At 43.5% G+C, this 72,089-nt stretch overlaps 1 protein-coding gene across 2 annotated transcripts; it reads right to left on the minus strand.

The window, feature by feature from the left end:
- Positions 1 to 7,451: 7,451 nt before the first annotated feature.
- ADRB2 (adrenoceptor beta 2) lies at positions 7,452 to 25,407 on the minus strand. Of its 2 annotated transcripts, XR_015551933.1 has the most exons (3): positions 23,995 to 25,407; positions 8,446 to 8,641; positions 7,452 to 8,127 (listed from the first exon to the last, which is right to left on the minus strand). XR_015551933.1 is itself a non-coding variant. In XM_004428669.3 (2 exons), exons 1-2 carry the CDS (start codon positions 25,181 to 25,183, stop codon positions 21,785 to 21,787), a joined length of 1,269 nt encoding a protein of 422 aa, XP_004428726.2. In that variant the 5' UTR covers positions 25,184 to 25,407; the 3' UTR covers positions 21,302 to 21,784. The 2 variants fall into 2 exon arrangements, 1 of the variants encoding a protein (XP_004428726.2); XM_004428669.3 differs by lacking the exons at positions 7,452 to 8,127; positions 8,446 to 8,641 and adding an exon at positions 21,302 to 21,864.
- Between the last annotated feature and the right edge of the window lie 46,682 nt (positions 25,408 to 72,089).

Consider the following 72,089-nt stretch of genomic DNA (forward strand, 5'->3'; position numbering starts at 1 on the left):
ATGGGGGGTTCCTGCTCCCTACCCTCCTGCCCCTTAGGATCTCCAACCTCTTTCTCTCCCTCTGGAAACCCTAGATTTCCCCCAGACTCATCCCCATCAATCCTCTCGCTCACCTAGTGAGTTCTCACTTGGCAGGGCATCCACCTGGCCTCCCCCTGGGTTCAATGCTTTCTGGTTGGATCCAATCAATGTTCTGTTCTCACCAAGGCCTTATAGGGTTCAGAGCCCTCTCCTGGGTTCCCAGCCCCACCCACAGGGCAGCTGCTAGCCCCATACTCACCAGCTCCTGGAGGCCTCTGCTACGGAAGCAAGTCCAGGCTCGTTCCTAACACTCCATCTGGAGTGACACCTTCCAGGACACTCCTCTCTGGGCCTTCATTTGCATAAACACCAAAAGGCAACCTGTAAAGCAGAGTTCTCAAACCTGGCACTGTTGACATTTTGGGCCAGGTAAGTCTTTGTTATGGGGGCTGTCTTGTGCATTGAAGGACATTTAGCAGCATCCCTGACCTCTACCCATTAGAGGCCAGAAGGACTGCAATCCCTCCTGCTCCCCAAGTCATGACAACCAAGAGTCTCCAGACATGGCCAAGGGTCCCTTGGGGGCAAAAATCACACCCATTGAATCCCACTGCTGTCAAGTAATTCAAGGTCTCACTTCCTCTTAAGGCATAGATGAGATTTGCTAATATTCCGATTCTTACGGCACCCACATACCTGTACCTTCCCCAGCCTGTGTTCCCCGGGACCCCTGGTTCCCTTTACAGTAAATAGGTCTCTCTAATCCCACCCACCTCCAGTGTTCGTTACCACATCAATCAAGCACATCCTTTCACCCAGTTGCTCAAAAGCCTAGAAGTCTTTTTTGAGTCTTCTGATTCTCAGTTTCTATATCCAAGTGATATAGAAAGTCTTACAGGCTCTATGTTTAGACATATCTCAAATCCCTCTACTTCCTTCCATTTCCATTGTTGCTAATTTCCTTTATCATTTTTTTGTCTAAACTATTTCAATAGCCTCATTCTATCTTCTACAATCCATTCTCCTTCCTGCAGGCAGAGAAGCCTGCTTAAGAACCTTCAGTGGCTTTCCATTATTAGAATAAAACCCAAACTGCGTGTTAGGGCCTATGAGGCCAATCTGTTCCCAGCCAACTCCTTCAGCAACTCCTCATACTACATTTTCCTTATTACATTCCAGCCAGACTGGCTGCCTTTCCACTCCTTAAATATACCAAATGCTTTCCTCCCTCAGGGCCTTTGCACACACTATCCTCTCTGCCTATAACCTCTTTACCCCTGGTTTCCACAGGTGGTTTCTTCTCAAGCTTCAGATCTCATCTTAAGTGCCACTTCTGCAAACAGTCACCGCCCCCCATCCTAAGTTATTCAATATCTATTGAATAAAGTAAATGAATCCACTACATTTTTTGTTACCTTTCAAGCAATTATTACAAACTGTAATTATCTTGCTTATTATTTAGTTTCCTTGTCATCATGCATCTTATCCCATATGCGTATGTGAGGGAAGATACCTTCTCTGTCTTATTCATTCCTGTATCCCAGGACCTAGTACAGAGCTTGGCACATGGCACAGGCACAATAAATTTCTGTTGAAAGAATGGGTGAATGGATACCCATAAACTTCAGGCCCCAGTCTTCTCAGTGCACTCATAGAAGATAATGGCTCAGGCTATTCCAGCTCTGACATTTTAAGATGCCTGCACAGACTCTGCACTGGTAAAATGTCAATTTGCAGTGGCCCACTGGGAATTCCATGAGTCTCTCAGGGGGTTACTACTATCTTAGTGCCTTTGTGACCATAATAGGCCTTCTTTGGTGGAAAGATACTGATTTCTTTAATGTCAGCACTAGATGGGAACTCACAGACAATCCAAGCACAATCTCTTCATTTGACAAGTGAGGAATGCACCCTTTAACTCTACCATCCACTGACTAATATCACTTGCCACCAAGACACATTAAATGTTACAGGAGGGCCGGTCCCATGGCTTAGCAGTTAAGTGCGCGTGCTCTGCTACAGGCGGCCCGGGTTCGGATCCCGGGCGGGCACCAATGCACTGCTTCTCCAGCCATGCTGAGGCTGCGTCCCACATACAGCAACTAGAGGGATGTGCAACTATGACATACAACTATCTACTGGGGCTTTGGGGAGAAAAAGGGAAAAAAAGGAGGAGGATTGGCAATAGATGTTAGCTCAGAGCTGGTCTTCCTCAGCAAAAAGAGTAGGATTGGCATGAATGTTAGCTCAGGGCTGATATTCCTCACAAAAAAAAAAAAAAAAAAGTTACAGGAGACAAGACCACTCTTGCCGAGAGGGTCAAACCACCTTGTGCCATTGTAAAAACTACCGCCATTCTCATGGGCCTGGTGCTTAGTCAAAAGTTCTGGTCATGGCCTAGACTTTCTGCCAGCAGGAAAGAAGGAATCGGATCATACCTTAAGATTTTTCACTGTAAGCCCCGAGCTTGGCAGAAAAGCTGGTCTCAAAGAGTTTTTGATGATACTTTCTTACACAAGGTCAACTGAGCTCTTTAGAAAAGTTTACACCCTCTCATCTTAAAATAGATATGGCTTAGTGCTAAGCTTTCACTGTCCATCGGCAGAGTATAGAGGAAGAAATCTGTGAAATTGAGTTGTCAAAGATGGTGAGAAAGAAGGGATAAAAGATGAAAAGGAAAGAAAGGAGGCATAAGCATGAATGGAAAAGGAGGAAGGAAAAGTTGAAAGTACAGACTGCTACACAGACTAACTTGAAACCCCAAGGTCCAAGGAAGAGAGCACTGGAAAAAGGAGTGAGGCTCCTCTGGGGCCGTGTGTCTCTCTCTGCCAAGAATTTGGCATGTGACGACATGCAAACCCTGTCCCCTCTCTGGTCCTCTGTAAACTGAAAAGTGTGGAGTAAATGGTCTTGAAGTAATTTCTAGAGTCCTCTTTATTTATCTCTTTTTGATTCAAAACCACAGACAGTTTCCCAAATAGAGCTGAGTGTGCTCTGACATCCTCTCGGTTACATGTCGAGATATTCAAAATCAGTCAGTGGTTTTCAAACGCTGATGGCCCAGAGGGACAGAAAAAAATAACAAGCAGTAAAATGCAGAGCTACTTCTTTTTACTTAGGTAATTAACCAGGCATTAGAAAGTTCTTGATGACATCTGAACACCACTCCACTTTTATTTCCCAGAGCCTAAGTCCAAAAGACTTTGGATTAAAACCAATAATAAAAGCCCTTACATTGGAAACGTGCTTTTTGAAGCTTATAAAGTGCTTTCACATATTTTATTTCATGTAAGTCTCACAACAAACGTGAGAGGTATTATTCTTCTCGGATTACCAATGAGGAAACTAAGACTCTGAGAGGTGAAGTGATTTGCCTAAGGTCACCCTGGGTCCAGTCAGCCCCAGTTTGCTCTCTTCGCCTTTCCTCACGCTTCCCCTGCTCTCCTTTGCATCATAGGGACCTACACGCTGCAGTCTCCCTACCCTGTTGCTTCGGGGCAAGTTTTGCTAAAGGGGGTCTATAATAGAAGACTGGGGAAGAGGAGGAGAGATGCGGCCATTTCTTCTCTTCTGTCTGCCACCAGTGGCATCTCCGGTAACAGCTTCATGTGCTCTGTGCCTCCAGCTCCTGCCAAATAAACTCCCTGGCTTCTGGGATCTTGTAACACTACCTTATCCTGTGTCCCTCCAGGCTCAGAAGCAGTAGCATCTTCCTGCTGTTGCTAATCTCTGGTTCACTGTCCCCTATTTGGCTTCTCAGCTCTTCTATCACCGGTGCATCCAATTCCTTATATTAAATTTCTTATGTAGAAAGACCTAGAGTGATTTCTGTTTTCCTGGTTGGACCCAGCCTGAATCCCCCGGCTGGGGAATCACTCTCGTGAGGAGCTATAAGCGAGGCAGAAACGGGCTGAGACAGCATACCAGGCTCTTTGTGTACGTGTGTGCCTGTGTCTGCATGTGCGTTTCACTGTTCAACGGTGAGAGCCTTTTCACCCGGGAACTGACCTTATCCCTCTTTGGATCTCGAGGCTCCGGCACAGCGTCTGGCACGCAGCAGGCACCTGTGAATGTTTGCTGACCTAACGTATTTGTCTGGCTAAACAAACCCAGCCCGAGTAGCTGTTTAGTTTATCTCTGTATCTCTGTCTGTTAGACATAAGAAATACAGGTCCTTCTAGTCTATAAAATGTACCAGTGAGCCACTCGGCCACACTCTACAAAGCCACGCAGGGAACTGCAACATTAGCGATTTCTATAGGATCTTTCTGACTTTGAGCCATAGTGGTTATTTTAGATAGGAAGATGGTAACTAGTTGAAACCTGGGGAAATGTACAACTGCCCAAAAAAGAAAGTGGGTAAAAACTGGATGAAAGACGTAGGAAAACATGGGAAAAAAACATTCTTTCAAATTATGTCAGTTTTCACATGCTTATGCAAGCAGAGTTGAACCGAGTGTGACGTTGGACTGGGATTGGGAGATCTGGGTGCTAGCGTCCACTCTGCCATCAACCAACTGTGTGGCCTTGGGCAAGTCATTTCTCTCTGGCCCTTGGTTTTCTTGTTGGTGAAATGAAGAGGTGAGACTAAATGATTTCTTTCTAAAATATCTAATAGCTCATCAGCGTCTAGAGAATCAAGCCCAATTTTATTGTCCTATAAGATTAGCTCTCACCTAAGCTGACCCCAGCTTACCTTTCCAGCCTTACCTCACTCACCAACCATCTGTGCCCCCTGCCCAGCCATCTCCTTACAGACCTGACGTTTACAATCCTGTTTTCTCTATTGGTAATTCTCTTCTCTGCTCTCTTTACCTCACTTTGTGGCTCATCTTAAATTTCCCTCCTCTCTGCAGTGGTCTCATGTTCCCCCTCCTGTTGCAGTAAAAAGAATAAGATTCCTTGTCATGGAGAGGCAGTATGGGGTGCTGGTTGATAGAGTGGACTTGGGAGCCAGAATGCATGTGTTTAAGTCCTGGGGTTGCAATTTACTAGCTGTGTGACGTGGGGAAGGTTACTTACTGGCTCTTCCTCAGTTTCTTCATCTGCAAAGTGTTGAACATAATAGCACCTACATGAAATTTCTTACTTTGAAAGACCTAGAGTGTTTCCCATTTTCCTGGTTGGACACAGACTAAGTTACCTGGCTGGGGAATAACTAGTATGAGAGCCATAAACATGGCAGAAACGGGCTGAGACAGCATACCGGACGTGTGCGTGTGTGCGTTTTCTTATTCAAGAGCAAGAGTCTTTCCTCTGTGATCTAAACTTATATTTTTACATCTCTAGGCTCTAGCACAGTGACTGACATGGCAGGCATCAGCAAATGTTCAGTGACATTTGATCCTGGCAAAGATTAAATTAGATAATACATTCGGTGCCTAGAAGAGTATGTGGCTTACAGAGATGCTTGGCGATGCAGCTATTACGCTCATTAACCATTATCTGTGCTCCACTATATTAGAGCATTCATTGCATTGTGTTATCATTCCATTTTTGTGTCCATCCCTTTCATTAAACCGTGAGCTAGTCAAGGATAGGGGACTCCCATCGACTGAATTGTGTTCCCCCCAAGTTCATATATTGAAGCCTGAACGCCACTACCTCAGAATGTGGCAGTATTTGGAGGTAGGCCCTTTAAAGAAGTGATTAACTTAAAATGAGGCCGGTAGGGTGCATCCTAACCCAATCTGACTGTGTCCTTCTAAGAAGAGGAGATTAGGACACACAGAGAGACACCAGGGATGTGGATGCACAGAGGGACGACTAAGTGAAGAGGCAGAAGAGAGTGGCCGTCTGCAAGTCAAGAAGAGAGGCTTCAGAGAAACCAACCCTGCTGCCACCTTGATCTCGGACTTCCAGCCTTCAGAACTGTGAGAAAATAAACATCCGTTGTTTAAGGCACCCTGTCTGTAGTATTTTGTTATGGCAGCCTAGCAAACCAATACAGAGACGATGTTTTTATTCATTTATTCAACAAATATTTATGGAGCATCTATTATGTGCCGGGCACTTATTTGTGAAATAGCGTATAGAGTGTGAGAAAACAGAAAAAGGAAAAGGGCTTCTGCTCTCGGGAAGCTTATAGTCCAGCGAGAGAGATTGACAATGAAAAGAGTCATGAGTCAGTGTGGCACGAGGGAGGAAGGAGAGGTCCATGTGCTCTGAGGGTGCACAATGCTGGGTAGGGGTGGGGTGACAAGAAAGGGATATTTAGTTGTATGTATTGTTTGATCCCCAGCACTACTCTATAAATGTGGGTTGGCTTTTATTGAAGGCTCTGATCTCTCAGTTCTCTATGTGGAATAACTTGATTTCTTAGCACTCAAGGAAAGAGGCCAGGGGCAGATGCTGCTAAGTGTTGGCTGTTTATAGGACTCCCAAAACGCTGGGTGAATAGAAAGAGCAATGGATGAGAAGGAAGGGGAAGTGGGTTCTCACCTCAGCCCCGCCACAAGCTGGTGGTGTGGTGACCCCGTACAACGCCCTTCCCTTGTCTGGACCTCCATTTCCTCATCTTCAGAAATGAAGATGTTGAACTAGTTCATCTCTAAGATCCCTTCCGGCTCTGTGAAACCTTTTCTGAAATTTAGTTTACAGAAGACTAATACTGAAAAGAGGAAGGAAGGACAGAGGGAAGCAGGGAGAGGGAAGAGAGGTGGAAAGAGCCTCCACCATTTTTTGCTATGGGACTCTGAGCAAGGAGTTGCCCCTCTCTGAATCTCAGTTTCCTTTTTCTTAAAGTGAGGGAGTTAGTTATCTTTAATATTCCTTTCAGTTTACCAAGATTTTATAAGTCTATGAGTATTTGGGAACTCTTGAATCTCCTGTCCCTGGGCATTAATTGATTTCAACAGGAAAACATCCCTGGGTTAAGACATGACTGGGACCGCCCTCCAGTTCTCCATTCCGTTGTGAACATTTACATCGGTTTATCTTTCAATCAGGAAGTTTTAGAAACACAACCCTTTACCAACCACAAATCTTTGACTTAATAACTAGATCATCAACTAAATAAATCCCCACTGAAAGAGGCCACAGAAAACATACAAAATTAAGGATTGGTCTGTTGATATTTCCTGGAAAGAAAGTAACATCTTTTACCCAGCTACTCACAGTGAGAAACAGTTACCACAAGTATCTTAAAAGCCAAGTTCTATTAGAATGGTTTGGACAGAGAGTAGATCAATCAGAAAAAAAATTAAGTTATCAGTGTCCAACAATAGGGAAATGCTTAAACCAATTTTGACACATTCATATGAAATTTTACGCAGCACAGAAAATAGTATTTTGAAAGATTATTTCATAACATGTGGAAATAAAATATAATGATAAGTGAAAAAAAGCAAAATACAAACCATAATTTAGCATACTCTTAGTTTTTATTAAATATATACTATATATCATATATATACATGGAAATAAAAAGACCTGAAAAAAAGAAATACTCCAAAATATTAACAGAAGTAATATCTGGAAGGAGGCAGTATGAGTGATTTTTATTTGCTTCTGTATACTATCCTGCATTTTCAAATTCCCTTCAGCATGTATTCATTTGTTTGTTTGTTAAGTCAGTCAGCAAATATTGCCTGTGTATCAACTGTGAGCCAATTGTGTTCTAGACATTAGAGATGGAGGCAAATCTCAGCCCTCTTGCAGCTTGCCCTCTGGTGAGTGGACACAGAAGAAGAAAGAATAAAAGAAGAAATATAGAACAAAAGAGGAAAAATGGATAAACAAGCAAGATGATGTGGATGTTGGCAGACGCTCTAAATTCACCCAGTCGGGGTGATGGGAAGGAGAGGTAGTGGGGCCGTGCATCTGCCTTACATGTATGTCAGGAGGGCAGCCCTGAGGAGGTGCCATCAGAGTTGAGACTGATGGATACAAAGAAGCCTGAAGATCTGGCAGAAGATCATTCCTGTCAAAGGGAAAAGAGGGAACGACAAGGGCACAGGGATCAGACCATGCCGGGTACCACAGGCCAGGGAAGAAGTTCGGCTTCTATTGTAGCTGCAGTGGGGGCCACAGAAAGCTTTCATGCAGGGAGTGAGCAGGTCACACATCCCAGAAAGATGACTCTGGCTGCAGACTGGAGAGAGGATCCTGGTGGTAGAGGCAGAGGAGAAGCAGAGAGACCTATTACGAGACACGTTTTCTTATATTTGCCCCTTCTGTGACAACGGTTTCCACTACTGTAAAATCAGGCAGTTTGGCAAGGTCAATGATTTCTAAGAGTGCTTCCAGTACTTAAAAAATAAAAACATTATTATTTTTGTATACCTGTTGACCTTTCCCAAAAGCGTGTAAGTTTCTTAAACACAGCTTCTTAAACACTTAAGGAGTGCGCCGTATGCTGGTGTATGTGGGGGTGCGTCATTAGTTCTCAGCCTGAGTTTCCACTGTGCTTCCTTGCGAACTCACCTGCCGAGGCCGTTATCTGAAGGTAATAGGCAGCCACTGAAGGCTTTTCAGCAAAGGCTGACTTCTGCATGTTAGAAGGTTCACTCAGGCAATAACGAAGGGGGTCTGGAGGGGGCCAGGAGTGGAAGCAGAGAGACAGAGGGACACACTGTTTTACTGGAGAATCCTCCTTGGCCATGAATTCAAGAGAGCCCACCTGTGAAAACAGAGACCTGCCAGTGAGAAAGGGACACCTCATCTGCACAAAACCACCTTCACAGCCACAAACACTGGGAGACAGAAAGTTCGAGACTCCACCTATTTATAGTTGGGGGAAATGAGGCACAAAGAGACAAAGTGACTCATGTGCAAAGGATTTCTGACTTCGGGGCCTCCTCTCGGCTAATGTGAAAACCAGACTCCACTTATCGTGTCACCCAGGGAGGGGAGAGATGTTGCCTGTGCTAGAATGGAAGGGAGCCTCAGGGGGGTGGGCGGGGCGGGGAAGGGGGGAGACAAGGATCCTGGGCAGAAACTGTGACAAATGCTCCAATACCTTCATTTTTGACACTCCCATAATCCAAGAAGGGCTAAAATTGGCTGTAAAGCTTGGGTTATGAAACCAGAGCAGATGAAACAAAAGAAATAAGCAAAACTTGAGTCAGCCAGATCATAATCCTTGTGGAGAGCATGCAAATCCAAGTGAAAATAGATCAGAGACACTTTCCCAAGAGACACGGAGCTTGCAGATCCTGGAACCAAGCCCCTAACCTGAAAGATGGGGAGGAAGAGGTCTAGGGGGGAGGGGAGCATTGCATCCTGGAGAAGGAGAATGAGCTTTGCCAGCAGAGTCAGGACTGAGACTCAAACCCAGCTCTCTCCATCCTGAGGTCAGAGCTCATCTTGCTCCTTCAAAACTAATTCTGTGAAGGATTTGCCAAAGCTACAGCCAGGCATGAGAGCAGGGGGCAAATAAAGTGATCCCCAAGCATCTTGTGTATACTGTGTGTTGCCATGTACACACACACACACACACACACACACATGGCTTTAGTTTGGTGAGGTCTTTCTTTCATTTAGTACCATGGACCAATAGCATAACTTAAATATCCGCATTCACTGCCCCAGTCCAAACGCACAGCTCATGCAACTTAGAAGCAATCTGAGTCCAACTCCTTTAATTTACAGACGAGGACTGGAGTCCAGAATGGATGAGGTTGCAGAGTCACCTAAACCAAGAACAAGGGCAACCTCCTTCTAGCACGGGCTCAGCACTGCAGGAAGGAAAACTGTGATCTTGAATACACTTGCATTACTTTCTGTTCTCAGGCATGGATTTTCGGAAGGAAAGTGTTAAAGATCTAGGCAATTTCCAGCTCATGACTGTGGCTGGGGCCTGAAACCTGGGCACACTGAGTAGTGAATTTCTAAAGAAAAGTCTTTCAACTTCTGTGGAAGTTTTTACCATGACGATAACAAACACAGCCATCCTTTGAATAAACACTTACTGAATGTCCACTATGTACCATGGGGCACTCTGCTGGGTCTTTTACATACTTTAAATCTCTTTTAATTTTTCTAATCCTGTGATGCAGGTATCATTGTTCCTGTTTTTTTCACAGAGGGAAGTACAGCCCGGAGAGGCTAAGTAATTTTCTCCAGGTCAGACTCAGGAAGGGGCAGAGTTGGAATTTGATCCTCTGTTGGCTTCTATTATGCTGAGCACCTCAGATTCGGGGTGGTCTGTTCTGCACCGTGGACACCGCATAGGGCATCCTACAGCCCTAGAGGAGGGTGGGGCCGGATTGCTCTGGACCCCCTCCTCTTCTGGGCTGCTAAGCTCAGCTGTGAGCTCTATGTTACATCTTTATAAGCCCCTCCCAGAGGCTTGATGGGGTTCCTGACAGCCAAGAATCAAGGTAGCTGGGCTAGGCTATGAAGAGGCCTAGATCAGAGCAAAGATCATTAACTTGTGAGGACTAATCTCCTTAAGGGGTTTGGCCCAGAGATGTGAAGGAAACATAGCAAAAGTGAACGTAAGAACAGGAGTGAATCTCAGATTGCAGAAAGGATAAGGAACATCGGATGCAGTTTTAAAGAAAGTTTGCTAGGGGAGGCCCCCTCTGTGTTTTATAGGAATACACCTTTCCTAGCAGACCCCGAGAATTTCCTCCACAGAACAAGAATTTCCTCTAGAGTCCCTGACAGCATTTTGTTTCCGCTTTAATGTCCCCAGGAACAAGGAGCTCATTACCTTTCAGACTATTGTAATTGTTAGAAAGTTCTAGTCTTCATACTGGGCCAAACATCTGTCTCCTAGATGTGTCCATGCATTGGGCCCAGATCTGCCCTTTGGTTTACAAAGACTAAATCTGCTTCCTCCCTACCCAGCAGGCTGGATGTTTGAAGACGACTTTCATTTTTTTATACCGGCGTTCCCCAAAGTGTGCTGAGCAGAGAAGTAAGTGCACCACGTTAATAGATGTACTCTATAAAACAAACACATCAAACAAACAGACAGAAGTCCATAAGTAGAATTCTGTGGACATGCGTGGTTAAACCAGGTCAACCAGGTGGGTTTCCTGTAAGACTGCTCCGAACGTTCACCACGCTGCTGCACAGCGGGAACTCCAAAATGGAAATGTGGGCATGCAACGTTTCCCGCACATTTGACCTCAAAACCTTTTTTTTCTCTCAGTGTTCGTTTAAGTGTTTTCCGTATATACTATTAGCAACACTCTTTGGAAAGTGATTTCCTACACAAATCTAGGTTCTTACTATCATTGCCTCCAAGCTAAAAAGCCTGGCTCCTTCAGCTACTCATTTTGAGACAAAGTGTTTAGTTTTCTCATTATCTTCCCTCACTCTTGTTCTCTAGTAGGGCTATCAGATTAAAATATAGGATGCCCGGTTAAATTTGAATTTCGAATAAACATGAAAAATTTTTTTTTGGTGTATGTTCCGTGCTATATTTGGGACAAGCTTATATGAAAAAAGAATTCATTGCTTATCTGAAATTCAGATTTAACTGGATGTTCTGTATTTTTATTTGCTAAATCTGGTAAGCCTCTTTCCCTTGAAAAACGTGGCCCTCAGAACTGGGCACAGTATTCCAGAGGTGGACCAAGACTGAAGCTATTGATATAACCTTGGCAGTCACCAGTAACTCTGCTTTTCCCTGTGACGTTTTTAAAGGGAAGATGGTAATATTTTTATGGATGGTTGGAGGCCAGTCTGAGGTTGACAGATACCAGACACCTTTCTGAATCTACTGGCAAAGTCCAGAAGCCAATTTCCCATTTCTCACCACTGTTCATAAGTATATTTACATTTCTTTGGTGTTAGTATTAGGTAACTTGATCCAAATACCATTTATAATTTCGTTCTCAGTGTCTGTCTTCTCCATTAGACCATAAGAAACTCAAAAATGGGGATGAACCATGTCTATCTTGGTCACGGTTGTATCCTTGGTAGTTAACACAAGTTCTTGCATATGTAAGTGTGCAAACATCTTTTGAATGAATGAATGAATTAGTCACACATTGCTTGGTAAGCTAAGTAAAGCAGATAAGCTGACACCCCGAGGAGAAGAGATTGCCAACAGGAGCTTTCCTCGTGGTTGGGATTTGTCATCCTCCCCAAGCTTTCCCAGACCCATTAAATCCTGTTCACCCGTGCTGAAGGCAATTCTGTTGGGAGATGTGTGTGCAAAATAAGAACATCTAATTGCTATGACTAAAATAAAACATTTCAACCAACATAAGCCGTTTTCAAGAAGTTGAAATACTTCCTAGAGCTGGCAATTTTCACTGAGGTGTGGAACTTGGCCCTTAAAAGCAGGCTGGGCTGTGCCCAATGGGTGTGGGGTTGGGCAAATCACACTGGGTCTTCCCACTGAAACATCCTGATCCAAGAAGAATTAGGCAAAGTGAACAAGGTCAGCCTCAGTAGAGCCCTGAGTTGCCAGCAGGGCAGGTATGGGAGAGAGGACATATGATCCTGTAACTGTGACTTGGTGAAAGTGCATCAGGTGACTGGCCCGAGGAACCCGAAAGGCTTGGAGCTTCCGCTCTAAGCCATAGTTGATAGAGCTGGGCGCTGCCCACTCGCAGCACGAGCTCACCCAAGCTTGGGGCTTGTAAATATTGACAGCAGCCTGGGGACTGTCTCTGGAGCAGGGAATTGCTTATCTGCAGGTTGGCAGCTGTGGCTTCTGTGCTGGGGAGTGTTAACCCTGAATTTATAAGAGAAAATGCAGCAGAAAGCAGAGAAGTACAGTGAGAAGAGCCATGGGTCTTGGGAGGGTAGTAGAATGTAGCAAAACTTGTGTTGTTTCCTGAGTATGAGGATGAAGACCTATGTTCAAGTCCCACCTCTGCCATGTGTTAGGCCCATACCCTTAGGCAAGCCTTTTAACCTCAGTCTTTTTATCCGTGAAATGGGAACAACCATGCTGCCCTTAGAGTTATGAGGATTAAATAAGATGGCAGATATGAAAGTTCTTCTTAACCGGCCAACTGCTGGATCAATATGAGGGATTGTTACTACACAGTGTCCCCTGGGGCACAGTGCTCTGGCCTTCAGCTCTTGATGTATCTCATAGCTTGTTCCAGGACAGCATAGAAGAGCCCCCACCTGGCAGAAAAGAAAGATGTTCCTTACATAACCTGAAGCCAAATAAAAAGAGGTTCAACTTACACTGTATAGGGGCCGGCCCCGTGGCTCAGCGGTTAAGTGCGCGCGCTCCGCTACTGGCGGCCCGGGTTCGGATCCCGGGCGCGCACCGACGCACCACTTCTCCGGCCATGCTGGGGTCGCATCCCACTTACAGCAACTAGAAGGATGTGCAACTATGACATATAGCTATCTACTGGGGCTTTGGGAAAAAAAAAAAAAAGGATGAGGACTGGCAATAGATGTTAGCTCAGGGCCGGTCTTCCTCAGCAAAAGGAAGAGGATTACCATGGATGTTAGCTCAGGGCTGATCTTCCTCACAAAAAAATAAATAAATAAATAAAAACAAATTACACTGTATAGTTCCTTTTAATTATGGAAGAAAACAACTTCCACACACACACGTGAAAACACAAAATCTCAGTGGGTAGGAGTCTTTAGATCAAAAAATCACTTGGGAACATCTTTATGACCCTGGGATGTGAGCTCTAGGTGAGCCTTTAATTCTATGTGAATATTTCTATTGATCTCCCTGGGGTCTGTTGCTGGATCTGGTCAAGGCTCTTGCTGGCTTTGCTGGTCAACAGGAGCAAAATGTACACAAGTGTAGTTCTAGTCCCTTGGAAGGAAAATAATGCAGGATGTTGTGGCTGATGAATTACTTGCTACTTCCTCTGCTGTGAGATGTTACACCCACTGGAGGAAAATTCGTTGATGTGTAAATATGTGTGTACACATGTTTACTGTGCCAAGGCAGTAAGGAACACAGTCAGACATCTTGCCTTGAAAAGCCTTTTCTGCTGGGCTTTGTCTGTTTCTTCCTCCACTGCCACATGTCACACAGTGGTTACTTATGGAATGCACTACTTCGAGTCCCACCACAGTCCCCACCAGGACCTGAAGACCTCAGATTTCCCATCGTTACGTTTACTTCTCTTTATGGCCAACTCCATGCAAAGAGTACTCCAGGCCTGGAGCTGGGCAGAGGCTCTGCTTACAGCCCTGGGAGAGCACGAGGCAATCTTTACGCAACTCGACCTGCCCATCCTCCCCTCCTTGCCCTGGCCAAGAACAGTCAATGATCGTATTCTGGAAGGAACCCCACCTTGTCACTGTGTGCTCTGAGCCAAGAGGAGGGGGAGCAGAGCTGGAGGTGCAGGCATGAGGCCAAACTGCAAAGCCCAGAGCTCCAGAGTCAGAGGGTTTGGGTCGGGTCTGGTACCCCACTTCCCTAGTGCCCCCTCAAGGACTGGCTTAGGCCGGATGATACCCAGTGAGGGGGCTGTTTCCATGTCTCCCAATGCCCACCATGCAAATAAACACATAGCAGTGTGTTCAGAGAGGCAGCGTTTGCAAGTGAATACTTACATGCAGTAATATGCATTTCTAAGAAAACACACACAAGGGTACATTTGAACCCATACGTGTGCACTTATCTAGGTGATAATGCTTTTGTATGAGTAGACGTATCTTCAGAGATTGTCTCTCAAAATACAAATCTGATCTCTGCTGTAAACATATCAAATGGCTTCTAAATGCTCCAAGGATAAAGACCCAAACCCTTAATGCAACTTAAAAGGCCCTACATGTGTGGCCCCTGCCTGCCTCTTGTGCGCTCATTCTACATCCTGCTCTCCCTCTCTGCACACCAGCTACACTGACCTTTGCTTAGTGCTTATTACACATGAGGTTTCCTTTTACCACAGGACATTTGCACATGCTTTTCTCCCTGAGTGGCACGCTCTTCTCTCCTCTCTTTTTCAAGGCATTTTCTACCGATTCTTCAGCTCTCAGCTGGAACCTTACTTCTTTGGGGGAACCTTTACTGACATCTCAGAATTGGTCAGATTCCTTCAAAACACCCTAAATCTCCTTCATAGCACCTACCACAGTTGCAATTTTGCATGCATTTTTAAAAACTTCTCTCTGCTATTACACACAAACTCAGTAACGGCAAAGATAGACTGTTTTTGTTCACCTGCTGATCTTCAGCACCTAACAGTTCCTGGCACATAATAAGAACTCAATAAACATGTATCGAATCAAGAGTGTATATACTTACCTGGGATGAGGGGTCAGCATGTGAACCTGTGTGTATTTAGTTGTCAGTGGGACCACGGTTACATGACATGGCATGTTTGCTCATTTGGAGCTCACCAAAGTGTGCTTAGGAATGCCTAAATGCGTTATCTATCTAAGGGAGAATGTTTAGGTCTGAGTATGTCTGTGTCCTGTATGTATGCACATATTCATATGGGAGTATATACAAAAGAACCTGGATGTGTCCATATACCTATGTCAAAACTCATGTGTGTTTTATTTTGTTGATACAGGTGTAGGCATCAATGTAAAAGTCTGTGTGTGTGTATGTGTGTGGTGTGTGTTTATTTGGGTGTGTGCATCTGCAGAGGTGTAAGTATATGTATGAGTCACACTCTTCTCTGCAGCTGGGTGGGCCCCCTTCAGATTTCTAAATAGGAGGGTTTTTGTACATTAGGCAAATTGAATCATACAGACCTTAGTATGATTTGACTTCACCAAGGCAGGATGTCAGAGAGGAAGGAGCACTGGACTAGGAGTCTAACACTGCAGCAAAATCCCTTTTCCTTCTTGTGCTGCTACCCCTCCGTCCACGTGCAGAGGGTCTGGCACTAGGGGACAATGATGTTATTGGGGCATATAACTGTGTGGCTGTCATGTTGTCATAAAATGCATTTTAAATTAAGAGCCTAATTGCTTAAGACACTTATTAATCTCTTCCTTTTTCCTAGTAACGTTTTATCATTTATAAATTGTTTTCATCTACACTGTTTTATTTGATAACACAGGGAAATTAAGATTCTGCTTATTTGACAGAATGATTATTTTTGTGATGCATACAGCTGTCTGGGGTCATTTCTCATATGCCCACATCTTGTGCTCTTGAGCGGAAAGGGAGGGGAGGGGAAGACAGTGAAAGCTCTAGGTCCCTGGATTGTGATCCTCGGAGCACTTGCCTCACAGTCCTCTAGGGGAACCTGTGGCAACATGCAGATTGCTGGCTCCCAACCACAGCCCTGTTAGATCATAATCTCAGGGACAGGGGTCAGGAAGGTGCCTTCTCTCAGAAGTTCCCCCAAACCGTTTTTGGGCTCTCTAAGGTTTGGGACCCACTGTCATAAAATAAAATAATGTCAAGAGACTCATACCTAAACCACCAACCCTTCCATAATCCTGTAGAAAGAGACTTCTAAGGCTGGCCACTCCAGGCCCTTGAGGTTGACCCTCAGTTCTCTTAGGTTGAGGACGCTAGGTGAACATCTGGATTTATAGAGCAACACTGTGGGAACCGAAACAAGAAAAGAACTCTGAATGTTTGTGAGCAGAGCAGGCTTGTTGCACTACATACGGGAGAACCGTGAGGGCCTCTCAAACAGAGCAAGAAAAACCCAGCAACAGGTTGTCAGGGCTGTCTGCAGTATTTAGAAACATCTCATAGGATTTTTATAAAGAGAAGCACTAGACAGTAGAATACAGACAGAACTGGGACAAGGAAGGAAACCCCCCAGACCCAGGCAGCTGTGGCTTTTGGGCACCAGGCCTTAGGCCGCAAAGCCGTTATGGCGGGGTTGAAGAGAAAACAGGAGTTAGCTTCCTAAAACGCCCGTTTTGCTTTGTCATGGGTGTTGCTGTTGTGATTTTTAAAACTATTTTCTCTTCCTGGAGAAATGAACACATTCAGAAACACCAGTCTTCCCCTCACAGCTCTGAAAAAATAATAATGAAACAAGCGGGGAGAGATGGTCTTCTCTGGCCCCTGTACAACCTTGCCACTGACCCCGCCTCTTGTTGGAGCCTGGGGTTTCTTAGTACTCTAAGGAGGTCGTGGGCTCGCTCAACACCTATCCCACTCTGATATTCTCTAATGCGAAACCTCAGCTGACACAGACCCGGGCAGAGAAATGGCAAGAACACCCCATTTCTAGATGTCAAGGGCTTCCTGACCTGAAAGTAGTGATTTGACTCAGCGCAAACAACTGTGCTGCTAGCAGGCACCTCCCTCTGTGCCCCACCCCGCCCCAGGCACTCAAACCGTGCCTGAATAATGGGGACAGACAGTGTGCTGCCAGCTCTCAGCGCAATCTGGTTTCCTAGTTTATACTTAGCCACAACCTATTTAGTGGCATAGGCTTGCCCCTTAGTTCCAAGGCTCAGAATTTAATCAGGCCTCTCTGAAAAGAATCCCTGGAGAATAAGACAAAATGCACCTATTAAAAATTTCCTCTCATCGTCGTCTCCGTCCTTCTCTCTTACCTGATCCCCACCAGGGGGAAAGATCGCCTACCCTAGTGGTGAAGCACACGGGCACTGGTTCAGAATACCTGGGTTTTCCTCCAATGGGTTGTGTAATCTTCGGCAACTTAGTTAACCCCTTCAAGTCTCAGTTTCCTTATTGATAAAATGGGGACAAGCATAATAGTACCTATTTTGTAGCGTTGCTGTGAGTACTATAGAGATCACGCATGAAAATTGCCAAGTACAATGCCTGGTTCATAGGAAGCCCTCTGTAGCTCTCAGCCATTATTATCACAAGAGGTGCTCTATGGCCCAGAAACCTGCTGATGTACTTTTCAAACAGTAGGTATTGGTCACTACATAGCTTAAATAGACTTATGTTAACTAAGTCTAACTAGTCCACAGACTGGGTCAGAGGCATTTAGCAATGCAGAAGGAACCCTGCCCTGGGAGTTCAGTGGTTAGTTTCCTATGCTCTGCAAGCAGATGAGGGCCCAGGTGCAGAAAGCATGCCTTCAAAGAGACAAGTAGAGAAACATCTTTTTCATCCATTAGGAAGGGGAGGAGCATTCTGTTTAAATTTACAAAATTTATCTCTGTAACCCTGTTCTTCAAAATGTGGTCCCTGGACCACCTGTGTTGGAAAAACCTGGAGGAACTTGCTGAAATGCAGATTCTTGGACCCCAGCTCAGATCTCCCAGTCCATACATGGGAGTGATGATTCATTTGTCCCCCTAAAGTTTGAAAACTGCTGAACACTGTATATTGCCAAGCCAATAGACCAGCAGGAATTATGACATCTGGATCATGCCATACATAAAATATATTCAAGGAGGCATTTGTAAAAGTATTATCAGTGGGCCCAAAATTGTATGAATAATCTAATTCCATTTTTATTTAAAAATATATTTATACTCATTTGTACAGCCATGCTTAGGACACAGGCTGGAAGCCTATATATCGCATTGACCAATGGCTATCTCTAGGTGGTAAGGTTGTGTGTGATTTACCTCATTTTGTTCTTTCATATATTTTTAAATGTTGTACAACGAGTTCTATCAGCTTTTTAACACGAAACAAATGTGCTTTTAAATTAAAAGCAATGCAGCCAGATATGCAGCACCAAAGACTTCCCGAAATCTTACAGAATTTTGGAGAAAGAAGGAAACAAAGGACTCATGTAAACCGAACTTCCTCTCATTAGAGGTGATGAAACAGGTCTAGAGAAGGGAAGTGACCTGCCTGAGGTTGCCAGCCAGTTAGTGGCTGGGTGACCGTAGGCCCCAGGTCTCCAGGCTCTTGGGCCAGAGGGCTTTGAGGTGCTCTGTGTTGGCCAGGGACCTGCCTCCCTTCCTTCCTGTCCTGTGAGGGTGACGGAAAGACCACAGGAAGCGCAATGATTCCGAGGGTGGAGAAGGATGTAATAGCCTTTGCAGAGAGGACTTTGCGGCTCTCGTTATTCTCTCTCTGGGAGTTAGTAGGTCATTTGCAAAAGGCATGGGAAGAGCAGCTGATGAAAAGGTCTAATAGTTTGGAAAACTGCTTAACCTTATTGCTCTATTTCCGGATATCCCCCCATGGCCAAGGACTGTTGAGATCCTGATTTCCCCTGGAGGTTTCCCATTTAGGAATGCAGTGAAACCTCTGAAATCCAGAGAAATGGGGAGAAGTCCAGCTGGAATTAGGGAACGGTCTGTATACTTTTTAAGAACATTCAGGTCTGTTGTTTTCAGAGACAGGGAATCACAGATCTGGAAGGAGCTTAGTCCAGCTCCTGTTCAGTGCAGGGGCCCCTTGTGCTTCATCCTGCACAGAGCTTTATTTGGGCTTCTCTTGAATGCTTCCAATGACAGGAGGCCCACTCTTCTGACAGATAACCTATTTCACTCAGAAAAGTCTTCGTTCACCTGAGCTGGGATCTACCTTCCTCTAAGGTTCTGCTTGCCTTCCAGTATTCATCTAGAACTGATATGCAACTTTTTCCCCAGACGGTTGGTCCTTAAATATTTGAAAGCAGGTATCGTGCACCGAATAGACCTCCTTCACAGCATCCTCTTCTGCAAGCTGACAACCCCCAGGATATTCAACCATTATTCATATGACAAATGTCATCCACTCTAATTAGAAATACAAACCGCTGTCTCTAGCCTCTAAATTAATGGCTATATGAATTCAGAGCTGAGCGGAACACAGAGACCACCTGCAGGGGACTCACTATTTTACAGATGAGCAAACTGAGGGCCATTGAGGAAAACTGCCTTACCCACCTTGAGAGAGAGAGAGAGAGAGAGTGAGAGAGAGAGAGAGAGAGGAGAGAGGAGAGAGGCCGAGTTGAGACCTGAAACCTAGTTGCATGAATCCCATTCCAGGCCCCTTTTCACCTTGCCCTGCCTCTATTATTCATAAGATACTAGTATTTCTCAAGTTCTTAAAAGTGCTTGGGAAGTTTGTTCTCTTAGGTATTTCAAAAATTCCTCCTTCTGGACGTTATCCTGTCAGTGAAGTCTCAAAGTGCATGAACCCTCCTTGCTCTCTGCTGTCAGAAGATCACCTCTCTTGCACTAGACTGCTAGCTCAAAATGGACAGCACATTCCTAGGGCCTCCTAGGCCTGCCAAATTTTCCATTAGGTCCACCTAACTGCTCCATTTAGGAGACCTTCCCAACCTTGGAACCAAGAATGAATTTGCCAGAATGTGAGGTAGGCTATGTTTTTGCTTTACATTGAGGTTGTTTTAAAGTTTCATATCCTCTTTTCAGTTTGGCCTGATTCTCCGATGAAAAGACAAAACAAAGACTCACAGAATCAACCCAGGCCCTTCAATGATTGGTTTCCTGTCCCAGTCCCCAGCAACCCTGCAGTCACATGCTTCGAAGGGAACATTCCTCCCTGCCGAAACCCACAGCAATCTCCCTCTTCTCTCAACGAGCTATTGCATTTCCAGTTCTTACACTTGTTCTGGCACAGATTATAAGCTGCCTTGTGCTGCTTCCTGGTTTGCATGTGTGCTGCGCTCCACGGGCGCTGGACTCACATGGACCTGGGTTCCAGTTCTGACTCTGCAACCAGCCAGTTGTGTGGCTTTGGAAAGTTACTTAACCTTTCTGAGCCTCAGTTCTCTCGTTTGTTAGATGAAGACAATTATGCTACCTCCATCATAAGGTTGTCAAGATGACATAAGGCCCAAAAGGTGCCTAGCACGGTCCCTAACATTTAGTAAGATTCCATAAAAGGGATCTATTTAGTATTATTAATACTATGCTACAGAAAGCAGAGACTGAAGCCTATACTGTTCTCATACTGCATACAGTAGGTGCTCCATAAATACCCCCCAACTGATTCTGGTCTAGGCTTCTTTTGGCAGTAAGTTCTTCAGAAACATTCTAAGCATCCCATAGCGACAGTTCCGATTTCTAAGCTCCCTTCTCTCCAGATTCCTTCCCCCTGCAATGGTCTCAGCAGGGAGACCCGCCCTGTCCTGCCACTTTGCACACCTGTCAGCTTGCGTCTCGGGATAAGGTTCTCATTTGACAGACTCAGAACTTGCTGTCCAGGCAAAGAAAACTTTATGACGAAGAATCCCACACAAACCTTACGTAACCAACCTGTCAGCAAACAGAGGGATGGAGGAACACTGACAAATGCCTGCCCCCGAAAGGAACAAAGCAAAACAAAAGGAGATTGAAAGCAAGGGATTGAAACATGCCCAAAATGCTCTTGCTTCTCAAGACCCTTAAAACGGATCAAAGTTCTTGTCTTGAAAGTATTCCTAAAGCGACGTGAATATGGCTAAACCCCCTTCTAGCTGGGAATCTGAATTAACAGTCACAGCTGAATTTTAATTGAAATTATGTCAGATGCTCCTCTAACCAAAAGAGTATAAAGACAACATTTTTTTTATTAATAATATTTATTGTCTATGGGACTTACAAATGATGACAGAAAAGTTTCCAACTTTTTTTTTTGACATTTCTACCTGGATTGGCTTGAAATTCCTGGCAGGTCATAAAGAGTTAAGGAACTTCCTACTTTCGCTAAATGCTGAGGATTTCCTAGCAGACTCTTTAAAAGAACAACTCTTTCTCTCGTCCTTGTTGTAGATTATTTGTTTATTGACTGAATATTGTGTTAAGGACCAAAAGCAATAAAAACGTGACAGCGCCAACGAAAAGCTTCCACGATTGAGAGTAAGGGTAGAATTCAATGACTCTGTGGTGGAGAGAACACGCCAGTTCCTGGAACAACAGCTGAGAGCTGGGTCCCCTGGCTGTAGCCCCGTCTCTGACATCCTTGGCTTCTTACCTTGGGCAGCTCATCCCCCTTGCAGGCTTTCAGTCTCTTCGGATGTCAAGTGCTTTCTATGGGCTTTTCAAAGTCTGAGATCCCATGAGGCTATGAGGAGTGTGAAGATTAGCTGGAGAAGCTGCCTGCATCTCTGGGAGTGGGGCACAGAGCAGGAGAAGGAGAATGTGATAATAGGTATGAAAGCCCTTGGAGAAAAAGGAAAAGTGCTGAATGGCACACACTCTCCAATTCACCATGGTACGTTCCAAAAACAGAGGCTCCTAACTTTCTTCCGAGAGCCCAGTGCTCACCCAGACACCCGTCGGTGAGCTGACAGGAAGCAGGGGAGGCCAGTGCTTTTCTGGTTGGGGACGTGGGCTGGGACAGAAAGGAAGAGAGAAGTGGAGTCAGCTTCACGAGCGAGTGAAATGGCAATGAACCCTGCAGGCTGATCTTCTTCAGGCTGGCGTTGCCAAGGAGGACGATCCACTCGGTCAGACCTGGGCCAAGCTCTGGCTCAGACACACAGGCAAAAATAGAAAGGGGGTGAGAGAAGGAATGTGTTTACCTTTGTGATTTTCCCTCATGTGCCTCTTAACAGTATTATAATCTCTCCACAAATAGGCAGTAAGGGCTCACAGGCCTCGCCTCCATTGATAAACCCTTCCAAACAGTTCAGTCTCACAATCAGTATCCGGGCAGCTGGGAAGTAAGTTTGGAAGACAGCATAAGGGAGTGGGGAGAGCATTGGCCCAGGATCTGTCACTAACCAGGGGAACCCTGAAAAATCCCTCTCTTAGGCTCTGCAAAATAAAATGGTCACATGAGACAGGATCTAAAAATCTGTTTAGATTTTTGAAGTTTATATCTGTGGTTCTCAACCAGGGGCAATTTCACCCCTCAAGGGGTGTTTGGTAATGTAATGTCTGGAGACATTTTTGGTCGGCACAACTCAGAGGGTGCTACTGGCATCTAATGGGTAGAGGCCAGGGATGCTGCTGAACATCAGACAATGCACAAAACAGCCCCCATCACAGAGAATCACCTGGTCCAAATGTTAATAGTGCCAAGGTTGAGAAATTGGTTTATACTGAAGTGAGGAGTGTCAAAAGGAGAGGGAAGAAATGGACAGAAGGAAAGAAGGAGGAGGGCTTATAATGCTGTTTCTAGGTCATGAGATATTCCTCAGTTAAGTATTTTCCAGCTTTCGCTGTATGACCAATGCCCTTTCACTCTCCCTTGGAATTACAGGGCTCTGTTTGAGTAGCTTTTTCACAATAACTTCTTCCTTATCCTTAAAATGCCAAAGCCTGAGGTAGTACAAAGATCTCCACTCTAAGACATGGCAAAGACATAAATATAATCAGCTATCCAACAAGTAGAGCTGGAAGGTGGGTGGTGGGGTTCATGGAGGGACAAAACAGATGTCCATAACTCCATTTCTATGAGTCAGTGTTTCTGATGTGACAACACAGAATAATAACCGTAGGACAAGCGAGACGAGCTATGCTGGGGGCAGGCAGAACTGATTTGGGGCCCTAGCGTTAGGAGAGATACAGGTTTGCAGATTCAAAGGCAAATGAAAGGGTTAAGCAATCAGTGCGTGTCATTCCTGTGTTATTCCATATTAAGTCACTGGGCAGTTATTACAAATAGTTACCTGTGGTTTCCAGTGGGGGAGGAACCACACTCCAGTCAAGGGGTTTTGGAGAAACAGGTGCAATGAAGTCATGGTCAAACAATTTATTTACTGTAAACTTTAGACTTTGCTCGGGAAAACAAGTGAAGCTGCCCCTCAAATCCCTGCCTATGACACCCTGTTTGAGCAAATCAGAGGAGCGGGGAGAGTCCTTGTTCACAGCTGAAAGGTCCGAGATACTCAAGATCCTCCAGTCCAAGGGTGCAGGAAGGAAAGACTCCTTCAGATACAAATTACCAGCAGCAATATATTACGCCTAATACTTGACCAATGAGGTAGATATGCGGAAAAGTCATCACAACATAGCAGCCCCAGGTTCTCGGGGACTGAAGCCCTTCAGACATAAACTTACAAGTTCCATGCAAAGAGGAACTGAACTGTACAAGAAACAAATACTCACTCAAATATGTTTTCTCTTTTTTACAGCTTAAAAAAATAAAAAAAAAGGCAGAAGGATGTCCTTCCTCCTGCACATCTCTATACAACTTTATTCTAAATTTATTACACTCAAGTTAAATAGTCTGCTTAGTGTTTTGTTAGGGGGGGTCTTAAAAGGTAGAAAAACCGCATTACAGCACTGAGTCATTGGTACTACAATTCATCCCTTGTGAATCAACGCTATCGTTAGCCACAGTACCTTGACGGTTCACAAAGTCTTCTGTGCCTGGGTTGTCCTCAAACAGCAGTTCGCTGTCTCTCTCCTGACCCAGCTGATCTCCACTCTGTTCCCCTGCATAGTCACTTCTGCCGTCACTGTTGCTGGAGTAGCCATTCCCATAGGCCTTCACAGAAGACCTGCGCAGGCACAGAAGCTCCTGGAAGGCAATCCTGAAATCCGGGCTCCGGCAGTAGATCAGGGGATTGAAGGCGGAGTTGACATAGCCCACCCAGTTTAGGAGGATGTAAATTTCCTTAGGGATGAGGTTATCCTGGATCACATGCACGATGTTCACGATGAAGAAGGGCAGCCAGCACAGGGTGAAAGTGCCCATGATGATGCCTAAAGTTTTGAGTGCTTTGTGTTCCTTTAAGCAGAACTTGGAGGTCCTTCGAAGTCCATGCCCGCTCCGCCCATCCTGTTCCACTTGGCTGAGGTTTTGGGCATGGAAGCGGCCCTCAGATTTGTCGATCTTCTGGAGCTGTCTTTTGGCCACCTGGAAGACCCTGGAGTAGACAAAGACCATGACCACCAGGGGCAAGTAGAAGGACACGATGGAGGAGGCAATGGCATAGGCTTGGTTCGTGAAGAAGTCACAGCAAGTCTCCTTGGCATAGCAGTTGATGGCTTCCTTGTGGGTGGCCCGGTACCAGTGCATCTGGATGGGTAAGAAGGAGGTAAGGCCTGACACAATCCACACCATCAAAACGACCACTCGGGCCTTATTCTTGGTCAGCAGGCTCTGGTACTTGAAGGGTGAGGTGATGGCAACGTAGCGATCCACTGCGATCACGCACAGGGTCTCAATGCTGGCCGTGACGCACAAGACATCAATGGAAGTCCAAAACTCGCACCAGAAGTTGCCAAAAGTCCACATTTTCATGAGGATATGGCTGGCCCCAAAGGGCACCACCGCCAGGCCCATGACCAGGTCAGCGCAGGCCAGGGAAATGATGAAGTAGTTGGTGACCGTCTGCAGACGCTCGAACTTGGCGATGGCTGTGATAACCAGCACGTTTCCAAACACGATGGCCAGGACGATAAGCGACATGACGATGGCCATGCCCACCACCCACGCCTCGTCCCGTTCCTGCGTGACATCTTGGTCCGGCGCGTGGCTTCCGTTGGGCGTCAACAAGAAGACGCTGCCGTTCCCGGGTTGCCCCATGGCGCGCAGGCTGGCAGGTGAGCGCACTGGCTGCCAGCGCACCGGCCGCGCCTCAGCGGGCGGACCTCCGGCGGGGCGTTGCCAGCAGCGAGCTGACGCCCAGGAGCCTCATTCAGCGGCCGTGGGGTGGGTGTGGTTGGGGCGCGTCCTGCACTCAGCTTGTGGGGTGCTCTGGGCTCGCGGTGCCTGTCAGTCTCAGCCTGCGCTCTGGAGAAGCCGCCCAGGAGTGTGCGCTGCCCGTTATGTGCACAGGGCTTTAGGGGAGCTGCCCTCCCCGTGACGTGCGGGAACTTTCCGCCAATGGCGCGCCGGCAGCCCCAAAGGGGCGAGGCCTCCGCCCCTTCCCTCCCCTCCCTCTCCCACCCACTCCTGGCGCTGGCCCGGGCGGGGCTCGGCTGCTCCCCAGCGGACCGGCGGGCTACCACTCCCTCCCGGCTACCCTCGCTGGCCCCGGAGGGCTGAAGCTCGAACTGGCCCGCTTACGAGCCAACCCGAGAGCTTTTGGCTCTTCTGTGACTGCTACCTGTCTGCAGTGGGCGCCTGTGCGGCCCGAGGTCTCAGTGCAGAGGGCAGCACGCCGGCACTCCCCCGCATTCGGAAACAGAGACCAGAGTGCCCACTGAGACATGCACGGACAGGCACACACGCACCCCGACAGACATGCTCAGACTTATACGGAGCCACAGCCACCGACACTGAGACACACCCGTCCAGTGCACCGACGAGCACACGAGCGCGCGCACAGAAACCGACAGTCACCCCTGTCAACACAGATACGCGGCCAGAAACAAGCACAGGGGCACCCAGAAGCACAAAGGCATGGGCTCACACACAAAAAGAAGTAAACAACACACAAACGCTCCTTCTGGAGGCATGCACAGCGTCACCGACACGGACGTCCCCATCCAGGTACTCCAAACCCCTCACCCCTGCACCCCCGACCTCCTCCCCACCCCCTTCCACCACACATACGGACACACAGCATATACCCTTTCAAACATTTGGCAAGACCACAGGAGGTGACTTCAACAGCTGCTGATTTCCTCAGCACACTCTCTGTCAAGCACTTTTGGTGCCCTCCTTGGGAATTTGCAAGCGTTGAGACATACAATTTCACACTTTGGATTTCATTTGGAGCTGGGTGTGCATGTATGTGTTTTGGGCGAGAGAGAGAAAGTTGTATGCTTTAATTTTTAATTCTTGTGAGTGTGGCATCATTCCCTCATTATCTGTTGGAATGAAAATGTATTGAAAATGGAAGAATTTTCCTTTCAACCTCAACTTCAGCAATCCCATTGTAAGTAGGAAAATCCTTTCATCTGCTGGGTAGTTTGTTGATCTGTTGGTTGAGCCATTTCGGCAGTTTCTGACTTAAAAAATGTCAATTTCATATGGCTCAGACTATGAAGAATGTGTTGCCATTACGACTGTTTGGAAACCACAGAAAGCAAAAGATAATTTCTCCTTAAAAAACACAAGTCAGACCAAGCCTTAAAACTAGGATCTTTGCCGGTGAAATACTATCCTTGGCATCTGGCATATGACTTCACTGTTAAAAAGAAATTAATTTTCAGGGTTTGATTTCACATGCATTAGTAGTGTCTTTGAAAAACTGAAAGTAATTCGTGCGGTGTAACCAAACATACTTTGTAGATAGCATAATAACATAACAATGGTTAACATTTATGGAACATTCTGCTGTGTGCTTTTCCTGCATTGTTCCGTTTAATCCTTCCCACTGTCCCATGGTAGAGGGGATACTATTTTTAGCCTAATTCACAAATGGGGCTCAAAGAGGAAAAATCTTGCCTAGGGGCACCGCGTCAGAGGCAGGAGGTGAACCCAGATCTACCTGACTCTAAAACCCATCTTTTCATTTGTTCAGTGTACCGCATCATCATATACAAAAAGGAATGGAGGACTGGGAAGAACTCCAACTGGAATTGGAGTACCCAGGGTGCAGATCCCCCTGTCTCGGAACTTTCTAGCTCACTTTCCTTAGGCAAATCACAAAGATGGGGCCTAATTTCATCCATCTCTAAAGGGGGAATAAAGTCATTTCCATTAGGCTGAGTGAGAATCAAATGATATAATAATAAATGTAGAAGTGCTTTGGCACATATAAATGACACATAAATATGGGTTATAAATGAACTTTATGTAAATTACTTAGTAGTTTAGAATATGCTGTTAGTCTTCTCTACCAGGACAATAAAGGACAGAAGTAACTTGGGCAGTTACTCTAGAAGTAAAACTCAGAAACAAAATTTAACCATACATGCACCTTTTAACTTCCTTCACTAGCAGAAACTGTTTTCGCAAGGCAGATGCCTTACAAAACAAATATTTCCCATAGAAAGCCACAAATATTAATTAAGGTTCTATTATGTTCACATAGTTTTCAAAATATAACTACCCCATATTTGTGTTTTCCAAAATTGGCTCTGGTATGATGCATTTTAGGAGGAAGGAGTGTCTGTTATGCAACACGTTTCTTTAAATATACATCTACCCCAAATCGTGGAACTGAGCCATTTAAAACCTCCTTCCTGTTTTGTGAAGCTATGGGATAAATAAGCATATTGTTTAACCTTCCCATAACAAAAAAAGAACGAAAATGCTTTTAGGACAAACACTAATTGATCATTTAGGTATGCACGTAAGTCACTTAAAAGTTTAACTTTTTTTTTTTTTTTTTGTGAGGAAGATCAGCACTGTGATAACATCTGATGCCAATCTCCTCTTTTTGCTGAGGAAGATTTGCCCTGAGCTAATATCCGTACCCATCTTCCTCTACTTTATATGGGACGTCACCACAGCGTGGCTCTACAAGCGGTGCCTCGGTGTGCACCCGGGATCCGAACCGGCAAACCGCGGGCCGCAGCGGAGCGCACACACTTAACCGCTTGAGCCACCTGGCCGGCCCCAAAAGTTTAACTTTTAATATTTGGGGAAACACCTTTTAAGAAACACACAAACACTAAATCAAGAAGGGAAGACTGCTTATGTCAATGAGGAAGTTCTAGGCCTCTGCTCACCAGCCTTGCCAAATGGACAAGCTCTCTCTATCTCTGCTGCATCATGAAGCTGGTAGGAATTTCAAGATGTTGTCTTCACGCCAGGAGTCTTCTCCTGACCTCCTTTTAGAACTATAGGATTAGAGAGAACTGGAACGGGAAAGAGTATAGTAGATCGTTCAGTTTATTCCTCTCCCTCCGGTTTGCAAATGAGGAAACTAAAGGGTAGAAGCGAGTATCCAGTCCAAGGAGGGCAGGGAAAATTAGGAGCCAAGTCTGCTCCTGGGCTCACGTGTTTTCACTGCCCACTCTTTCATTTCTTTCCCTAGCAGAGGAGTTTGACTAGCACTGCTTACTGTATTTGTGGCCTTAGGGAGTTCATGCTTCATGAAACTGGAAAGTTCTTAGTAGACTAAATGCACCTTTATCTGATGTAAGAAAAAGCAGGCTCTTTTATGGTGATTGATAGTGTCTAATTACGTATTTTGTCAATCTGTTAAGACACTGATTCGTTGTTTCCTGCCTGCCAAGCAGGAAAAAAAAACACATTTTGATTTACTGAACCAATGTTTGAATAGGACTAAGGGCTCTGTGGTGCCACGAGATGCCTTCGCACCAGTAGCTGTGTGGCTTAGGAAAATCTTATCCTGGTCTTGGCTTAGACAAGATTCCTTTCATCTTTATGACCCTCTGAGCAGAGAAACATCCGTAGATTTCTTTCTAAATGATGGTCTTAAATGTCTGTCTTTAATATTATCTCTGTACAGCATCATCTCGTTAAATTAACATTAAATAAGATTAATTGCACGTAAAGTGCTTAACAGGCTATCTTGGAGAAAAGTTAGCTATTACTTTTGTTATCTTATTTTTGAATCAAAATGTATATGTAGAATGCATATTTATCTTAGATCACATGTATGAAAGGACACTTTGAACATGGATGATGAGTAATTTATTTTTAATTTGAATTGACAGGAAAAAAAGGAATAAAACTTGGTTCTTTAGAAAGAAGAATGATTCTGAATATTACCATTATCATTGAGTTATGTTCCTGCATGGGATATTAGTGGTTCTGAATGAAACATCTCACAGTCTAGTCAGCTCCTTACACAATGCAGCCACCAAAACTCTTATACAGCCATGTTTAGCGAAGGCAAGCTCACCAGCTCCATTTTTCAGTGTATATTTCTCCAACTATCCAGATATTGAACTGAAATCCATGTTCTTAAAGCGTCTACCCAAGCATCTTAAGTCTGCCCCCTTGAGGCCACTCAAAGCAAAGCTCCTCTTTCTTCCCCAAGACTGTCTTTAAGCTTTTGGGAGAATCCCTTCAAGTTCTCCTGAGCCTTCTCTTCTTCAGGTTAAATATTCCTCATTCCCTTAGGTCTAGAGTCTCCTTTAGCATCGTGGCAGGTCTCTTCTATTCATACCTGGGTTTGCTGATGTCTAGACTTCACATCAATTCCTAGAAAAATCCTTCAACAAGTTATCAATCACTTTGCAATCGCCTTGGCAACCGTAAAGCCAGCAGAGCAAAGCAGCAAAGCTTTCAGAACAGCTGATTATACCAGGTGAATTTAATTTCCTGCCGTGTCAGTGCTTTATGAGAGACATGCCAGTAAATTCTCCATGTCTCAGGGGGACCGAACAAAGGGACATGGCATTAAATTAAAGCAGGAGAGTCTTCAGTTGGTCATATGAATGACTCCTTGGCCTGAGGTGAATCAATCATTCAAAGGGGCTAAACTGTAGCAGCTTTTCTTAGCTGGGGTTTTGCAAAAGAAATAAAACCTACAGAAAATTACTGGAGCGACTATTCTTCCCAACTGTCCCAAGAATGGTACTTGCCTATAACCCTCCTATGGACATAAAAGAGAAATTAAGTCTTTATAGACAATGTAATGGATGCCTCAGGGTGTAGTGCTTGGTTCTCTTGCTGAGGCTGAGGGAGATTGCTTTGAGTCCCCTTCAGATATGGGGTGTGTCGTGATGAATGTATTTGTGTGGTGGAAGTGTGTCATTCTTTTTCTTTTTTTTAAAACAGTTTTATTTATTTATTTATTTTTTTGTGAAGAAGATCAGCCCTGAGCTGACATCCATGTTAATCCTCCTCATTTTGCTGAGGAAGACTGGCTCTGAGCTAACATCTATTGCTGATCCTCCTCCTTTTTTTTTTTTTCCCCTAAAGCCCCAGTAGACAGTTGTATGTCACAGTTGCACAGCCTTCTAGTTGCTGTATGTGGGATGCGGCCTCAGCATGGCCGGAGTAGTGGTGCGTGGGTGCAGGCCCGGGATCCGAACCCGGGCCGCCAGTAGCAGAGCACGAGCACTTAACCGCTAGGCCACAGGTCCGGCCGGAAGTGTGTCATTCTGAATGTATCTGTGTGATGGAACCATTTTGGTGCAGAAGATAAAGTAGGGATGGGGGATCAGGAGACCTGGTGTAACCACAGGCCCTCCAGGACCAGTTCAACTGACCCCATCTTATCAACAGAGTAACTAAGAGTTGTCTTTCAGGAACTGAGACTTCTCATCCAGTTCAGGCCAGTTCAGACCACCAGCCCATCAACCGGGCCTGCGCAAATGCTTGATAAGGGACTTCTTTGATGTCAAGGAGCTAAAAACTCCATCCTCAGATGATGGTAACGCAGCCATTTCATGAACATGTATCCTAGGAAGAGGCATGAAGCCCGACTACACTTGCGCAGGTCATCAATTACCTCACTTCTCCTTACCTCCAATCATCTATCTCCACACTTCAGGACGCCCTGCCCTTCATCCCATAAATTGTGCTCCAAGCCCTGGATCAGGGAGAAAGATCTGAGGGCACATGCCCCCTGTCTCCTTGCAGCTCGCCCTTGCAAAATAAAGCTACATTTCTTTGCCCAAAAGCTGATGCTGTAACAATTGGCTTTTTAAAAATATATGTCAGGCAAGAGAACCCCAATTTTGTGCAGTAACACTAGGTTCTGGTTCCAGAATAGCTATAATGTTATTTATAACCTTAAAGAAATCATCTTCTTTCTTAGAACCTCAACCTTCACCCATGAAATGGAATGTTGTGCTAGGTGACATCTAAGGGCTTTCCTATTCTAAACTGAACAAGCCTGTAGTGGGAAGGAAGCATGTTGAGGGCCACTGAGATGAGTTCCTGGCTCTGAAGAGCTTCTGAGGACTTGGCAAGCAAAATCTGCCAATATCCTATAAAATGACTTGGTTATATTTTTTTCCCCATACTTTACCACTGTGATTCCTGCTATTCTGAATAGCAGGTGTACTATTATTTACTAAATATTTTTATTTGACATTGAATTACTTCTAAAACTCAAATACATTTATTTTTAAAGAAAATTTTGTATTGCTGCCATTACTGCACGTGGAAAACTGGTGTCATCTGCCACAAATAGAAGGTAACCATGAAAACAAAACAATGTTAATAAATTCTAGCTAGATTTTGTTGCCTGCCAAGGTTCTGAGCCCAAGCCCTACTCTCATTTTATTGAAAAGGAAAATTAGCCAGTGCTGGGGAGATATTAATGGTATTCTAGCACCAAGTGGGACTTTCTACATCTATTTTAAAAGATTGAAAGAAACTTAAAAAGGGAATAACTCCTAAGTAGTACACTGTTATTTAATGTGGTGTTACCGAAGTATTTAAAATAATTTTTTATTATATCTAGAGGTATCTCAGCCCAGACTTGTGCTAATAGACACACTGCTGTGAGAGGAAGAGCATGGGCTGTGGAGGCAGATGGACCTGGGTTGCAATGCTGATTCTGCCGTTAACCAGTGGAGTGCCTCAGGCGACACACTTAAGCCCTCTGGGCCTCAGAGTGTTCTTATATAAAATGAGGATAAAATCCTTTGTTGGATTGTTGAGGAGATAGAAAGAATGTATAAAAAACGGGGTTTGAAAAGGGAGGGAGAGAATTGAGAGATATGACAACAGAACACAACAGCTTAACTTGGACTGGCTGGGGGTCGAAGGGCCATTGCCAAACAGGGTGTAGAGAGCAGTGGCCTGAGTGTCTGTAGGACAGGAAGGGGTGATGAATTCCGATATGGCCATATCGAATTTGAGACTTTGGTTGGACATCAAAATGGTGTTTAAAATATCATAATGATTAGGAGATAAATAGATTTGAGGTGACGTGTCTGGGGGTGGTGGTCATTGCAGTAGAAGCATTTCCTGAATAGCAATACTTCAGGGTGCTTTTGATGGTTAAATGAAATAAAACATTTAAGGAACTTAGCAGAGTGTTTCAAAAAAAGTGTTTAGCATTGTCTTCATCACTATCGTTATCATCATTCTGGATTTTCTAGCACAGCTTCAATTTCAGGACATTATATCTGTTTCTCAAGGGCAGTCCTCTAAATGAATAAATAAATTGATCCAAGAGGGGAAAAAAAACCCTTTGTATGCATTGAACTACTAAGAGTGGTAAGCTTTGGGGTGGATTTTTGGGAGATATCTTAGGTTGGATTTCCTAGCAGCTGCCGCTGAGATGGGGGTTTGTGTGCAAGTGATTGATGGAGGAAGGGCTCCCAAGAGAAACCAGGCAGGGAGTGGGGGAAGCAAAGTCGGTGCCTGGCTGCAGGCAGAGAGCCAGCACAGCCTGATGCTGTGAGGAGCTCTGGAGCAGCTCTGGAGCCTACTGCTTGGTTTGAAGTCCTGCCTCCTCCAACTCTTAGCTGTAAAACCCTGAACCAGTTACTTAATCTCCCTGGGTCTCCATTTCTATAAATTGGGGCTGTTGATCATAGTAAGTCACAACCTTATGGGGTTGTTATGAGGATCAAATGAGTGAATATCTGCAAAGTGGTTAGAACTGGCCTGGTACATAGCAAGTGCTAAATTAATTACTGATGTGAAGTCTAGAGAAGCCGTGGAAAGGTCTGTTAGATAGGGCACTTGGGGAACTTCTCGCAGGGAAGAGATTGTGTACGCAACCTCTCGGGCTAAAGGACCCCTAAGTGCAAACTGCCCAGTGCTGTGGCCTAGGAAGAGGAAATGCATGATGTCCTGTGGGGCCTGCAGGAAAGCAGAAGTGAAACGATTGTGGGGGATCAAGCAGTATCTGCTGGAGAAAAGGAGGGCAGGAAGCAAGGCTAAAGGGGAAACAGTGGGAGAAGGTAAAGCTGACTGTGCTGGGAAGAAGGGCAAAGGAAGAGAGACGTCCTCAGTCTGCTCAGGAAAGTGAACAGGGCTGGCTTCTCCCTAGAGTGGTGCCTTCTGCTGGGTGACACAGAGGGAAAGATCTCACTGGGTCTCCTCAAAGGAGAGGAGGTCCAGATGTCCCAGCTAAATCTAGTCCCTGTGGGGCAGTGAAGCACGCCCCGGGCCCAGAGGAAGGAGAGTCCTGTTCTGGCCCTCACACTTCATGTGCAACTGCCCACCCCGGGTTTCCTCATCTGTAAACAGAGAAAGTTGAATCGAGTGATCACATCGTAGACAATAGTTGGCTGTTAAGGGGTCTGAGAGACAATAAGCACAGTTTTTATTTATTACGTGTGTATCATATACCAGGAGCTGGGCTAAGCACCTTATACACATACTCTCTTCTTTTTTTTTATTTTTTAATTATTTTTTTTGTGAGGAAGATCAGCCCTGAGCCAACATCCATGCCAATCCTCCTCTTTTTGCTGAGGAAGACTGGCCCTGGGCTAACATTCGTGCCCATCTTCCTCCACTTTATGTGGGACGCCGCCACAGCATGGCCTGACAAGTGGTGCCTCGGTGCGCACCCGGGATCCGAACTCAGGCCGCCAGTAGCGGAGCACGCGCACTTAACCGTTATGCCACAGGGCCGGCCCCCATCCTCTCTTCTTTTATTCTCATTTCTGTACAACGTTACAAGGTAGACACAGTTATTCTCATTTTACAGATGAGAAAACTGAGGTTTAAAGAAATTAATTCAGAGTTGGGCTTTTGATCAGGGTGAGCTAGGTTTGAATCCCTTCTGCTCCTTTTACCTACTGTGTAATTTGGTAGATGAGGAGGGGACCAGTAAGACGTGAGATGGGCTATACGTTTTGAAAGCCCCTGAATGCTGGGATAAGGAGGTGAGGCATAAGAGAAATCATGGAAGGAGGTTGAAAGCTGCAATCCAGAAAAAAGCTGATGGTGAGATAAATGCGACTATCTCACAGGGATGTACCCAGCAGCCCTGTGCCAAATTAGTGGATGAAGAAAGAAACCAATTTGGCAAGGGGAGTAACATGGCCCTGCTCCCATGGCTCTTTGCTGAGTGCCAGGTCTTTGCTTTCTCCTTTGTAATGCAGATTTTTACTCCTCTCCTCCCTACCCCCAGACTGGTGGTGAGAATCAAATACACAAATGTGTGTGCAACTGCGCGACTGGTTGCTGGCAAAGGGCTGTATTCCTATAGAGAATTGTGATTATTACTGCGAGAAAATATAGGACAGACCTCAGCAAGTGGAGAATTCAGGTTGACACAGGGAGAGGGATGTGTGGCACGCTGTGGGAACATATGGAGTGGTCATCTGGGCAATGAAGGATGAAAGGAAATGACCGGATTGACATGCAAAATCCAGAAACAACGAGAAACTTTTTTTTATCTACCACAGGGGCGAAATTTAATGCTTTACAAAAACTCAGGGTTGGAAACAGACATGCATAGACACTATTATTGTTGCATTAAAATTTAAAATGCACATACCCTTTGACTCAGCAATTCCACTGCTAGGAATTTTTCTTGGAAGTATATGCACACAGATATGTAAAGGATATACGTAAAGGATGTTCATTGCAGTATTTTTTAGCATAATAAAAACACAAAAACTGAAAATAACCTAAATGTTTATAAAAGGAAAATGGCTAAATAAATTAATGTATTAACATACTATGGATTATTATGCAAACATGGATATTTATAGCAGCTTTATTCATAATTGCCAAAATTTGGAATCAACCAAGATGTCCTTCAGTAGGTGAATAGATAAATAAATTGTGGTACACCCAGACAATGGAGTATTATTCAGTGCTACGAAGAAATGAGCTATTAAGCCATGAAAAGACATGGAGGAAACATAAATGCATTTTACTGAGTGAAAGAAGCCAATCTGAAAAGGCTACATACTGTATGATTCCAACTATGGAATCAGTAAAAAGCAAAACTATGGAAACAGTAAAAAGACCAGTGATTGCCAGGGGTTACAGAGGAAGGGGGGATACATAGGCAGAGCACAGAAGATTTTTAGGGCAGCGAAACCATTCTGTATGATACTATGAACTGTTCTGTGTGATACTGCAGTGGTGGATATATGACATTATACATTTGTTAAGACCCTTATAATGTACAACCCAAGAATGAACCCTAATGTAAACTATGGACTTTGGGGGATTATGACTTGGTGTAGGTTCACCAACTGTAATAAATGTACTGCTCTGGTGGGGGAGGCTATGCATGTGTGGGGCAGGGGGTATATGGGAAATCTCTGTACCTTCCTCTCAATTTTGCTGTGAACCTAAAATGCTCCAAAAAACAAAATCTATTTTTTTTTTCAAAAAAAGAGGTAGCTCTGTACCAACTGATATGAAGCAATGTCCAAAACATATCATAAAATATTAAAGTTAATGGTACAACAGTGTAACATGTCCCCATTTGTGTAAACAAACCATGTATGTAGCATCTACCTAACAACACAAATATGCATCAATAGGGAGATGTGTAAATAACAAGTTAGTGTAACTGTAGAATGGAATTTCACCCTGTAGTTCAAAAGAATGAGCTAGATATATGTGCTGATTCATAAAGATCTCCAAGATATTAAGTGAAAAGGGTTGAAACAAAGCAGTATGTATATCACCTTTTTGTATAAATAATGTAGGTTTCTCTTTTCACAAACATATTTTGGAAAGACATTCAGAAACAGTTAACACGTTTAATATGGGGGACTAGGGACTGGGCGATGGGGCTGGTGGAGAGGGCAAGACAGTATACTTTTACTTTCATTTTTTACTCATCTGTTCTGTTTGAATTTTTACTATGAGTACTATTAAAAAGTACAATTTAATAAAAAAAAATGCTTCACAGAATTCTAGAATATACTGTCACGGCCACAAGAGTCCTTTCCTTTGACTACCCTTTTTCGGTGAAGAAACTGAGATACAATTTAAGCAAAAGTTAGTGACCTCAATAACAAGTCTGTGCCTATGGAGACTAGGTGTGGGGATGGGGAGGGGATGTGCAACAGATAACAGCAAAGAAGTAAAAGTAGAAACAGTGAGAATTTTTAGTAACCTCTTTGGAGGGAGAAGCGGAAGGGTGTGAGAAGACATCAGGAAATGAAAATAAAGACGGCAAAAACTTGAACAAATGAGGAAGCTATAAGAGAAAAGACTGGGCTTGCTAGAGCACTTTCCAGGGCCTCTTGTCTTCTTGCAGTGTATGTTAGTGGGTGTCTCTGTCTGTGTTGCTGATGCAGCCGTTTTGGACAGTCCAGTGGATAAGCAGGGCTGTGAATCATTCTGCCTCAGAATTGGAGTACCCTTAGGATCAACTAGCCCAGCAGAGCCCTCCCTTCATCAGAGCAGCCTCTGAGGCAGCCACAGACAGCAACGGGAGTGGTGAGAGGCCTTGGGTCCCACCCAACCAGTGCAACTCCATTTGTAGCTGCTTTCTATGTCCTGCTCCTCCATAAAATTAGATTTGTGCAAATCTTCCATTACTAAAAAGATACCCACTGATAGCTCAACCCTTTCATGGTACAAATGGGGAAACTGAGATCCACAGTGAGGAAAGTTGAGAAATATCACGGGATAGTGGGAGGAATGGATCAGACGCCAGGGCGTCTCTTAAAGCTTTTTATTATGTTTTGTTAAGACTGTAAGGAAGAGAAAAAGGCCTGGAGGCAAGTTTAAATTACAATGGCTTAGGTTGAAAAGGAATGTTCCTAAGGAAAAAATATTAGACTCACAAAAACCAATCAGGAGAAAAAAATCAGAAGTTAGAATACACAGAAGAGGAACATTGAGCCTAAATATTTTTGAGGATGAATTGAACCATAAAATGGAAACTTGAAGAATTGAATGGCAGGGATTTAAAAAAATATTCGGTGGTGCAACCATGTTTTGATTACCTACTATGGGCCAGACACTTTTTAAAGCACTATTAACACAGTGATGAATAAGTCAGATGCAATTCCTGTCCTCAGTGGGTTTGCCATCTACTGCACAGTTTGGCAGTTTGCACAAAACAAGACCATGGATTGACTTGTACAAGCTCACATTTGACATACTCTTGTGACTACCAAGTATTTGCAAAGTGCAGCAAAGCCTGATGTACCTGTCAGGCATAAGAAAAGATGTTGGCCTCAGCATCTGTGAAGTTTCTAGTGCAGAAACCCAGAATCCTAGAGCCACCCAACTCTCATTGCACAGATGAGGAGCCTGAGGCCCATAGGTGGGAAGGGGCTCAGCCAGTGTCACACAGCAAGTTGGAGGCAGTGCTGGGAGCAGAACCCAGAACCCAACCAGCTATCATTGCTCCATCCTGCCCCACTTATCACAGTGGTCAGATGCAGGACATTTTGGGGTCAGATAGACCTGGGTCTGCATTCTAGTTCTGCCACTTGCTGCTGGCTTTGTGATCTTGGGCAAGTTTCTATCTTAACCTCAATCCCTTCATCTGTAAAATGGGGATAGTAACTGTAATTCCCGTGACGGCTTATCTCCAAGATGGCCATCACTGATTCCTCCCCTCCTGTATGCAAATGTCATTGCCCCTTCAAGAAGTGGAGTTTATTCTTTCACCTCCTTGAATCTGGTCTGACTTGTGACTGCTGTGACCAATGAATACAGCAGAAGTGACGCTGACAGTCCCAGGGCTAGTCTTCACTAGGACTGGCAACTTCTGCCTGTCTCTCCTGAATTGCTTGCTTTAGGGGCAGACCTCCGCCATAGACACTACTCAGAGACCTCTTTGGGTGAAGATGGAGCCCAAAGTGGTCCTGAGGAGAAACCACATGGAGAGAGATGCCCCCAGCTCTTCCCACCCTTCCAGTGCAGCCCAGCCTTCAGATGACCCCAGCCCCAGCCACCATCTGGCTGTAAATGCATGAGGAGCCCCGAGCAAAACCCAAGCTGCTGAGCCCCTTCCACAGTTAAGAGGGAGAATCATGAAACGATTGTTGCATTAAGCTACTGAGTTTTGGGTTGTTTGTTACACTGCAGTGTAAGGGAACTTCTGAGGCTATTGTGTGGATTGACAACACAACAGTTTTGAACAGGGCCTGGCGCATGGTGAAACTGAATCAATGGTAGCTTTTTATTTGCATGAACTAAAAGCAAATAACAAATCCCAAACACTTCCATCAGTCTCTTATAAAAAGAGTGTGTCTGCAGCACCCTAATGGATGCATTTGCAGACCATACAGAACAAACCTCATCCCACCTCCATCCGACAGCTCCGAGCCTTTGACGACAGTACGCCATGCTCCTCACAGCGTGCTCCCATCACACTGGCCTTCTCAGTCCTTCCAGTGAGTCAGGTATTTGCACGTGCTGTTCCTGATGCCTAAAAGCCTTTCCTTTCCCCTGTTTACCTTAAGAGCGCTTACTCATCTCTTAGCTCTCAGCTAAATCATTATTTCCTCTGGGAGTCTGGTCCCCACCCTCTGGGACACGCCCTCGGAACACAGTGCCCCTCGCCTTCCCAGCCCTTATCTCAGTTTTGCACCTTTGCATTTATTGGTGAGATCATTCAGTCAAGGTCTTTCCCAGAAGACTCCCTCAGGGCAGGGGCAATGTCAATTTTCTTTGCTTTTGCTTATCACTATACCCCCCAAACCTAGCACAGCTGGAACCCCACCACCTGTAAATGCTCAATAAACACTTTTTGCAAGCAAGCCAGCCAACTCCCGTTTTCCTTGTACCTTTTCTTCTTTAGACTAAGCATCCCAGTCCCTTCAAGGTGTAGGACTTAGTTCTGACTTCATTCCTCCTCTCTTCCCCTGACCTCTGGTCCAGGCTGCTCAGCCCACATGCCCTTCCCTCCCAGCCACCGCTGGGGCTCAGCCCTCAAGCCCTGTAATCAGTGGCTTATTTAGTTCTGCTATTTGGGGAGGAGGCATCTCTAATACTAAGCAGTTCCTCCTCTACAATTTTCTGCTCTCAAACAAGACACTTCCTTCCTCAAACTTGAACAGTGGGTCCCCAGGAGTCCAGGCAAAACTACAACATTGGCAGTCCTCTTGGGCTCCCAGCCCCTCCCTGCATCAATTCTCCCAACACCACACCCCTCCTCTCCCATCCAGCTTCCCTCTCCCCTGCCCCAGTTAAGGCACCTGGAATATTATCTTTCCACCACCTCCAGTCCCTCCCCCTCCAGTCCCTCCTTCACACCAGCTACCTCAGGAATTTGCTGAACTACAAATATGCTCTCCTTACTTCCCAGTTTAAGACCTTCAGTGAACCTCCCCTACCCTCTTTGCCTTTAGCAGATGTTGCAGATTGACAGCCACAGAGCATATCTGGCTACGGTCTGTGGTCTTTGGTTTGGCTTAGAGAGTTAAAAAATTATTAGGTGCTAATATTTAAAAAATTGGGGACTTTCACATAAAATTCCAGATGCCCAGTTTCTCTTAAAAATATCAGTGATCCAGCCACATTGGAAATATAGAATAATGAGTTGAAGCTAAAGAGCCCTTTGGGCACAAGGTCTTGAATTTGCCACAGTATTCACCACTCCCTAATGTCCACATCTTTCAGGCCAGTGGTCAGCTGCCATTTATCATTGCACTCGCAGTGGCTCACCCCAAGCTTTTCACTCATTATACTGCCTTCCTGGTTTCTGTAGGCCTTGCATTGCCATACCTCCCTGGCTTATAAGAATTCTCAATTTCTGAGCCTGTCAAGAAGCAGAAAAGAAGAAAAAGAATAAGGAACATTTTCCCCAGTCAGTCCCTCATAGTCCAGTAGCATTTGTAATTCACAGAGAAATTTTAATTTTGTGTGTGTGAAATTATGGTTAATTTTTATTTTCTTCTCTATGCTTTGCTATAGTTCCCAAATTTTCTATACTACACGTGTGTTCCTTTTGCAAAACTAGAATTAAGTAAGGGAACTATCTACCAAATTTTAGCTATGTCTATAAAATCTACAGTATTTAGTTCTCCTTTATATATTTTCTCACACTCTAGGCTCCGTTCTCTAAGTAGGTCACTTCCTATCACAGGATACTACCATTAGGTCATAAATTAAGATAAATTCAAGTCACTTTTTACTTCTCCTTCTTATAGTTTTACTTTTTTAGGTAATTATTTAGTTGAAGCACAAAGCATACATGTATGAGCAAAAATCTGAAGTATAATTAATACATTTTTATAAATACATTTTAATGCTTCATGCATTTTCATAAAATGACTACACTTTTGTAAATAGCACCCAGGTCGAGAAAGCACTTGCGCGTGTATTAGCTCATGGATCCTCATGGTCTGGAGATGCAGGCAGAATTGTAGGTGAGGAAAGTAAGGTTCACAGGAGGCAAAAATAAATGCCTTGCTTTAGGTCTCCCAGCTGGCCTGTGGCTGCACTGAGACTGAATCGGCCTCCCCGCACCGGGATTGAACTCCCCACAAGACCACGGGAGGCAGAGCAAGGCTAGGATGAGAGGACCAGAGAAAATATTGCTGATGTGAATCAGACACACAGTAGATCTGGGCGCAGTGTGTGCACAAAACAGTGCTCTTTTCACTCGCCTCCTCCCCACTTGCTCCCCCCCGCCCCCCCGCATTTCGGTTGTTTGCTCATTTCGCTGAATGCAAAACATTCCCCTCAGTGACTCATTTTGGAATCAGTTTGTCTAAGAGAGTCGCCATATTGGAGAAATACAGCCCTGGCTTCCTTCCTCTGCCTTCTTTGGAACATGTAAACAGTAGCTGCAGAATGGGAAAAAGGAAATGTATTTATTTGATGGCTAAAGCCTGGCACAGGATCCTCTAGAGGGACAACGTCACTCAGAAATCCCCAGCAACTCCCTGTCAAATCCCTGTTCTTACTCGGAAAGGCCCTTACAGGTCATCTAGTTCCTTCCCCTGCCATGGGTAGCAGGGAACCTGAAGCTCAGAGGAGGGAAGCTGCTCGCCCAGGGACATAATCAATCTGAGAGCCAGAGTTAGAAACCGATTGCCAGGAATCTTTCCTAATTATGTGAAATCTATACACCTTTATATCAGGTTCTTGGCTTGTGCTGGTTATGTGTGTATTGCCTCTCAGCTCCTATCCCACCTTCCTATCTCCGCTCTGTGATGCCGGGGCTGGGAGTCTGCAAACTACACTGCTTGGAGTTTCTTGTTGGGTATCTTGATGTTTCCCTCTGACAGCAGAGGACAGTCATGGCTCTACCTCCAGCAACTTTCAGCACACTTGTATCAGCAGTGGTCTTCTCCGACTCAGAAATGTGAGCTACAGCCACTTGGCTTCTGCCTGTCTGAGATCTAAGCCATAGCCATGCATGGGACCCTCCTCTAACTCTTAGTTTCTGGTAACCTTTCCATTTCCCTTCTGTTCCCTCAGTCCCAGGGGTGGTAGCTGCTTCCTGCAGTTATTCATATCTGGATTTTCTCAGCATTCCCTTTTTACTTTTACATCCTTCCAACAATCAAGTCCCTGTATTAAATACCTTTTGTTTGAAATACCTAGCATGGTTTCTGATCTTCAAACTAAACTCCATCTGATATACTGCTTAAAAAATTTTGCTAATTTTTGTAGCTTTCTTCTTCTAACCTTCCAGAAAAACCTAAAATAGGTGATCCCCAGAATATGGGACGAGACATTAACATTCATTAATTCAACAAATATTTACTTAGGATCCATTTGGGTTTTGAGACTCAATATTAAGCAATCCTTTTCCATGAGGCATTTGAAGTCTTGTGGGGAGAGAAGCAGAAAACAAGCAAGTATAGTGCAAAGTGAGAAGAGTTGTGGAGGTGTTCTTACTGGGACACTGGAAGACTGTGAGAAAGGGCCCTGATCTAACTGGTGGATTGGCAAAATGTTAGAGGGGAATTTTGCAAGAAAGCAATACCCAACTGAAACCTGAGGGACGAGTAGGAGTTTGCCAAACAAATTGGTGCGTGTAGGAGGTTGCTGGAAGAAGTATTATGGGCAGAGATGATAAGAGAACATGTCAGGGCCTATTATAGGTTGAGTTATGTCTCCCCAAAATTTATATGTTGAAGTTCTAACCCCCGGTATCTCACAATGTGAACTTATTTGGAAATGGGGTTGTTGCAGATGTAATTTGTTAAGATGAGGTTGTACTGGAGTAAGGTGGACCCCCACAATATGTCTGGAGACCTTATGAAAAGGGAGAAGTTTGGAGACAGACACACACACACATACACACACACCACACACAGGGAGAATGCCACGTGAAGATGAAGGCAGAGATTGTTGCATCTATAAGCCAAGGAATGCCAAAGACTGCCAGCAAACCACCAGAAGCTAGGAGAGGGGCATGGAATAGATTCTCCCTCACAGCTCTCAGAAGGAACTAACCTTGCCAGCACCTTGACCTTGGACTTCTAACCTCCAGAACTGTGAGACAATAAACTTCTGTTGTTTAAGTCACCCCGCCCATGGTACTTTGTTATGGCAGCCTGAGCAAACTAATACAGGATCTAATCATGAAGCGGAATAAAAGGCTTGTTGGTAACACCATACATTTAATGAGCACTTATACAACAGGCTCTGTTCTAAGTGTTTTATAGGAATTAACTCATTTAATCTTCATGATAACTCTAAGCGGTAGGTACTATTATTATCTCATTTTGACAAATAAGGAGAATGAGTATAGAGAGTGTAGGTGACTTGGTCAAGGCTACCCAGTTAACAAGTGATGTTATCAGGCTGGGCTTTGAATCTAGGCTGAGAATGAACATCTAACCACTACATAATACTGCTACCTGGTGAAACGTTTGATTTTTACATTGAGAGCAATGGCTGCCATTGGAAATTTTTTAAGTCGAGTTTATCAAGGTATAGTTTACAAACAGTGAAATTTACTCTCTTTAGGTATGTATTCTATGGATTTTGACAAACACATACAGTTGTGTAACCACCACCATTATGAGTAGTGTAACGACCACCATCGGAGGGTTTTCAGAACAGTGACATGATACAATTTTCATTTTAGAAATATCATCCTGGTTACAGTATGGAAAACAAATTGGAAAGGGGCAAGAATGGAAACAGAGATAGAAGATGGTGGTAGCTTGGACCTGAGCAAGACTGGAGGACATAAAGAGAACTGAACAGATGCCAGAGCTGTTAGAGGCAGAATCTATGGACCTTCGAAACCATTTCTTCTTGAAGCTTTTAACGTGTAAACTGGGTCAAATACAATCTGAACGACCCCTTATTATCTGAGAGTTTTCAGTAAAGATAATTTTTAAAAAATCTAATTAGCTGACACACCAGCAATAATATATACTCACCTATTGCTGCTCCTTTCTTGTAACCTACTCTGGCCAGGAGTCACTCAATTAAGGTTAGAAGAATTACAATTGAACCTGAGCAAATTATATAATTTTGTAGTTATTAAATTATACGAAAATTACATCATGAAATTGGATTCATGATGAAAAATTTACTGACAAACGGGGGAAGAGGCTTCAACAAAGCTTCTGTGTGTATTTGCTTTAAATTTGAGGCATTTTCAATAGTCGTTTACCAGCTGTGGACACTCTTGAGACATTAACGCCTTTAGTTCCAATTCCACGTCTCCTGCGTTTGCTCGTTTCTTACGCTTTCCTTCTAGTCATTTCATTCTTTGCTCAAAGGTCCCCTCCTCAGACTGCCTTCGCTGACCACCCCATGTAAAATAGCCACCAGACTGCACCTGTCACTCTCAATCTCTTACCTTGCTTTATTTCCTCCATGTGGCTTATCTTTTTCCAGAACTTTTAACCTGTTTATTCTGTATTCCTCACCCCTGCCATCCCTAAAATACAAGCTCCGTGAACGCAGGGACTTTGTTTATATTGGTTATTGTTGTATTCTCAGTGTCTGGCCTGGTGCCTGGCACATAATGGTCACTTAATAAATATTTGTGGAGTGAGTGAATAAAGCTATAGTCCACTATGGGAAGATTTCAATATCGACGACCTAGGGCAGCCACTTCAATTTGCGGATGAGGAAATTAAGGCCTAGGGAGGTAAAGAAACTGGCTTAAGTTTCTGCAGGTTGGTGGCTGGGCGTAGATGGTACCCAAGTTCCCTGGTTCTGGTCTAGACCTCTTTCCACTGCTTTCTGTGGCCTCTCGAGCCTGTCTGGTCCCTGCACAGCAGAGTGGGTTAAGAACATGCACGTCAGAAACCATCAGGTCTGGTGGTTTAAATCTAAATTCCACCACTTGGGCAGGTGTTGCCTTACCTCTCTGAACTTGTTTTACTCACCTATAAGTCCGGGACAAAATATGACCGAGCTGGTAGCATTACTGCGAGCCTTAAACGAAATAATTCAGTCAAAGCGCTTTGTGCAGGGGGCCTGGCACAAAATAAATTCTCCATAAATATTAGATATTGCTGTTCCTTCATGAGGACCACCAGTGGGCGTCATATCTTTCCTGACTTCTGGTAAGCTTGAATAACTTCTCATTTTAATTTTAAGCTGTAGATGACAGTGAAATACTAGGGGATACGCTAATGTATGATGGAAAAAAAGGAAGAGTGTTCCCCTGTACAGGAAGGGGACATGCATGTGGAAAGAACTAGTCCCCTTCCTCATCAAATCCTATTTTCCTCATCTGTAGAGTGGAGTGTTGAACCTCAATAATCTCTATGATGCTGTCTATGTCTGACATTGTATGATTCATCCCCTGAAAATAGAATGAGGTTAAAATGGTTCCTGCCGAGTATGGGGGAGAAGTTGAAGGAAAGTAACCCGGTGCATCAACCTCTTCCTTTTCCTCTAACAATAGTGGATTGCTTTGAAATTCATTTTTTCTTAATGAATAGTCACTGCATGTTTCCTATGAGCCAGGCCATGTGATGGGCACGGGAATGGCTTTGCCTGTGAGAATCTGAATGGATGGGTTTTCCCTGTTTCTTTCAGGCATGAAAGTGATCCTGGGCCAAATGCTCTATTAGTTTCCTAGGGCTGTCATAAACTGGATGGCTTAAAATAACAAAAATTCATTATCTCACAGATTTGGAGGCTAGAAGTCCAAAATCAAAGTGTCGGCAGTGTTGATTCCTTCTGAGGACTTTGAAGGAGAAGCTGTCCCATGTCCCTCTCCTAGCTCCTGGTGGTTTTCTGGCAGTATTTGGTGTTCCTTGGCTTGTAGATGCTTCACCCCATCTCTGCCTTCATCTTCCCATGGCCTTCTTCCTGTGTGTGTATCTCTTCCTGTGTCCAAAATTCCCCTTTTTATAAGGATGCCAGTCATATTGGATTAGGGTCCACCCTAGTGACCTCACCTTAACTTGAACATCAGCAAAGACCGCGTTTCCAAATAAGGTCACATTCACAGGTGTTGGGGTTTAGGACTTCAAGTTCTTTTATGGTGACACAATTCAACCCATAACAAGCACCCTTCCAGCCTCAAATAGCAAGCTTGAGCCTTCCCCACAGAGAGGCCAGAATATGTTCTCTTGCCTCTGACTTCCCGTGGAATTAGGCTCACAGCTCCTGAATACCACGAGCCCATGAGTACAGCCCAAGATTCCAGTTGTGTTTCTGGCAGTCACCTCCCATAATGGGCTCATGTTAAGCTTGCAGTTAATTAAAAGGCCCAGATTTCTTTCATACTAGTTGACAAACCAGTTCATCACACCCAGGGCTTGAACAGCTGGTTTTATGAAACTAAGCACTGAACTTTACAGATTCCTAAATGATTAATTTTGAATGGCTCGAGTTGGTATCATGAGAACTCAAGTTACCAACAACTTTAGGCCCATAAACAATTTCTTTAGATGCCATTTCTCTATGGCCCCAGGCCCCAGTTAAGAGGGCTCTTCCGTCCGAGTGATCAGTCCCATTAGTCATAGGCCTGTAGCTCCTTGTGAGTAATCTATCCCATCACTGGAGCCTTACTTATAAGGTCTCCTCTGGCCCAGGCACTGGAGGTCTCCAGGCAGGGCTAGGATTAGGGTGAGGTGAGTGAGGTGAATCATGTAAATGCTGGGTTGGATCCTGTCTTTCTTTAAAATTTGGATATTTTGTTCATTATGGATGTTTTACATTAATTTTTATTTTTAAAAATGTTGCATGGAAATATTATTTATCTTGCCACCCTCTTAAAATTTGCACTGTAGATGAGTGCCTCACTCAACCCACCTTGGTCTCAGCTTTTTGGCATGGATTCTGGTAGGGCAGAGAGGGGTCTGGGACCAGGCTCATAAGTGGAAGTCAAGACACCTGGGCCCTCACCCCAGCTCTACTATTAATTACCTGTGCATCAAGGAGTAAGTTACTTCCCCTTTCTGGGCCTCAGTTTCTCAAAATGCAAAATTATGTGGATAGACTCCATGATTTTAAGGTATAAACTAATCCCAAGGTTCTGTGATGCTAACCAGAGCCCTGGCTGGAGGTCTGGAGCCCTCTGATCCTACCTCTACTGTTCACTGACTATGTGACCTTGGGCAAGTCACTTCCCAATTAGACAAACAAGTTTCCTTATCTCCATTAACTAGGGTGGATTCAAATGATCTTCAAGGCTCTTTTGAGCTCGGTATTTCTCTGATCCTTTTTCCGTTTAAAGGCAAACAATAATATCCAAACACTATAAACAGTGCTGGCAGCCAGGTGCCAGTTATAAGCAACCATATTTTAACAAAAGGACTTACTCAAGAGCCAAGTTAGTTATCTGGCAAGATGTCAGGGAGCCTTCTCTACAAGGAAAGAGAATTTAATGTCAAACAGGCAATATCTAACTATTGTTTAATTTTGAAACACCCTCATTAGAAACTTGAGCCCATGTATTTTGCTATTGAAGAGGAAAGTACAGATCAAGGTACTGGTATTTTTCATTGACATGTTGGCATTTCATCCCATGACGTGGAAAAAGCCCTCATGGTAGCTCAGTGTGAGTCTGTGTAACCTTGAGAAAGACTTGTAACCACTTTGGAATTCTTTTTCACCAGTGAAATAGGGACAATGAGGCCTGCTCGTGGGGTTACTGCAGAAATCAAGTAAGATACGAGTACATGTGAAAATGCAGTTTGAACTAAAGAGTTCGTGTAAGTTACAAAATCTCATTCAAAATTACTCGAGGGCTATTCGAAAATGTATGTCAAAGACATTTAAGATGACTCAGTAATTCAACCTCCAGGTATTAAGTCTGGGGAGCTAATTAAGAATATGGACAAAGATGTAGTTGTTGTTTATTTATTGCAACATCTTTATAATGAAAACAAGCAAGCAAAAAAACAGCTTACTGGTGCAATAATAGAGGATTGGTTGAGTATATTGTAATACTTCCATTTGATTGAATATTATGCAGATGCTGAAAATGACTTCATGGAAGCATATTTATTGACGTATAGATGCTCAGAACATACAATTGAGTGGAAATTACAAAGTAGTATATAGAGCATAAGTTCATTTTTGTAAAAATACACCTGGGTTATCTCTAGGTGATAGTATAATAAGTTTAATGTTTTTTCTTTGCTTATCTGAATTTTCTGATTTTTCTACAATGAACATATGTGATGTAACATTTTTAAAGGCTATCATAGGGCTGGCCCCATGGCTTAGTGGTTAAGTGCTCGAGCTCTGCTACTGGCGGCCCGGGTTCAGATCCTGGGCGCGCACCGACGCACTGCTTCTCCAGCCATGTTGAGGCCAGGTCCCACATACAGCAACTAGAAGGATGTGCAACTATGACATACAACTATCTACTGGGGCTTTGGGGCAAAAAAACAAAAGGAGGAGGATTGGCAATAGATGTTAGCTCAGAGCCGGTCTTCCTCAGCAAAAAGAGGAGGATTAGCACGGATGTTAGCTCAGGGCTGATCTTCCTCAAAAAAATAAATAAATAAAAATAAAAATAAAGGCTATCGTAAAAACAAGTATAGATACATCCAAGAAATTGCTCTTTTGCAAATGGTATTGATCTCATGTTAAAAAGAAATGAACAAATATCAGAGATTGTTATGATTTTTTTTTTTTAATTTTTAGGAACTAGCATTTTGTGGAATCTTGATCTGGAAGATTATTTTCATTTTGCCTAAATTTCCCTACTCTATATTCTTTTGCTGAGCACTCTGAATTTACTCAATGAGTCATTCACTCACTCATTCCTTCATCTTGCCAACATTTATTAAACACTTACTATGTCCAGGACAGTAGGTTAAGTACTACAGTTAGTGCTGTAATAGGGGTGCATAATGATTGCTTGACCCCCTTGTTCTATTCTTTCTCAATTTCTCCAACACAAACTTCAACCATCTCCAAGCTCCTAGCCTTGGAGTCATTATTCATTCCACTCCACACCCATTTTATCATAGTTGCTGCTGCTGACCACCTCCAGCCCCCCAACCCCTTCTCCCCCCAAATCCCACTGCCTTCAAGTTGCTGATTTTATTCCTTTCTCTTCCCTTCCACAACCACAGCTTGGTGCAAGCACCAGCCTCCTTCTCTGGGTCATTTCATCTCCAAGCTTTTGATAATCACACATCCCTGTCCACAACCGTCTTGAATACCCAAGCACAGTGTATATATTTATAAATCATATACAAGTGCCACTTTCAATCCATGTATTAAATATTAGAGTATTAATTTCTTAATTTTTTTTGAAACAATATAAATATAAGCAGATGTCATAATATTTTCTTGCTACACTCCAGTGGATCATCTTGTAAACTCCCTGGAATGTTTGCAGACCTCTCCTGTATCCTATAGTTCTAAACAGGACAGCAAAAGTGACCTTCTCATGCTTTTTATATTTGTTATGAACTTTACCAAACTCTGGTAAGTTTATATTGGCCTCATATTAACCCAAATGTCCGATCCCTGGCTTCAAGGTCTTATTACTCATTACGTCCCTGTTTTCGTCTCCACATAGGTCTTAGCTGGTTTTAGGCTGAAGTTGTTGCACTGGAGTTTCCCAACATATGTTTTATATGAAGATTCCTGAGGCCAAACAAAGTTGAGGAACCCTGCCAACTTCAGCCTCGTCTGGAAAAGTCCAGGTGTAAATGAGCACCTCAAAGATTCTGAGAAGGCCTCCAGTAAAGACGCCTGGTTACCTTTTTTGAACAGAGCTTTTCCCATGCTGACTCAACCTTTTTTTTTTTTTTTCGGTGAGGAAGATTAGCTAAGCTAACATCTGTTGCCAATCCTCTGCTTTTCACTGAGGAAGACTGGCCCTGGGCTAACATCCTTGCCCATCTTCCTCCACTTTATATGGGATGCCTGCCACAGCATGGCTTGACAAGCGGTGCATCGATGCGTGCCTGGAATCTGAACCTGAGAACCCAGGGCTGCTGAATCAGAGCTCATACACTTAACCGCTATGCCACCCGGCCGGCCCCGTGACTCAATTTTTTATTGTGTAACATTTATTCACACAGGTTGAAATAGTGTTAATGAGATACTTTGGTAAATGCTAACACACAACTTACTGACTCTGTCTGCATCAATACTTAACGTATTTACCATCACCAAGAATGGCCTCCTTCCTGTAAGCCAAACTGTCTTCTCTTCACTGAGATCCCCGTCCACCCCTTAAAGAAATCATCCCAGATGAACCATGACAACCCACCAATCTCCAATTATTTTAGAAAATCCCTGGTGTCTCACGGGCAGCTCAGTATAACAATCAGTTAGACAGTAGTCTTTTAAAAGTGTAGATCATATACGTCATTCGTCTGCTCAGAACCCTCCAATGCCTTCCCCAATCATACAGAAGATAGAGACTCCTTAGAGCCCAATGATCTGTCCCTTCTGCTTCTCCAGCCTAATTTCCATCCCCTTCTTATATCTTGCCAGTCACACTGGCCTTTCTCCAAAGATGCCAAGCTTATTTCTGCTTAGGGGCCTCTGCACTAGCTCTCCCCTTCACTGGGATGCTCTGAGCTCAGATCCCCACATGGCACACTCCTTCTCCTCATTCGGATCTCTCTCACACATCACCTTCCCAGTGAGGTCATCCTGGACCTCTGGACGTCAAGCCCCTGCTTCCTCTATTGGCTGTTTTCTGACCCATACTCTGCTGCTTTTCTGCCGTCGTCTCACCACTGCCTACATTCTGTTATATAATCATGAATTAGTATTTCTTGTCTTCCTTCTCCACCACAATGTAAGACCCAAGAGGGAAGGGAGTTTGCTTGTGTTCTTCACTACTCTATCCCTACAGCCTGGAAGAATGGCTGGCACACAGTAGGAATTCAAGAAATATTTGTTGAATAAGTGAATAAATAAAAATGTTTAGTCAAGGTTCAAATTCTGGTTATTTGCATGATTTAGTGGAATATCTGGGCCTCTATTTATGTTTCCCTTCACAGGGCTAACTGTTTTAATAAATGGGATTGCCTGATTATTTCTATTATTATACTCATCTCAATAATCCAACTACTAGACTGTAAATTTAAGAAGAAAAGAACAGTATTTTATTTATCATTCCATAGCCCATAGTCACAAGCACAGGACCTTAAAAATAAAAGGCACTGTAGACTTGATTCCTTCTTGTTCTGATTAGCACAACTCATTAAAACTTTGAAATATGTAGCATTCTTTACAGTATTTCAGTTTGATAGTAATGAAAACTTTATTATGCTTTTTATTATTTTTCAAGGAAAAATGCCATTTTAACCTTCCAAACATTAACTTTGATCTTTATGAAGAATCTCTGCAGTCTCAATGGCTTCTCAATATAGTTGTTGGTGCTCTTTGTTGTTGTTTTTATTGAATTTAAGGCACATCCTGATCCGCAGGCAGTGGGACTAAGGCAGTGGGCTGAGAAAGCCTTGGACTACGCACTCACCTAACTTCTTGAAGTCTCTGCAGTCACTTTCAGGTCTCTTTAGGCCTTGAGTAAGTTTGGAAAAATCATAAAGGAGATGGGAGGTCTTAACAAATATTGAGTTGAACTCATTGGCAAATAGAAATGTTCTCACCTCTGACATTCATTTCTGATGTGACAACAGGCAACTCACTTAACCCTTCTGCAAAATGGGTATAATGACAGTACTAACTGCATAGAGCTATTGTAAAGATTAAATGAACAATGCGTGTAAGATGTTTGGCACAGTGGCAGGTACTATTCTTTCATTTGGCTGTTTTTCTAGCACCAACTCCATTGCGTAGCATATAGTAAGGGTGGAGTAAATGTTAGATAATATAATTCTTAACTCAGATATCTCCTTTTTCCTAAAGCTTGCAGACTGACCCTTTATCAATCAATCAATGCATATTTTGTGAAGGCCTTTTCTGTATTTGGCACTCTATTAGGCATTGTAAGAGGATATGTAGACATGTAAGATATGTACTTGAGATGCTTATAACTCAGGGAGGAAGCATAAATGTATATTAACAACATTTGAAAACTCGGCAGACTGTGAGAATTGAAAATGGACTGGAAGTGATGGGAGACATCTGGATAAGTCATGCTTTGAAGGATAAATGCTACCTGTCATGCGGGGAGAGGAAAGGGCTCTCCATGGAGAATGAGGGGAGGAAAGGAGCAAGATTGGCAAGGGAGAGGTGTGGTGACAAAGGGAGTGAGGTTGACAGCAAGGAGGATAATGAGACATGCAAGGAGAGCTAGAGCTGGGGAGGCAGAGTGGGAGGAATCTTGGGCCTTGGTGACTAGGAATGAGGGGGTAATGACAAAGGAAAAAGACAGAGTGTCAATTTTGCAGCCCTGGCCGCCACTGGCAGCGGTGGTATCTATGACCGAGATGAGGCTTCAAGAGGAGAAGTGGGTGTGGGGCGGAGAGGAAGAAGATGGTGCTGTGGAGAGGACGAGTCACTCTGGGACTAGGTTCCTGGGGAAGGTTGGGAGGAAAGAGGAAATGGAGGATTTGGCTTAAGAAAAAAAGAGATGTTTCCCCAGAGATTGCAGGAGGGATGGGAGAAGGGTAATACCAATGATTGAAGCATATGTGCATAAAAGCACATTGATGATAGGTATCACGCAACACGCCCTTGTCAAGCATTAGCTCCTTTAATCAGATTTCATGGTGGTTCTATGAGCTGGGCCCTGTGAGGCTTGTATAAAGCCCAGGCTGCTTGTCCAGATTTGCATAGCCCCTAAGAGCAGAGCCTGGATTTAGACTCAGAGGGTCAGACTCAAGAGCCCACTCCCCAAACCTTCATGCTGCCCTGTTGTCCGAGGACAGGGAGGGACGATGCACGCAGGAGTGAGACGGGGCCACCCTTTCCAGTTAACTCAGGAGTAAGTCAGAGGCTGAGAGAAAAACTGGAAAGTGGGGTTGGGGAGAAAGGAGAAGGCAGGGTCCTGTGGGGTGAATTGAGGATTTAAGGAAAGAAGAAGTCCAGAAAAGCACTGTAGGAAAATATGTTGGAGAGGAAAACGAGAAAGAAACAAGAGGTCTGACTCAGAGGAGCACGAGAAGCTGTTCACAGTGGCCGAGAAAGTCGTCTGAGGTGAACCCTGGAGACAGGGGAAGGCTCACGTCCTCATCACCAGGGCAGCCCTTCAGAGCAGGGAAGGAGTTTTCGGGCTCCCTCCTCTAGGCTGAACACTGCTCTTTCCCGAGTGGGTAAGTCTGGGCTCTGGTATCTGCTTAGGGAGCAGTGAGGTGGAGGCTCTGGGAAAGCCAAGTACTTAGTGGGTCTGAGAGGCAGACCAGACCGAGGTTCACACTTAGCTCCTCCACTTACTGGCTGCGGATCCAGGGGCCCGGGATCCTTGTGCCTCAGTTTCCATAACTACACAGCACCTACTTCAGAAGAGTGTTGTTAGAATTAGATCTAGTTTCTAACGTAGGCTGTTGGAACTTCTCTGATGTATATACTATGGCCTGACAACTGTAAATGGCTATACTGAAGAAAGAAAAACAAAAGATTCAAACCATGGCTATTGGTTATTAGTTTGAAGAGAACTGTGTTCTAAAAAACTCTACGTACGCTAATAAAGCTTTAGTCATTAAGCAGATATATTACTATCATTACTTGCCATGAACCAAGTAATGGTTTGACACCATACCCAGCTCATTGGGTTAGCTTTTTGCTTGTTCTTTTACCATCTCTGTCATTCGCTGTGACCTTATCCACTTTTCACTGAATGTCACTTAGCAGTTTACACAAAGTGCTTTTCACTTACATTATTTCATTTTGTCCTTACAGCAAAATTATCAGGTAGGTGCTCACATTACCTCCATACTACAGACGAGGAAGACAGGTTCACATATGGGATGTGATCTCCTTAAGGCCACATGGATTTACTACCTCCAAAATCTGGTTGTTTTCTTTTTAATGTGACAAACACTCTGCCAATGCCCCACAGAACTGTTTGTTAATCAAATAAGAAAGGTGATTATGCCTTGAGCACGTGAAAAATGCTATAGTACAGTGTGGGGTTTGGGAAGACAAGGGCGGAGGACAGAGGAAACCAGGACGACTTGGCTTTGAATCCTGGCTCTGCCCACTGGCCAAGTCACCTAACCTTGTTGAAACTCCATTTCCAATTACTTATCATCTCTGTCCCTTAGCTCTGGAAAATGTAGACTAGTCTTTTTTACTCATGGGGTTGCTATGAAGATTAAAAGGGATAGTGTATCTGAGCATTGATCCCAGCCTAAAACATGCTGAATTAATTATGAGTTACTTTGTCTTTTATTTCATGTAATTCATCAGTGATCCACAAAACACATATTTATCTTTAATGCAAGGCGGACTTCTCTCCTGCCAGCTTGTCATAGATGGAGTAAAATCTCCTGAAGTCTTGAGGAGCTTGGTCTAGTGGTTAGAGAGCAGGGACTGAGTCACAAAGCCTGTTTCCAAAGTTAGTCACTTTGTAGATAGCGTTTTGCCTCAGTAAGAGTCAGAGCTGGGAAAGAAGGGAGACCCATTGGCTGGGTAGGGGTTGGGGATGGGACTTCTGCTTTCTATGGCCAGCAGCTCTGTAAAGACCAAGTGATGTTTCACTGGATGAATTATTTCACTTTATCATTGCTTCTGAAGTTTACAGTTTCCCAGCTTCCTTCTTTTTACTCCTCAAAGAAGCTGCTCTTGGAAACATCAGCCATACCTGCTGTGTGCACTTGGCCGGGTCTCTTCCCCTCTCTGGGCCTCCGGAAAGGGGGCTGGAGATTCAGGTGTGTTCTTTCTGTGTCAAGGAGAAAGAATGACATGATCCTCACACCCATCTTTTCCTGGATCCTGGTACATCACCCTGTAATTTCTGACTGGCTCCCAGGGACCTCATGCCAGCTGGTTGTTTCCATCCTGCCTACAGCTCTGCCATCCTCCCGGTATGGGGAAAACAGTGCTGGTGCTAGAGAGATTTAGCATTTTCAAGGGGTCAAATATCCCAGGGCCATTTGCTTTCTCAAGGCCCCAGGTAATCGCTTAGGAGTCAGAGGGATGGCCTCAACTTCACACAAAACCATTTGTCAGGAGTCACTTCCCATTTATGGCTGGTTGTTGTGGTTACCAAACAGATGGACATACATGGAATTGTATTTTTCCCTCTCTCTCTCTCATTTTTTTAATAGTGAGGTGGGGCCGTTGTGGGATTAGCTTAGAGCTATGAGTCACTGGGTATAGGACATGTTCCTATTTGTCTTAGCATTTTATTATTATTATTGAGGTGTGTGAGGCCCTGCAGATACCGAGCCCTTGCTGGACCACCTCTCCTCCAGATGGCCTCCATGTTCCCATATATGTCATAAGCATCAGGGCTACATAGTCATTCAGTAATGGAAGACATGCCTATTGAATTTGGGCCCAGAATTCTGCATATCTGACCAATTTGTGGGCCTATAGTGGTTGAAAAGATTGGAGAATTTTTAGAAAGGGGCAGATGAAGAGAGCACTGAATTGGGAATCAGGAGTTTAAGTTCAATTACTAACCATAATATAAATTTGGGTTAATGATTTCCCCCTTTAAGAGAGTGATTAGAATAGGTAAAGAAAATTAAGTTCATCTATTTTGTCAGAACCAATTAATTGATAGTAGCTCTCGGATGTGGTGTGCTGAGAATTATGGGGCATCATGTGGTCCCTGGGGAAGAGGACCCTCTGGGAATGTGGCAACATTGGGGCTCTGTGTGCAGAGTGCTGGGTTCACTTAGCAATGTCTGCCACAGGCTCTTGGGGCAAGAGTGTTGGGGGAGTGAAGTGTCTGCCCTTCAGGTGCTAGATGATCTCTAAAGTTCCCTCTAACTCCAAACATTTCATAGTTAGAAATTAAATAAACTTGCCACAAATCTGTCACCACTTCGATTTTTTCAGTGGGACTTAATCACCAGGGACTTCATCATCTAGTGGTCAAACATAGCCACATTACTGGCAAAGTGAATGTCTCTGGGACCTTTGTTACATGCACAACACACATTAGAGATGACTCAAAGTTCCAAATAAGACCTATAAGAACCCTAAGCCATCATAAAAGAGATGTCCTCTACAATTCTGAAGGGGGCTAAAGATAGGATGGGTGAACTGTGTGCAGTTTTGGAAAAAGTATGTTCTGAAAACTTACTGTTTTCATACTATAAACTGCGAAAAACAACCTTCCCACCCCTTCTTCCCCCCAACCCCTTCCAGATCTTGGCTCATGTTTGGGGCATGTGTTTAAAAGGGGTAAGAAATACTGCCAGTCGTAAAGTTGAAGCAGCTTTTTGAGAAGAGTCAACGATGTGTGGATGCAGGGAGGGGGAGCTGGCTGGATAGAAAGGGATGTAGGAATCTTTGTTAAACACAAGTTCCAATAAACCATCTGAATTTTTGGGCTGCTAGACAGCTGAGCTAATCTCCAGATAAAGTGACAGAAGTAGAATGAGTGTGAAATTTCCCCATACTCTAACCCAGCAGGTCCACATTTGGGCAATTACATTCATGTCTGAGCATCACATTATTACGACGGCGAGATGTTTGGAACCACGTGTGACTACGCACAATTGGAAGGTTAGGGAGAAGAGGAGGATTGGGGAACCACATGTGGTGTTAGGATTCCCTCTGGTTGTCTCTCATTTCTGTTGTTGCTGCTCAGTCCCATTTCCTCCTTCTGTAGATGGATTCCTCTGTAGTGGTGACATAGGTGGGATTCCCCGAAAACACAGACTCTAAGGTGGAGATTTGCTTGGAGCGCTCTTCGGAACAACAGCTGTGGGGGAGTGAAGGAAGCAGGGCTGGGTGGAGGAAGACATTGGGCTGCTGTGTTCTCAGAACAAAGGCCTCAGCCCATCCCATGAGGGCTCTGGGGCTGGGAGAGCTCTTCAAAGTTGCCCCAGATTGAGGCACAGGAGCCAGGTCTTTATACCTCTATTTTAACCAGTTATTGGGTGTAAATTGGCTGCACCTGGGGAAGGCATATGCACGGGCAAGGCAGCTTCCTTCGCCACGGGGAAAGACTCAGCTGTGAACCTCCAGCAGGCAACACTCACGGCATTTGGGGGAGTAAATGTCAATGTATTAGTCCTGAATCTGGTGGCACATCTTGCGGCCCATCACAGCATCCACTACAACAAGGCCAAAGACATGGCCACCAATGGCCCTAGATTTATATTTTTCTAGCCTTATGACTTCAGAGAGAAAAGGTCCTAATTTCTGCCTTTAGTTTTTAAGAGTCTTAGAGAAGTGCTCTGTCTGGATTTGCTTGGGTCACCAACTCGGGCCAGCAGTTGAGAATTATGATTGTGCCATCTTGAATCTTGTTGACCATTGTGACAAGGTGGATAGAGCTGGTTAGCAGAATAAAGGATGAAAGCATTACTGCCATGGGGCAGCCACCAGCTTTTGTCATTTCACTGTCCTGGGAATGAGGGAGCTCACTGGTCCTGGATAGCATGAGAGGGCAAAAAGAGAGAGAGTTAGCTCCAAGGAAAGTTGATTCTCTTTGGTAATTACAAATGCTTTGTGGGAAAGAAGGTCCCATAACTGGAATTATTCCAGCCAAGGCCATATGTCTCTCTCTTTGCAGTACTCTGTAGAGAGGTTTTCTATACTTGGATTGCATCAGAATCAAATGAAGAGCTTTAAAATCATCCTCATCGCTGGGCTCCGTTCTTAGAAATTCTGATTCAGTAGGTCTAGGGTATAGGGTCTGCCCCAGGACTCTGTGTTTTGAGATCTTCCCATTTGATCTTCATATGCTGCCGTGTTTGGAAACCCTAGCATATGAAGCAGAACTGCTCTGGTTAATTGTTGGTGTGTTTGGGGCCCCAGAGGGAAGCCAAGGGGCGAGACAGGGGAACTGTGTTTGCTTGTCCACCCTGACACTTCTCTCTCCCAAAGGTGATCTCTACACCATGTCTGTGGAATGGAATTTAAATCCACTAGATTACATTTCTAGACTATCTTCCAGCTATAAAAACTCATTGACACCATGGATATTTCAGGTAAATTAAGCAACATGTATGTTCATCGTTCTTCACTGTTTCAGACATTTGCTGGCATTTCTGAACTGGGACTTATTTGGTGAAAAGAAATTTATTAAACCTGTCTTATTTATAAATGCCCCCTCAGGCTTGTATAAGGCACAACTAATTGCGGGCCCAAGAGTGAAGAAAGAGAAGCAAGTTTCCTTTGGAATCTTTAGAGTTATGACAGGTCTTTTCTGATTCAGCGGAGGAGATAATTTGGGAGTGACCAAAGATATTCTTCCTTTCTAAAAAAAAAATGTGCATGCTTACATAACACTATGAGGGAATCAAAAATAGACTCTTTGAAGTTATTAACCCTTGTCTGTGATTTCTTCCTAACATTATCATTGTGTAAATGGAGATTTTACTCAACTCTAATCCTTGGGTTTATGCCATCTATTGTTTTATTTTTTCCACTTAGCACTATTTTATATATGCATGTTTATGACCTTTGCAGTTCTTTATTTTATGGCTATATGGTATTCCATTGCCTTAATTTGCCATGGTGAGCTTTATCTTATTTATTTATTTATTTTTTGTGAGAAAGATCAGCCCTGAGCTAACATCCATGCTAATCCTCCTCTTTTTGCTGAGGAAGACTGGCTCTGAGCTAACATCTATTGCCAATCCTCCTCCTTTTTTTTTCCCCCAAAGCCCCAGTAGATAGTTGTATGTCATAGTTGCACATCCTTCTAGTTGCTGTATGTGGGACGCGACCTCAGCATGGCCGGAGAAGCGGTGCATCGGTGCGCGCCCGGGATCTGAACCCGGGCTGCCAGTAGCGGAGTGCACGCACTTAACCACTAAGCCACGGGGCCGGCCCTGCTTTATCTTATTTTAATTTGGGGCATTTGGGTGGTTTCCATTTTGTCACTATGCATCACACTGCCATGTACCATTTGGTACCTGTCCTCCCCTGAGACTACCCCACCTCCAGAATCCCCAACTCGGAAGCTCCTTTCCCTGACTATAAGCTTCTCCTCAGTTCCCTCAGTCCCTTCACACGTGATCCAATGTCCAGCCAGTCCGGCTCAACCACCCACTGGCTTTCTCCATACAACTGAGGAGCTATTGGCCACTATTTCTGTGTAAGGTTTTCAGCTTTAGCACATAAGGAGTGCTCAAGAAATGTCTGCTACTATGATAATGACTGTGACAATGGTCATGATTACTGAATTCAGGGTCAATGTCTTACTCATCTTTATCCAATCCACTACCCAAGAGTGTCTGACTCACAGATATCATTCAAAGTCATTTGCTCAATGAGTGGATGATTTTAGTATTCATTATTTTTTTTATCAAATGTTCTTTTGCATGTCAAACAAGAATGCCTTTTACCTTTTTTAATGTAAAAAAATCACACTGAATTCCCAGAGGACAGAAAACATATTTTATTTTTCCTTTCATTCCCAACCCTGACAGAATTCAAGTCTGATTTCTGTCAAAGGTTGATAGAAAATTTTATCAGTCTTTTTGAAGGTTTTGCTTTTGTTTACTGTGTTAGTAGATTTCTTTGAATTTTTTAAGTTTTGCAATGGTAGAATAAACTGTATTTAATCTCAGAGATATTTCTCTTACCATATTGATGAATTCTATTTGCTTAGATTCAATTTAGAACAATCCCGTAATAAAATGAATTACTTCTAACAATTTTCTCGTTATTTTAAAAATGGAGGTTTTTTTTTTTTTGGTGAAAATTTGAAAAAATTTACCTGTAATACTAATTATCTTTTTGTGGTATAATAATAGTTCTTTAAATTTTTTTTTTTCCGGGCCGGCCCCATGGCTTAGCGGTTAAGTGCACGCGCTCCGCTGCTGGCAGCCCAGGTTCGGATCCCTGGCACGCACCGCTTCTCCCGCCATGCTGGGGCCGCGTCCCACGTACAGCAACTGGAAGAATGTGCAGCTATGACATACAACTATCTACTGGGGCTTTGGGGGGAAAAAATAAATAAATAAAATCTTTAAAAAAAAAAAAAAAATTTTTTTTTTTCCAATTTTTCCCTTGGTCCATTAGTCAGTTTACATCTCTCTACTTTTTTGCGGGTCAATTCTGGTCACTTCTAGTTTTGTAAAAGTTCATCTATGTCACTGAAAATTCAAGTATATTAGCATGCCACTGTGAATAATAATAACTTAAGGCACTTTTTCCAAAGTAAAAATACATGTATATAGTTTAAAAATTCAAGCTGTAGTTTATAATGAAAAATTACAATCCTCTACCCCACTCTTAGCTCCAAGAGCCAACCACTTTCTTTTTCTTTTTTTTTTTTTGTGAGGAAGATCAGCTCTGAGCTAACAACCATGCCAATCCTCCTCTTTTTGCTGAGGAAGACTGGCCCTGGGCTAACATCTGTGCCCATCTTCCTCCACTTTATATGGAACGCTGCCACAGCATGGCCTGACAAGCGGTGCATCGGTGTGCGCCCGGGGTCCGAACCCGGGCCACCAGCAACAGAGCGCGCGCACTTAACTGCTACGCCATGGGACCGGCCCCCAACCACTTTCAACTTTTCCAGCTGTCTCCGCTATTTATACAGCTCAATATTTCTGAAAAACCTGCTTATGCTGCCATTGATTTTTTTAAAGTAATTATCTGGGTCTTGGCTCTTTTACACTCTCAGAAATCCTGGGGCCACAGTTCCTGGGTGCGTGGCCCTACAGCTTCCCCCTCCTTCCAAGATTCTGGTGGCTGTCTTGACACATTGAGACTGTCTTCTCTCCTCTTCTTTTTGTCCTTGTTGACTTATGATGTTTTAAAAACATCCTTTACTGTCTATTTAGTGGGCTTTAGGAGGGAGTAGAAATAAATTAGATTCAGAACCTGCCATGCTTAACTGGTAGCCTCTAATAACTTTTTAAATAATTTAATTAATTAATAAATTAATTAATCATGATAGGTAAACTATTTGCAGTGTTCAAAATTCAAAAGGTACAAAATAGATATTAAAAAAAGGAATATAAACACTCCTCTTACCATGGCCCCTGGCCAACAAGATCTCTGCAACCAATGTCAAGTCTCTTGGGTGACCTTCCAGAGATATATCATGCATGTATGTGCAAATATATACACATGTCATTTTGTCCCTCTATGCACAGAGTTCTGCACACTGGTTTTTTCTCCTCACTTAGCAATATATCTTGGAGAACATTCCTTATCTTTATATAGAGCTTTCTCATTGTTTAGTGGCTACATAATATACCATGATTTATTTAAGCAGTTCCTTGTTAACGTTCATTTATATATTTTCTAGCATGACCAACGCTGCCGTAATTAACCTTGTTCTTTGTCATTCTGCTTATCTGTTAATTGATCTGTAGGATAAATTCCCAGGAGTAGAATTGCTGGGTCAAAGATTATGTGCATTTGTAATTTTGTTAGATACTGTCAAATTGTCCTCCAAATAAGTTGTCTAAGCTACATTGTTCATCTCGGCAAAGTTTTAATGAGTATTTCTCTCATTACGAGTAATGTGGATCATCTTTTCATATAATGAAGAGCCACTTTATTTCCTTTTCTGTGAATATTTCATCTGTTCTTTGCCCACTTTTCTAATGGGTGTTGTTCTTATTTTATCATTTTTCAGAGGCTCTTTATATTTGAAGGAAACAACTTGTAACTTATTGTGAGTTGCATTTTTCCCAATGTGTCATTTGTCTTTTAATTTTGCTTAGTTTATTTTGCTGTATAGACATTTTTAAAAAAATTTTTATGTAGTCAAATTTATCAAGCATCAGAGGATTACTCCCAGGCCTTGAAACCCAATGGAATTTGCCCCCCTGGGTTTCAGACCTGCTTAAAACCAGAGACATTTATGCCTCTTCATTTCTTCCTATGGGAATGGGAATGTCTATCCTATGCCTTCCCTGCGTTTGGAAGCAGATAACTTGTTTTCTAGTTTCACAGGACCACAGATGGAGAGCAATTTTGTCCCAGATGGATGAAACCCAGAGTCTCACCCATACTTGATTTAGATGATGAGATTTGGGACTTGTTGAGTTGATGAGATTTGAGACTTGAGTTGAAGCTGGAATGGATTAAAGCTTTAAGAGATGTTGGGATGGATGTATTTTGCACATGGGATGGACGTGAACTTTGAGGGGCCAGAAGGTAGACTGTAGTGGGTTGAATAGTGTCCCCCCAAATTCGTGTCCACCTGGAACCTCAGAATATGACCTTATTTGGGATAGGGGTCTTTTCAGTTGTAATTAAGGTGAGAATGAAGATGAGATCATACTGGATCAAGGTAAGCCCCAAATCCGATGAGAATATCTTTATAAGAGGCAGAAAAGGAGACACAGGGACAAAGAGAAGAAAGTGATGTGAAGGCAGAGCTTGGAGCAATGGGTCTACAAGTCGAAGAACACCAAAGATTGGTGGCAATCATCAGGGGCTAGGAAAGAGGCGTGGGACAGTTTCTGCCTTTAGATCCAGAAGAAACCAACTCTGCCGACACCTTGATTTTGGACTTCTGGCCTCCTGAACTGTGAGAGAATAAAGTTCTATTACTTTAAGCCACCCAATTTGTGATAATTTGTTATGGCAGTCCAAAGAAAGAATAGACACTAATCTGGAATATAGAAAGAGACAGAGAGCTGGCAATGTATAAGACTATAGAAAGATGATAGTTCAAGTCATGGAAATTTATAGGCTCACTCATTCAACAAATATTTATCTCCTAAACATTTGAACTCCTCTTTGGTGTATATCTTGTAAATACTAATATGAATCAGATATATTTATTATAACATGCTCACAGTCTAGGATGCCTGGGTTGAGAAGGGCAAAGAGGTGAGATGGTGAAGCCTAAGAAATACCATATGTAGGGGAAACTTAAGGAAGAGTTGAGGAAGGAAACAGAGCAGTGGCTGGGGACACAGGGAAAAGATTACAAAGGGGCATTATCACTGAGGCCAAGAGGAGAAAACCTGCAGAGGGAGATGGCCAGTGGTGAAAACTGCAGAGAGGGCCAAAAGGATCAAGGCTGACATTTGACTTGGAAAGCCTTTTGGATTAGGCAATTCAGGTCATAGATGACTTGTAAGAATGATGAGAGTGCTGCAAATCAGAGTTAATGTGTTAAAGTGTCATTTTTCAGAATCTCAGAACTAACACCTTCCCCAGAGGTTGTCTTTTATTATCTAGGAATTCATTCAAAAAAACGAGCCAGTACTGAGCCAGGAGCAAGGGTGCAATGAGGAACAAGAGGGCACAACTCCTGTCCTCTGGGAGTTTATAGTGCATACAAAGAAACAAATATTAACCAATATAACTATAGAAGATATTATTTTACTTCCCCTGCAATAAGTGTTATGAAGGCAGGTGCACTGGGGACATTTGAAAGGCCAATCTAACCTAGGTTTCTAGGAGAACTGAATGAAGTAGCTTATCATAAAAGCATGTGGCATGTCTTATGCTTATATATATCAGCCGATAGTAAGAGAAGTCTAACATTTTGAGGAAACTGTGGCCCAGAGAAGTTCAATGATTTGTGGTCTGCTATGAGAAAAGCCAGGATTATAATATAAATCTAAACCCTAGTCAGTGTTCTTTTCTAAACGATGCTAACTCCTCTAATACACACACACACACACACACACACACGTGTATCTATATCTATATCTACACATATATGTGTTTTATACACAATATGACATATTATTAAAAAGTATACTCATGGAATATGAGTCAATTTAAATTTTGAGTTGTACCCATACATGAAGAATGATTGTATGTATTACAAAAAATAAATTAATATTTATTGAGTGTCAAAAATGGCTAAGCTCTATACTAGGTGTTTTATATTCTTCACTTTCTTTAATTCTCATAATATACTCTTTGTGTAGATATCATTCTCATTTTACAGAGGAGGAAAAGAAGTCTCAGAAGAGATTATATAACTTTCCCAAGTGATCTGGCTAAAAGTGATGAAGTCAAGATTCACATACATTGTATGTATTCCAGCTCTTTCCCTATATTATCATAGGCCACCTGGATTCTTTTTGGAAATGGGTGAGTGGTACATTATTAATTATGTACTGGTTATGTCCTCTGTGGTCTGGGGAGTCTCGGTTCCTGAACCTTTAGGAAATACTTCACTGACGCGATCACCTTTGTTGGGGTATCTGCGTCACAGGCTTCCCTGCCAGGCCTGAGAGGATTTTCATGGTGAGAAAGTTATATTTACTTGCACAGCCCTCACCCCTGGGGATTCTTGTGGCTCCGTTGCCAGGATGTCAGTTATGACTCTTTCTGCATGCCACCCAGAGGCTCCCTCATGCTCAGGGAAGAGATCTGCTCTCAGTGGGATTGCAGCCTCTCCTCTGAGTTGGGGTCACTCAGGAAACCCATGTTTACATGTATGGACAGTGCCCTCTCTTCACTGTAATGCTCCCCTGGAAACTATTGAAAAGCAGATTGCCAAATGGCAGGTTTAATTTTCCCAATAATGTTATCATTAGTTCTTTGTTGGTAACCAGGGATCCTGCATCAAACCAGTCAAGGATAGGACCAACGGTAGGTCTGAAAGGCAAAGGAGCAGCTATCAGCCATCAGTAATATTTGAGGTTGGTACATCATCCTTACTCCCAAAACGAGAAAAACAGTCATAAAGATATCGTGTCCGTTGACTATTGCAGGGGACATCATATGCTATAAATACATAACACATACAGGACGTGAAACTTAACCTACGTCATTAGACTGACATTCGATGACTGATATTTTGCTTACTGTGGAAAAGGAGAAAGCAAATGACTTTTGGGATCAGGTGAATAGGATGTGAATAGGATGTGAATCTTGACTTCATCACTTTTAGCCAGATCATTGGGAAAGTTATGTAATCTCTTCTGAGACTTCTTTTCCTCCTCTGTAAAATGGGAATGATATCTACACAAAGGGTATATTATGAGAATTAAAGAAAGTGAAGAATATAAAACACCTAGCATAGAGCTTAGCCATTTTTGACACTCAATAAATATTAATTTGCCTATCTCTGCTTTTTCCCTTAATGTATCAAATATGAAAAGTCTGGAAGATGGTTTGAATGACTCAGATCCCTAAGAAAAACTACATTGATAATTTTGAATGTTTTGTGGTAATAATATTTTTAAAAGTATTAAGCCAGTTGTTTTTATTTCAAGTAACCTCTAATAATTCCTAGAGATTTTATAACCCATAGTTGAACAATACATAATCTGATAGGAAAACACAGTTGATTTGCAAAAAACCCGTTTTACTGAGAGGAAAAGAAAAATATTTCTTGCATCTGAGTTTTACATATAAAGAGCCAAGCCAGGAAAATTGCAGCATAGATTCTGTATCAACTATAGATTAGGAAGGACAAGGATATGAAATAAGGGCAAGTCCTGCCAGACCAGGGCTGGGGGTGCTACATCAAAACCTAGGGTGGGGGTGGGAGGCATGGGAAACACCCCAAAAAGTTTGGGAGATACCTGGAGCAGGGAGGAGATCCCAGGAAGTGGCATGGGAAGGTTGTAATCTTCATATTTGGCAAGGCACACGGCCCTTCTGTCGACATGGCAGGAGAGCAGTGGAGAAGCAATGCCTGAGGAGGTGCCCAGGTGGGTCAGGGCGGGGGGATCCCTGATTACCTAAGCTTGGTGAGAGTTCCTGGGGCCCCAGAGGGAAGCGTGAAAGAGCTGAGAGGTCTGACAGACCAGAGGGACTGTGGTTGGGCTGAGAATGTCCTAGACTGCAGATATCTCATGATCAGAGTCCATAGTCAATGGACATCAATAGTGGGTGCCAGAGCAATGCCCTCAAACCCAGGTTGGGTGAGTGACATACCCAACAGATACCAGTGGAGGGTGCCCCGAGTCTGGGGCCAAGAAGGGCAGTGAGGTTCTGGATTCCAGCCCTTGGCTTTGACATTCTTCATTCCTCAGCCCAATGATGCCATGCTTGCTTACCTCTTCCCCCAGATACCATTACAGGGCTGAAGGGGAGTGGAGAACCCTGAGCAGGGCAGAATAGTCCTGACATGGAGTTTGAATTACCCTTTGCTTCAGCTCATACCTTGAGTGGGAAAATGTCCTAAGTTTTAAAAGAAAATTCACTAGATTTCTGCAACTGTTTTTTGGAGGAGGACTCAGAAAGAAAATTAAATTCGGTTAAAAAAATAAATAGCATTTTCTGCCCATTTGATTCTTGATTATAATTTTCATGCCTGCTCCAAACACAGGCCTTCACTCCTCCTAAGCTGATCAGCAGGAAGAGGCTTTCCAAATCCTTCATCAGTATAGCACAGGGCACCTTGTAGTGCAAATGTCTGCTTACTTGCCTGCGTCCTCCACTAACGCAAAGGAACCTGAAGCCGAGACTCTATGCTAGTCACTTTCTCCAGTTTAGATAGGACTTGGCACATGCAGACGCTCAATAAATGTTTGTAGGATCATTTAACGCCACTGGTTTTATTGCTGACACATGAGATGTGCTTTTTCAAAAAAAACTGACAGGGATCTTTTGCACAACCAAACTGTACACAAATGCATCCATAAACGAACACATTAAAATTGAACCAGAGGCCCATGTTAGGAAGGCTGAGTTGAATGAAACAAAGTGACCATCTTGTGTAGGTAGTGTAGTCCCTAGAAATCGTACTGCTCTTTATAGAACAAGATTGCATATCGCTACATTAAACTTGAGATAAAAATCCATTCAGGGGGCCCGGCCCGGTGGCGCAAGTGGTTAAGTGCGCACATTCTGCAGCGGTGGCCTGGGATTCGCCGATTCGGATCCCGGGCGCGCACCGACGCACCGCTTGGCTAAGCCATGCTGTGGCAGCGTCCCATATAAAATGGAGGAAGATGGGCATGGATGTTAGCCCAGGGCCAGTCTTCCTCAGCAAAAAGAGGAGGATTGGCAGATGTTAGCTCAGGGCCGATCTTCCTCACACACACAAAAAAAATCCATTCAAGCTGTGCTAAATAAGATGTCATCTTATACTTGATTCTAGTATAGACTATAATTGTAGGAGCCAACAAGTGTAAAATAACTAATTACTAGTTAATTCAGAAAGTTCTATTTATTAAATATGAGTGCTTTGCAAAATATAGTAGGCATACTACTGGTTAATTAATATGGATAATTTTAGAAGTAGACAGGTCAACATTTTAATAATTATTTTTGTATTTTAATAAGCATTAGAAAAAGTACGACCAGCACAAAAGCTCCATGATGTCACAAATGTCACTGCTTTGGATGAGGCTAAAGTAGATATCTGAATGTAAGGTGAGTTGATTTAAAGAACAATGTTAAGCAAATAGTAGTACAGACGCTACAGTTATGGCAAAAAGCACAAAGGTAGTACTGAGATCACAGAAGTTTGGGATGCCAAACAGTACTTGAATTTTTAGAAAAATAAATTGACTTATTTCCCAGTTTATTTCAGGGTGAATTAGACAGAGGTGGTGAATTGCCTTCTTTGGAGTTTCCCAGCTCTCATCAGGAGGTCATCTCCCGTGTTGGAGCAAGTTGTGGGGCTGGAATGCTCATCTCTTAGCAGAGGTTGGACTAAGCCAACAGTTTCCAGACTATATTCCTTAAAACTAGGGTTCCATACTTCCTGATTTGCCCAGGATGGTCCTAGTTTATATCTGTTGTCATAACATAATTATTAATAGAGTCTCCTTTCATGCTTAGAAGTGTCCCAGTTTTGACAATATATTATATGATTCCTTTACTTGGAACCATCTCAAAACACTACAAGCAATGGGTGCAGGGGTGGACATTGGGGAACATGAGCAGGCACTGCTTAGGAGCCCCTCATTTCCACCAGGGCAGTTATGTTACACTTTTATCTGCTTTATATGGTAAGGTTTTGCATAAGATCTCATTTGGAAAAAGAAAAGGTGGAGGATTCTGCTCCTTATAAAGATAAATAAACAAAAATTAAAACTGCTATACAAGATGAACTTCAAATTCCTTTCTTGCTCCATTTCAGGTAGTTTGACGTTCAATGCATTCAGTCCCTGTGGGACTCAGTCTTGAGATCCATAAGTGAACAAGAGTGCAGTGATTTATATCACTGTGTGCAAAGTCTAGGAAACAGGGAGCTAACTTTCCACTCCACTGTCAAAGAGGAGAAATCGCAGAGTGTTAGTATGTTGACTATCCTCTCTTAATCCCAATTCTTTTGATTCCAGGGTCATCAGCACCAATAGCCTGAAGATGTCTGCAGAATATCAGGATTCTTCTTCCACAGTTAAACCTCAGGCAACACACAGCTTTGAAGGAAATGAGAAAATCCTATTCTTAGGACTTGGGGAAGGGACATTTCCAATTTCTTTTAAACATCATTAAGTAAAACGGTATTTCCCAGGCCACAGGGAGTAAAAGTAGATTCGTGACAACAACAAGACTAGTCTGGCTCTGTCCTCTGTCCTCTCTATGGAAACACTAGTTCTTCTCAACTATTCTGATAGTTTTGGGAGTCCCCAAAAGATGTCTCCTGTGTAATCCATAGATTGGCTCTCCAGGTGGCCAAGTGGCATCTGCCATTTTTCTTGCTGAGTTGGTGTCTGGTTGCTGCTATCCCTACTGGAGGCGGTGATGCTACCAAGAAGGCTGGGATGGAAAGAGAATCTACACGTTAGGTAACCTTAACAGTGTTACGGGTCCTGCTCATGCAGAGTCATCATGCTCAAGTACCAAGCTTGGGCTTTGGCTTCAGGTTGCCTAGAATCAAATCTTAGCTTTGCCACTTGGTAGTTATTCAGCCTCTTAGACCTCAGTTTCCACAGGGAAAATAATGATACCTTCATTGGGTTGTTTAAATGAGCTTTGCTGGGTTGTTTAAATGAGATGACCCATGTAAAGAGTTTAGTACTTTGCCTTGATTAAATGTTAGTTATTTCTCTTACTACCGCTTTTATTCTGAATCACTCTCTCCATCCTTCTCTGGCCCACTTCTCAGGAGACTTTTTTTTTTTTTGGTGAGGAAGATTAGCACTGAGCTAACGTCTGTTGCCAATCCTCCTCTTTTTGCTGAGGAAGATTGGCCCTGGGCTAACATCTGTGCCCATCTTCCTCTACTTTATATGCGGGACACCTGCCGCAGCATGGCTTGATAAGCAGTGCATAGGTCTACGCCCGGGATCAGAACCTGCAAACCCCTAGCCACCAAAGTGGAGCACGTGAACTTAACCACTACGCCACCGGGCCGGCCCTGCAGGAGACTTTTTAGTGTCCCATGTAAATAACCTTCTGGCAGACCTGCCCCACAGTTCCTTCCCTTGAATCCTAAAGAAAACACAGCTTAGGTTCAAGCTGGGTCTCTGCACAGAATTGATTAAATTCCAATCATTTAGAATTTAAGCCAAGTTTTAAAAAATACATTTTGTTACATTTATTACATAAATTAGCTTATTTGTTTATATTATTATACAAATGATACATGCACATGATATAATATTTAAGCGATATAAAAACATTTCTAATGAAAAATGTACCTCCTCCTCTCCCTCGATCTTCAATCTGACTGCCTTAAAGCAACTGCCTTCAACAGTTTCTTGCATGTTCTCCCAGAAAATTTTCATGCACATATGCTGATATACATATGTATTGAAACAGATCTGAGTTTGCTCCATGATTTTAGTGTAATAAATGTCTTGGCCTCCAAACCTGAAGGTTGATAGTAGATGAAATCTGTCATACTTAAGAGATTGCTTAGGGTGGTATAAAACTCTTAGGAGCTTAAAGGGTGTGGAAAGTGGGGAAAGCTGGGTCCTGATTGAAGCTCAAGTACCATCATTACTCCTGCTGTGGCTGCTCCATGCTGCTGGGCATCACTGGTCCTCCAGATGGGCTCAGAGGTGGTCCTCATACCCTTTCTCTGCGCTGAGCCCAGGCTCAGCTACAGAGACCCTCCCTGCTTGTCTCAAGAACGCATGGCTTAGAGTCTATGATCCACAGACATTTAATAGTCAGTTCTCCAGAAAGTTCTTTGTAAAAATCCTGAAACATCACAATACTACTTAACCTTAGGGAAGCTACCTCTCAGTTGGATAGTTTCCTCTCTTAAATGTAAAGTTTAATGAGCCTCCATCCCTTCTGGGAACACTTAGAATCCCTTAAATGCCTAAAAACAGCTGTGTGGGGTTTGTCATTCTTTCATCCAGCAACTTTTGATTTTGGTCATAAAACCAAGAGCTATTGACAATCCTCCAGAGAAAGCGTGCCTTAAAATCCTATCTGTGAGAAGAAAGATGTGCCAGGAGCAAGGAATACAAATACAAACAGACACAGCTCTTGCCTTCAAGTAGCTTACTGTCTAGAGTGGAAGAAAGACAAAAGAAAGATTTTAAACAATGTGCTAAGCATTAGCATAAAAGGATGCACAGGAAACAATGAAACACAGTGGCGATTTCTAGATCAGATTTGAGGAACATCCTGGAAGGCTTCATGGGAGAAGTGATATATAGATGCCAAAATTTTAAAACATTATTTTAAAAATGAGGCATAATTGTATAGTGTGAAGTGTTCAGACACCAGAGTTGGACAAACTTGAGCTGGAATTTTGGGTCCCCCATTTGTCAGTAGTATGACACTGGCAAGCGACATAATATCCTCTTAAAGTTTAGCTTGATCATATAAAATGGTGATGAAAATAATACCTACTTCATAGTGTTACTGTGAGAATTAAATAACATAAAGCACATGCAGTTCTTAGCCTAGTGTCTGGAACATATTTACTCTTTGCTAAATAATTATTTGTTATTACTTTTATTGTTATTGTTTCACACACTAGCCAGTGTTTGGATCTATACAGATTTCCTAAAACATTTGGTCTTCTCTACATTTTCAGAAATATTACAGAAAGGTTTTATTCCTTCATCAGAGGAGATTTTGGATTAAAAGTCACAGATACATTGGGTGTATGAGGAATCTATGAGAAGGTGCCAGAGAGGAGGTTGTGTGGGACCCTGGGTGAATGCCAGTCAATCAGGATTTTTATCTGGAAACCTCCCTGTAATTTGGAAATGAAGCTGGAAGCCAAGGTGGGAAAGGGTGGGGTTGCCTTGGGCTTTCAGCATCCCTAACCACTTCAAATCTCTCCCCAGCTTGAGTGCATGGCAGCATCAACAATGAGGCAGGCACTCACTCCACCTCTCTGGACTATCTTCTTCATCTCCAGAAAAATACAAACAAAATGGAAGGAAGGAAAAGAAACAATGGGTAAAATGTTAGGAAATACTTTCTTTTTAGAGTTCCTGGCAGCAAACAAGCTTCTCTGTTTGGGGGTACAGTTATATGGACTTTTAAAATATGATAGGGTCACAGGGGGAAAGCTTTATGGAGGTCTGACAAGACCAGTCCATCTACTCATTTTATAGACAAGGAAACTGAGACCCTGACAAGTCCACAGAGGAAGTGAAAAGAATAAAATATTATGAGAACTGAAATCAATTATCTGAGGGACTTCTAGAGGGAAAAGGCAAAAGGCTGACCAAGAACCAATGAGTGGTAACGTCAGGAGGCAGATTTTATTCAATAGAAGAAGGTTAATAACATTTAAACTCCTCAGCAATAAAAGGGGATCCCTTGGGAGGCTGGACCACTGCCTACTGGGGGTGTTTCAAGAATTGGAGAGTGGGATCAGTCAAGAAAGAAGAGGAATGTTGGACCTGATGACCCTCTAAGAACCTCCAACTCTGAGCTTCTAATGTGCTCCAAAACAGCCAGTCCAAGAAAGTTAGGATCCTTATTCAGTAATTTACATTTCAATAAATTCACTACATTTCAGTAAATTACAGATAAACTTACCTCTATTTGTGACTAACCCATGTTCTAGAGGTGGGAATATGGCAAAAAAGTGTATTTGGAGTTCAAACACCATCACCACTTATTTTCTGTATGCTTCTAGGAAAATCACTGGCAAAGTCTCTGTGTCCTCATCTGGAAAACAGGCAGCTGCATTGACTGAATAAGATAATGCATGTGAAAGTGCTTTGCTAAGTTGGTGATATGATTAATAATATTTAAAGATGGAAAATAGTGAAATATACGACTGTGCAGATAAGACCTCTGTGTGCTGAAACTATTTTTAAAAATAATGATTTCCTTTCACAGCTAATTTAGGGCATAACTAGAATCCCAGATGATTCTTGTCTTTTATGTGTGTGCAAACCAGAAATAATCCCCGTGCTTTCCAGGTGGGAAGTTTTCTCTAGCTGGGAGGGAGCTAGGCGCATAGGTCACCTTACAAGAGAGGGACTCTTGTAATAAGCTCTAGAATGGCCAAGTTGGTTGTGGCACAATCTCCTTTCAAGTCTTTATAGTTAAGTTGGAATTTAGACTATCTATTCTGGAGCAAGAAACCTAGCTCCGCCACTTGCTGGCCGTGTAACTTTGG

The sequence above is a fragment of the Ceratotherium simum genome, chromosome 4 (genome assembly GCF_057802395.1).
Source record: "Ceratotherium simum simum isolate JZ-2026a chromosome 4, ASM5780239v1, whole genome shotgun sequence".
Classification (NCBI taxonomy): Eukaryota; Metazoa; Chordata; class Mammalia; order Perissodactyla; family Rhinocerotidae; genus Ceratotherium; species Ceratotherium simum.

Bases quoted from the DNA above. Each gene is read 5' to 3' on its own strand.
- ADRB2 (XM_004428669.3), bottom strand. From the start codon at position 25,183: ATGGGGCAACCCGGGAACGGCAGCGTCTTCTTGTTGACGCCCAACGGA. The intron at 21,865-23,994 runs GTACTGTGGCTA...TTTTTCTCCAAG, and splicing joins AGACTTTGTGAACCGTCAAG to GGCTTTCATACCTATTATCA.